General features: G+C 37.0%; 5 protein-coding genes across 7 annotated transcripts in view; 3 read left to right on the plus strand and 2 right to left on the minus strand.

Annotated features, from left to right (window-relative positions):
* Window positions 1–1,691, plus strand: part of fosl1 (FOS like 1, AP-1 transcription factor subunit) — an 8,958-nt gene extending 7,267 nt beyond the window's left edge. Inside the window, exon 4 of the mRNA XM_005799485.2 lies at window positions 1–1,691. This exon is cut by the window's left edge and continues 2,454 nt beyond it. The gene's annotated coding sequence lies outside the window, so the exon portion shown is untranslated.
* A 1,489-nt stretch (window positions 1,692–3,180) lies between these two features.
* On the minus strand, window positions 3,181–5,060 carry ccdc85b (coiled-coil domain containing 85B). 2 transcript variants are annotated; one of them, XM_023328993.1, is made up of 2 exons: window positions 4,977–5,060; window positions 3,181–4,862 (listed from the first exon to the last, which is right to left on the minus strand). In XM_023328993.1, exon 2 carries the CDS (start codon window positions 4,403–4,405, stop codon window positions 3,803–3,805), a length of 603 nt encoding a protein of 200 aa, XP_023184761.1. In that variant the 5' UTR covers window positions 4,406–4,862; window positions 4,977–5,060; the 3' UTR covers window positions 3,181–3,802. The 2 variants fall into 2 exon arrangements, with proteins under 2 accessions (XP_023184761.1, XP_023184760.1); XM_023328992.1 differs by having other exon boundaries at window positions 3,181–4,865.
* Window positions 5,061–9,246: 4,186 nt separating this feature from the next.
* Window positions 9,247–15,461, plus strand: fibp (FGF1 intracellular binding protein). The gene is made up of 11 exons (XM_005799487.3): window positions 9,247–9,597; window positions 9,696–9,780; window positions 11,278–11,476; window positions 11,577–11,703; window positions 11,915–12,015; window positions 12,467–12,600; window positions 13,025–13,133; window positions 13,239–13,302; window positions 13,389–13,475; window positions 13,546–13,643; window positions 15,209–15,461. Exons 2-11 carry the CDS (start codon window positions 9,696–9,698, stop codon window positions 15,276–15,278), a joined length of 1,074 nt encoding a protein of 357 aa, XP_005799544.1. The 5' UTR covers window positions 9,247–9,597; the 3' UTR covers window positions 15,279–15,461.
* A 2,386-nt stretch (window positions 15,462–17,847) lies between these two features.
* LOC102220414 (arginine esterase-like) lies at window positions 17,848–22,591 on the minus strand. Of its 2 annotated transcripts, none has more exons than XM_023328577.1 (6): window positions 20,287–22,591; window positions 19,950–20,139; window positions 19,696–19,878; window positions 19,479–19,540; window positions 18,836–18,984; window positions 17,848–18,729 (listed from the first exon to the last, which is right to left on the minus strand). In XM_023328577.1, exons 1-6 carry the CDS (start codon window positions 20,327–20,329, stop codon window positions 18,583–18,585), a joined length of 774 nt encoding a protein of 257 aa, XP_023184345.1. In that variant the 5' UTR covers window positions 20,330–22,591; the 3' UTR covers window positions 17,848–18,582. The 2 variants fall into 2 exon arrangements, with proteins under 2 accessions (XP_023184345.1, XP_023184346.1); XM_023328578.1 differs by having other exon boundaries at window positions 20,250–22,591.
* A 151-nt stretch (window positions 22,592–22,742) lies between these two features.
* On the plus strand, window positions 22,743–48,198 carry efemp2 (EGF containing fibulin extracellular matrix protein 2). Its single transcript, XM_005799488.3, has 11 exons — window positions 22,743–22,886; window positions 34,103–34,327; window positions 38,093–38,141; window positions 38,216–38,404; window positions 40,356–40,478; window positions 40,556–40,672; window positions 42,519–42,638; window positions 44,286–44,405; window positions 44,493–44,619; window positions 46,121–46,316; window positions 47,621–48,198. Exons 2-11 carry the CDS (start codon window positions 34,226–34,228, stop codon window positions 47,780–47,782), a joined length of 1,305 nt encoding a protein of 434 aa, XP_005799545.1. The 5' UTR covers window positions 22,743–22,886; window positions 34,103–34,225; the 3' UTR covers window positions 47,783–48,198.
* The last annotated feature ends 18,695 nt before the right edge of the window (window positions 48,199–66,893 follow it).

Raw genomic sequence — 66,893 nt, forward strand, 5'->3', positions numbered from 1 at the left:
CTTGGAATGATGTGAAAAAAGTTTCCGTTGCAGTTTTGCGAAATAAAATGATTTCTATACAGCTAAAAAAACCACATCATTCTAGAGCCAAATCTTTATATCAAAAAATGAGTTTTGTCCAAATTTTAAGTGAATTTATTTTCAAAATGTGGAATTATGCAGCATATTTTAGCACAAGAGTTTGTGATACTTCCCAGCTCCAGTGAGTATAAAAAAATTTTAATTTAGTAAAATGAGCGGCAATGTGTCAGTTTACTAAGTTTAATTCTAAAAATCAAGAATGATCATTTGATGCAAGTCAACTGCAGCTACTTGCATGCAATGTAAACAATATTTATCAGTTTGGCAGCTGATTTTTTTATTTACATTTGCTTTATTTGCTGTATTTTAACTTCACATAGTTTGGATCTTAATAAGACAAAATGCACTGATAGTGGAAATACTGTCCAGAATAGTGGCAGACAATTTAGCTAATGAGACCGACCAATTCTGGAATTGATTAGGTAAATGCATTTAGACTTGCTGATGGCCGTTTCCTGACCCCAAACTCTCATTTATCAAAAACTGAAGCCAGAGTTTTGCTAATTCATCAACATCTCTGATCAGAGCTGCAAAATGAGATTAGGGAGGCAGTCAGACCAAGAGCTCCAGAGTGGAAGGAGAAAATAAATATAAAAATCTGTAGAATGACTGGGCACAAACACTGCGGATCGCTAAGAAGGCACAAGCATTAACAGCCCTCTTGAGCCAAACTGAGATCCAAAAATAAAACCGATGAACATTCATGAACTGTTCCTGCATGACAAACAGGGCGCATCAATCAAGTGAGGAGCAGAAATCAATCACCTAAGCTATAAGATGAAATATAGCATCTTATATTCATGAATATAAGATGAATGAATGAATATTCTGTGTCGTGAACATGTAAATACTAGTTCAAACTCAGAAGAAAAGGTCAGAACAGCAGAGGGAGTCAATACCGACTGTATTTAAAGCTCTTCAGTGCACTACAAGCATAGCCCACCAATAAACAACTGACGACAAAATAAATCTTCTCTAATCCATGTGCATCTATCTACGGTTTAAACCCAAAAACAGTTAATAATTCTATAATTAACACAGATAAACCGAGATAACGAAGAGTCAAAGTTAGTCACCCTGAAGGGTGCAGGTTAAATGCAAAGAAAGAAAAGAGGAATTGGAATAAAAATCATTAAAGTTTGTAGACCTTCCAGTTTGATACAAAGAGATTCCAGCTGGGTTTTTAAAACAGGATAAAGTAACTATTAGTTCTGCTCTGAGTGAACTTTACCTTAACCTCTACCATGAACCAAAACTTAAACTATGCCAGAAATTGGCAAATTTTCCCAACTGCACTACAACCTGGAGTAAAAACAGTAACAACCATCATGCACATATGGCACTCCAATCCTGCCCTGAGGAAGAGAGAGTGCATAAAATATTACACAACTGGGCATCTATGTAGCAAAGGCCGATATCAAATCACCAGTGGACTAAATATGGCTCAAAACTGGATTAAAATCTATCATTAGATCTGTGATTTAATGATCTAAGACGAGGCTCTCCAGTGCATTAGAAAAGAAGGCTTCTACCAGTGTAGGCTAGTCCAGTGCATGAGATAAATTTATATTCGTGACCCAGTTATTGGTCCCATTTTTTTTTTTTTTTTTGCAACAACAGATCACTGGAAAAGGAGAAATCTCAGAAGATTCAATAGAAAAAACACTGTAAAACTTAGATACTTTGTCATCAGGTCCTGAAATTGGTCAGGTGATAAAGTTTCTCAAATCCTATTGTGGCACAGAAACATTGCAGCATTCAGAGCGCCTTAAAGGGAAACCTCAGGATTTTTAAAGTTCAGTTAAAAGGTTATAAACATTTAATATCTTGTCTGTCATAAATAAACTAAACTGGACTTCTACCAACAACGCCAGTATCTCTAAAATGTCACAGCAGTTTATTCAAACGCTACTTTACAAATCTTTATAAAATCATTTCATTTGCATCGGACATTTTTACATAGAATCCAATGATTATTTACCAACCAGACGGAGGCTGGAGGCGGTGCGTCACCAATTATCTTCCTGTCTCTACCCCTGATGCAACAGCCAATTAATCAGATGATAAATTGAAATGAGTAATTCTGATGATTAATATTTTTTGAAAGGCAGTTCGGTTTGCAGAGACATCATAGTCCATTTTATTTATGGTTTTGTGTGGGTTTTTATTTATTTTTTTTTTTTATTGTTGTATTGGTTGTTGAATATTTAAAATCTCTTCCAGTTCCAGTGTTAAGTGCACTTTACAAAATTTACATGCATTATATACTCAATTTATTACTTGAAAATGGTCTATATATTCATAGTTCCATAGTTTAACCTCAATTCATGATCTTAGCATAATTATTTCTTTATTCTCAATAAACGTTTCATACAGAAGATCATTGCTGTTGCACCACCTCCAACCAATGTTTCTTATGGAGATAAGAAACATCTTTGTAATAACAACCAATTCAAATTTAAAAAATGTTTTAAATGCTTGTACGTAGAGTCTACATAAACATATGATCTTTTTTTTTTTTAGATTTGATTTGTTTTAGGCTGAGGAAGTCTGATTTGGTTAGAGTTTGTCGTTAGTGATTTGACAGATACAAATTTGAAAACTGTTCTATTCTGTTTTACAAATAAAATAAATGTAAATTAAACTGTAAATTAAAGGATCTGTGTTTAACGTAGGATAATGTAGGATTTCACAAGTCTGAGAGGTGTTAAAAAATAGCTGATCTAAGTTGCCAATAAAAGCTGTGAAATAGCCCTTTACCACAGTGTGAATGAGAAGCAAACTTCACTATTTTAATAATGTCTAAAAATCATTAAAATGCGTTGGACTAAAATGTGCAAAATGTTAGAGAAATGCAGAAAATATTTAGAGATTTGAGGGTTGGAAATATAAACTTTAGAATGAGTAGCTGAGCTTTCCTCTCAGACGTGAGTAAAACTGTCAATATTCTGCTAATGTAAAAATAAATAAAAAAAATTGCTACTGCAGTGTTTCCATTAAAAAAGAAATTGAAATCACGTGAATAAGTTTGTTCACCAGATAAGTAATTAAAAAACATGCCACCATCCTCCAGCTACTTCCTGTTGTCTTCTTCTTTGTGGTTTGTGCCAGTGGCAAAATCCGATCACGTGACTCTTTTTTAAATTTTCAAACTAAATATTTATTTTCTAAACTCAATGTTTAGCTCAGACCTAAATACCTAGAAAGTACTATTTATGTAGCTACAAGCTAAATATTTTAGTCCAAGTCAAATAACTAGCTAATATGCAACTTGGCTTGCCCATAAGCAGAAGTGATGTGAAAAAAGTGTTTCCATTGCAGTTTTTCAAAATTAAACGCAAGTAGCTTCCTTTCCATTGACCATACAATTTAACTTGACAAATTCCCTTAATGGAAACACGACCATTTGTTTTTAAAGTTTTGGCTAGAATGATTTGGGTTTTTAGCATCACACTAGTCACATGATCAACAACGATGTTACTACTGGCGGAAACCACGAAGATGAAGGCAACTGGAAGTATAAACTTATTCAGGTGCGATTTATTTAACGAAAACACCAATTACCAAATTTTTGTTATTTTTATCGGAAATTTTTGCGCACATTTGCAGCTAGTAAAGATATTAGCATCTAATAACCTTATAACCTCTTTTTTTTAAATCCTGAAATATCCTTTAATGCCTCCAATTTAGTCTGTGGAGTCCAAAGCCCCCCCTGAGGCCGTCAGTCGTCAGGTGAGCACACCAGGTGGAGCTGGTCTGGGCTCCCCACGCTGCCCGTGCTGGAGCTCCCGTCCCCCAAGTCCCGGGCCACCATGCAGGGCAGGTTGAGCTCCGTGGAGCCGCCGGGGCTGGAGTCGCTCCTGCTCACACACTCCTCCTCCAGCACCAGGCACAGCTCCTTCAGGTCCAGGTTCTCCTTCACCAGCCCGTCCTGCATGCGTTCCAGGTCGGCGAGCTTCTTCAGGTAGCCGCCCAGGTCCTCCCGCATCACTTTGGCGGCGTGGTGGCCAAACAGCTGCCACTCCCTGGCCAGCTTCTTCACCTTGAGCCTGTCGTCGTCCAGGAAGCAGCAGAGGTCCCGCAGCTCAGTGTTCTCCTCCTGCAGGCGCTGGTTGATGACTTTTAGTTCCCTGATTTCCAGGAGGTGGCCCTGCAGCTGCTTGTTGACCTCCTTGATGAGCCTGCCTCGCTGGATCAGAGCAGAGATCTTTTCTGACTCCTCCTTACGCAACCGGCTCACCAGCTCCTCTTTGGAGCAGGCCAGCAAATCCTCATCAGAGATCTTTGACAGCTCTCTGGTTATGATCTCACCTTCACTGCCCATTGTGAGCGAGAAAACCTACAGAGTCCCTGAGAAATTATTCAAACCCCCACAAATGTTGCTGTATTTGATGCTCAGCTGAGAGTTTTCACATCATCCTCTTCTTGTGTCATGTGATTTCTTAATTTAGGCTGCTTTCTTCCAGGCCTTAATGAGGTCGGGTGTGAGGATGCACCGCAAGCTCCGATTAATGTCAGTCCATCATCATCATCATCTCCTCAGCAGCGGGCTGTGTTTTCCGAAGGCCTCTCGGAGCTCAACAGTCCGTTTTCTCGAGAAAATATCCGCCCCGTGGAGGCGCTTATCTCCGATCGGGTCCGCCGAGATCGTACCCCGCTACCCACGGATGCAAAACCTCGCAGATGTTGTGGGTTTTCAGGTCGGCGGCATCGCGTCGTCAGGCTCCGCTCTGCTTCGTTTGAATGGAGGCAGATTTCCGTTGACGGAGCGGCGGTGTCTTCTACTGGGGGCGGCACGTTTTATAAAAAAACAACAAAAACAAACAAAAAACCCCGGTAAAACAGAGAAAAAAAGAAAAAGAAAGGCGATAAAACGGTCTGACCCGACCCGTTACCTGCTCATTACGGGCGCTTCATCCTCCGGAGATGAGCCGCTACCACAACAATGTCCGCCTCTGCCAGTTTAACTAGCCTGCTGAGCTGCGCGTGAAGCTGCAGCGCTACCGGAAATACACACAGGAGCCCTTCAAAGTAAAAGCACGAACGAATGCTTCAACTGGATTAGCTGAAGAGATGATGCAAAATAACAACTAAAAAGATGTGAATATGGTAAATGTTCCGGAGCTCCACCTGCAGTTAGAGCTATTCATTTTTAAAGCTTTGTTTAAGAGGTTTAAGGTCACATAAAAATTACTTTATTAAATGTTACTTTTAAGGATGTATGTAAAAGTCTGGGGATTGTCTGGCAGAGGGACCTTGGCTGCATTTTTAGTGATGAAGAATGGTTGAAAGTACTTTCAAATAAAAAGGGAAATATATTAAAGAATCGAGAAGGAAATTTACGCACTATAAGATAGTACATAGATTTTATTTCATCTCATCCAGGCTCCATAGAATGGGCCTGCTCACCAATAACCTATGCTGGAAATGCAAAACGGAACCAGGAACCTTTATACATGCGATATGGGATTGTAAATGCATTTCCCCATTCTGGAAAGCAGTATTACAACACATTGGGAAGTGGATAGGTGTGGGGATACCCATGTCACCAAGACTCTGCTTATTGGGGGCTCAAACAGTGACGCCTAATATGTCAAAACACTGCGGTGCAGGTGGGGACGGTCACAGCTGCCAGAATAATCCTCAGACTATGGAAATCTTCAACTGTTCCGAATGTTAAAAGCTGGTTGGAATTAATGTTGGAAATAGTGTCATATGAACAAATGCTGGCCACGCTAAATAATGACAGAGAAAACTTCAAGACATCCTGGAACTATTTCCTCTCCTGCAATACTGGGACAAGCAAACTCCTTTGATGAACTGCTGTTTTGGAAAATACTGACGAGTGACTACTTCTGTTTACTGTGGTTGTTTCTGCTAACATCGAAGATATTTGTATATGCCAATTTTCTGTGAAACTTTTATTAATTTGATATGCACTGACCTGGTTGTTTTGCTTTGTTTTGTTTGTGAGTTTTGTTTTGTGAGGGGGTGGGGAGGGTTGGGAGGGGCTATATATATATGTTCTTAAATAATAAAAACTTTAATGACAAAAAAAAACTTTTAAGAAGCTCAAAGTTCTAGACAAAAGTGAGAATCTTAGCTTTAATTTCACAAAACTGCCATTTTCTCTCAAAATGTTTACATGTTTGGGAAAAAAAAAGAATTCTGATCTGATATAATTCAGAATACTTAAAATGACAGATTTTTAAAATATAGAATTCTGACTTTTTCCTTTGAATTTAGATTTTTTAAAATCTGATTTTTTTTTTTTAAATCTGATTTTTTTTAAAATCCGAATTCTGAGATTAAAAAGTCAGAATTCTAACTTTCATCTAAGAAAACTGACGTTTTTGGAAAATAAAAATCAGCGATTATGTGGTTCAAAATGTAATTTTAACTTTAATCTCATAACTCTGACTTTTTTCTGAAAATTTAGACTGAAAAATTTGAAAAAATCTGAATTCTACAATGAAAGCCTGATTTTTTATTAAGTAAAATATTTAAAAATATTCCTGATTCAAGTGACTTGGTTTGGTTTTATTTTGAATTATCTTTCTGTACAGGAAGATTAATGTTGATACTTGTTAACTTGACAGACTCCAGTAATCTGAAGTGTTAATCTTTAGTGGTTGCTTGACACACCATAGATATGCATCAATACTGTATCTGACATTTTTGAACATTTAGATTTAAATAGTTTGAGTTTCTTTAGTTTGTGTTGTAAAAAACATTGTAAACAGATTTATTTTACAACTTCGGAAACATTTGTACTTTTAAATTTAAAGTGTTTAAATTCTACTATGTTAGACCACACAGACATGGAAAAGTTCAGATTACAATGGAAACAAATAGGAAAAGTTCTGTATGTGACCGAACTTCCTTTGGATTTATCCGTTTACAGCCGTGATCTCATCCTCCAAGCTCAAACTATCTCTATTGTGTCCTAAAGGCTTTTGGAGTTCACCCGAAAAGCACAGCACATTCTGTCTGTATCAGGAGACACGACTTGTTTCTTTTCAAAGAACACAGTTGGAAAGTTTGACTGCAGGCGTTTGTGTGTGTGCGTGTGTGCGTGTGTGTGTGTGTGTGTGTGTGTGTTTTTCCCATCGGTTTATGCTGAGGTATTCGGCCACATCCTTCCGCCCTCTGTCCCACCTCCATTGTTTCACGGAGGCCATAACAATGCAGGGTGTTAACCGCGCTCAGAGGAATCTAGGGATGGAATCAGGGTGTCATGGGAGTTTAGAAATGAGAGTGTTAATGTGCAGCAAGAGATCTGACAAAAAAAACGAGTTGACCGGGGGCGTGGGTGGAAGAAGGGGGTTGGTTTTTATTGTTATTTTTTTTCTTCCACATGTTGTCATTCTGAAGGACACATGCAGAAACACAGAAACGGGAGGGTGAGGAGAAGGATTTACAGGGATTTATATGGATTAATCTGTGCAGGAAAAGAGAGCAGATTGTGTGCAAGCGAAGTGCCTCCTGTTGAAGGGGGCCTATTCTGGATCTGATACTTTCCCCAATAACGGAAAGTACAAATTAAAGGACAAAAGTCAACAAAAGGCTATATCTCGCTGCCAGATGTTTCATGTAGTTTCAGTCGTCACATTTTAATTGTAAGTTTCAGTCTGACCTCTGAAGACTTTCTCAGTAGGATGAACGGTTTATGCTGAGTCAAGAAATTTCACACTGTGCAGGAAATTTCCACGTCTCATTTTTTCTATTAATGAACTCATGCAGCTTTCTCTACAGCTCAGTGTTTCTTTCCTTTTTGGAGAGTGACAAATAAACAAGCTTTGGTGAACTCATTTAAATTAGTACAGCCTGTCTTTTGAGAGAACAACCTTTCAATCTCAATGTTTTCTAGCATAGTTTTACTTCCTTTGGATTTCAGCAGCTCCAACCCTAATTATCCTTGCCATTTCGTTGTCAAACGTATTAAACATTTCTATTCACAATAGAAATTAATTAAAAAAAGAACATTGTCTGTGCTATTCATGAAATCTATGACAATAGATAAAATAAAATGTCCACTCATATTATTTAATCCAAATTGGAGAGTAAAACTTTGGAATAGTTGGACATGCTATAATGAGAGACATAGCTGACTGACTTTCCTGTTTTGCTTTTAGCACTTAATTTAAAAAATAGTTTGAAAGCCAATGCTATTTTAAAATGATCTTAGGTATTCTTCAGGCTTTCTGAAGATCTTTTATTGTTCTTTGGACTTTGGCTGCTTTTAAGCTCATTTTCATTCCAATACTTGACTGTTTTTTTTTTGTTTACTTTTATTTTGTTGTCGTTTGTTTAGCCACTAAATGGATGTCTGTCGTCTTATTCCTTTGTAGTTTAGTGATTTTGGTCATTTCATACCTGAAAAACATGCAAATGGATCTTTGTTAATCCCAAAAACAAATTAAACAAATTGAGGAAAATCTTAAGATTTGAGGCGCATTCGGCATGATTAGCATTAAGAAATGGAAACTCCAAGTCAAAACTCAGAATGTTGAGATGCTTTGAGGATTTGTGGGTTGCAAGTCTCGCCCCAAATATCTCAAAGTTGAAATTGAAGAGTGGGGTAAACTTTCCTCAGAGCAATTTTAGATACAAATGGAGATATATGTTATAGCGGATTATACACCAGCTATAAATAAATCCTAATTTTTTTCTAAAATAGAAAATATAATTTTATTGATAGAGATTAATCAGGTAAAAACATTTGTTGTTTTGATGTAAATTAGAGAGAAATTAGACACGGTGAACATTTCTTGTAATAAAGAATTTAATATTTAACAGAGTTCTAAATTTTTTTCTACCTGACTGTATTAAGGTCCCTGGAAAACTTCCTACGACAGAAATAGTGCAGTGTTTAGTTTGCTCTAATGTCTGTTTAAGTGGAAAAAAAAACTCTCCATTACAGTCAGCGCCGCATCAGATCAGTGCGACCTTAACTTCACCATGGCAACCACAGCTACCGTTTGAATCACACAGTAGCTGTTTTACCAACCATAATACAATTACTGTAAAATAAAAATAAATAATAAAAATGTTTCTAAAGCGCATATACATGATAAGATCATGTATATACTTCTTGTATTGTTTTTATTTTTATATTTAAAAATCCAAACGATTTACGTACGGCGTGACGTCACCAATGCGGAAGCGAGTGCTGCTGTATGTCTGCTGTTGACACTGCGTACCTATTAGGATGGAGCCGTTGGATAGTTATTTCTAGTCTAATCGCAAAAGTTTGAGCTGCAGCTAATCATCTGTAGCCATATTAAAATTTTTATTCAGTCCTAATTTACAGTTTTGCCTTCGGATGATCAGTTTGATGTCGCTAAATGTTGCTCGTTTTACGAGGCTGCTAACAGAGAAGCTAACCTTGAACTAATTTAGCTAATGAGTAAAACTGCTTAAATCCAGCTGACAGGATGAACATTTCACCTTGAAGATCCGCTGTTATTAAAGATAAACTATTAAATCAGGTCTTTTTACACCCCTAAAATCAAGGTATAAAATATAATATGACAACATTAGGTCGTTTGAGGCAGCTAAGTGCAGATCGCTACGTGTTAATGTTGAATAGCTTTTCTTTTTACTCCTCGCAGATGGCCGTAGAGCTTGATGTGTTCGTTGGTAACACCACCATCATGGATGAGGAGGTTTACCAGCTCTGGCTGGATGGATACACAGGTATGATCATGAATCCTTAACTGAATATGTTTACTTTAGTAGGCTGGTAAATAGAGCAGTACAAAAGTACATGTTTGAATAAGTGAGGGAATAATATCAGAGGAGCAGCATTTATTTTTATCTCAACGAGGAAATATTACAAAGGAATTTGTTTAAGTAGGTTCATTAATATCAACTCAATACAAAGAAATCTAGTTTGTATCCAGCTGTGTAGAAATGTACAACCAAATTAGTTCAACGATTCAGGCTCGTTTATTATATTCCAGTATAGATAGCTCCATTTGATCATACATTGCCAATTGATTATAAGTTATACATTTAAGAAACTACCAATTGTATGAAGCTGTTGACTTTGCAGCAGTCGCACATCAAGCATGAGGGGACAGTGGAGAGGAACCACCTTCGTTTAGCTGGATAAAACCCCCAGCAGAAACAGATGTGCATAAAATGTTGGTTCCTTCAAAATAGGATAGAAAAAAAGTGTTTTTTATTTCAACTTTCCTGTGAAGACCAAATTTTAGTTCTACAGTTATTTGTAATTTTCAAAACATTCTGTATAAGAAAAGTAACAATCTTAATTTTTGAACAAATTTTATGTTGTCTTTTTTGTGCTTTTTATTAAATCCTAAAAATAGGAATAAATTGGTTGCATTTTAAGAATTACAACAGATTTCCTGTAGTAGATATTTATGAAACATTATTAGATGTGATTTTTCAAATGGTCAGATAATATTTGTGGCTCTAAACCCGTTTTATTCAACTGGCCTGGCAGCAAAAACGTCTCTTTGGATTTTAAATGTTGCAGGAAAAACTCTTAACCCTGAACTAGAATTTCAGTTCAATTTAAAAATACTTGAGTTATCTGTAAGGGAAATTATTTTTTCTAAATTAAAGTATTAAAGTTTTAAAGTTATTTAAAGTTGGGATGACAGCAGAAAAAAATAGAGAATGAAACAGATTTATTGTTGCTTCTTCACTGCAAAGCCTCTGCTCTCTTTATGCATCCTTAAAAATAATGTTACAATCTATCTAATGACATTTTGTTTCCTGTGTCATCAAGATTACAGAAAAGTGGCCATGAAATGATCTCAGTGCAACACTTGGGCAGAACTAAGCCACTGAAAGCACTTCAGTAGCTTTAGCAATTCCTAGGAACTAGAGATCTAACAGATAAAGTATGTGACACATGTGGGAAAAACGTGCAAGGAATGTTGTTTTCCTCCACACCCTAAATATTAGGAGCAACATGGATCCACTGTAACGTTGCAGTAGCTGCAGTAAATATCTAATTAAGCCTAGTGTGGATTACTGGATAAGCATAGCTGGAAAAAAAAGCATCTAGTGACCATTTTTATGTCGTAAAAAGTACTTTTTGTTCCTCCAGTAGCCAGTCTGGTGTTAACGTGGACACGATTCATTTCTCAACTGATCCCACAACACAACATGTAAACAGGAATATGATATGCATGTTAATGGGGCTTGGATTTTATCCGACAGTGAATGATGCTGTGAAGGTGCGCATGGCGGGAGGCATGCTGGACGAGTGTGAAGCAAACCAGGATGTTCTCCTGAGTGACACCATGGACCAGTACAGGACTTTCCAGATGTGTGAGCGTCTGCTGCAGAGTCCGGCCAAACTCGCAAACCAGCTGCTCTTCCAGATCCCTCCTCACCGGCAAACCATGCTCATAGAGAGGTGATGCTGCCATCTCAACATTTTTAGCTCTTTTCTTTGTCATGTAAACTTTTTAATTTAGGTGAGAATGCATCTAAAGTATTTGTGTGTTTTTGTTTAGGTATTATGCCTTTGATGATGTGTTTGTGCGTGAGGTCTTAGGAAAAAAACTCTCCAAAGGAACAAAGAAAGACTTGGACGATATCGGTGCCAAGACAGGTGTGACTCTGAAAAGCTGCAGACGACAGGTAAAAGAAGACAGTGTTGAGACATTTACTCTCAGGCTGTAAAACTCTCTAAATGGGAAAAAGGAATCCCTCCAAGCTCTTCTTTTTTTGCTTTGTGTGAAGTCATTTCAACATTTTCGACAGAGCAGAATTTATTGGCTGGGATTGGCTTGTTGTTCGAGTCACGATGTTGTAATTCAGCGAGCCTCCTGCGTCATCTGCTGTATTTCAGTTTGACAACTTCAAACGTGTTTTCAAAGTTGTGGAAGAGCTGAAGGGACCCCTGGTGGAGAACATACGTCAGCATTTCCTTCTCTCTGACAAACTCGCAAGGTATTGAGTGAACACAGCTGGGTTTAAAATGCTTTGGATGTGTTTTATATATTTGTCACAATATTTTGGAATAAAGTTGTTATATTACGAGTATAAAATTGTATGAGAATGAGGTCATACTATTTCTAGAACAAAGTTGTAATATTAAGCATTTTTATTTTTGTGTTTTTATGACTTTGAATGGCTGAAATGTGCCATACAACTAATCTTGATTGATTAATTTTCATAATATTATGGCTATTCTCATATTATTCTGACTTTTTATACTCACATTAAGTTGACTTATTCTCATAATATTATCACTATATTCTCATTTTATTACAACTTTTCATTCTTGTAATATTAAGACTTTAGTCTTGTAATTAAATTTATAAAAATGTCCTTAGCCTCAATATTCTAACACTTCTCTAACCCATCAAAACTGCTGCTTTTTCTGCCTGGTTTTTGGTAGGGATTATGCTGCCATTGTTTTCTTTGCCAACAACCGCTTTGAGACGGGGAAGAAAAAGCTGCAGTATCTGACCTTCCAGGACTTTGCTTTCTGCGCCGGGCAGCTTATCAACAACTGGACAGTTGGGGCCGTTGGTGAGGGAATTTTCTTGTTTGCTTTGGCACTTTTTACCGACATAAAACATAAACACCACTTATATCACATTTAGCTGCTGCATAGCTCATTAATCAAATGTCACATCGCAATTGCTCGAGATTTAACGTTTATGCAGCTCTGAAATAATAAACCAAGTGCTTTTAAAACTTTGCTTTAAAAGCACTTTTAAGCAAAGTTTTAAGCTGTACTTAAGAAAACAAGTGGTTCACTGTGGCTCTTTCAGTGACCACCAGAGGTCCTTCAAGTTTCACTCATCCCTGTTTGACTTAATTCTGAGTCTGAATGGTTTCAATTAGGAACAAGACAGTTTGATAATGAGTGCGTTTGACACAGAGACAATTCTGAGAAATTAATTTGTTCTAAAATGATTTGTGGGAGTCTCAACTCGAATGCTCTTCGTAGACAACACGGTGGAAGACATGGACGTCGACCTGGACAAGGAGTTTTTACAGGAGCTGAAAGAGCTGAAGATTTTAATCACCGACAAAGATCTGCTGGATCAACACAAAAGGTAACGAAAACACGCTCCAATTTTGTGCAGATGGCCGAGAAACGGCCTGGCTTTCTCACAAAGCTTTATCAGCACACTTTTATCTAATTTCCTGTTTTTTCTCAGTTTGGTCTGCACGGCTCTCAGAGGAAAAACGAAAGCTTTCGCAGAGATGGAAGCTAATTTTAAAGTGAGGAACACTTCCTGGTTTAATGTAAAATGTAATCTGTTGTTAACTGTCCCGGTGAAAGCGTTATTCCTCTCTTTTTGCCACAGAATCTCTCCAGAGGTCTCGTCAACATTGCCACAAAGTTAACAAACACCAAAGATGTCAGAGATTTCTTCATTGATCTTGTAGAGAAGGTTAGTATCTGATCTCAGATCTGTCTGTCTGCAAGGCTGCGTGACTTCCTCCTTTTCTTTTCTTTTCCAGTTTATTGAGCCGTGCCGTTCAGACCGATGGACATCTGCAGACATAAAACTCTACCTCACCCACTACACCAACTCGGCACACATTCTGGACTCATTCAAGTGAGTTAACGCGCCTTTATCGGTCAGAGTGAAAGTCAGGAAACTGAAGAACAATCTAAGGGTGTTTTCACACCTGTTAATCCAGTAGATTGGAACCAAAATTGCAACATTTGTTATATTTTCAGCTGCTGTGGTTCACTTTCGGACTGCACTGAGTCAATCGCTACAAACAATTAGAATAGCCTGTTCCCCTCCTCGTCTGCGGGGGTGCTGCACCAAGAACTACTGAAGGAAATGACACAAAAACCTTTGAAGAAGACATGAGCGCAACTTCCTTCTTCGAAAAATGTAAACAAAAATTGAGTGGAGGAGATTTACCTGGGCTGTTGGATTTCTCCTTTTTATTGGGCAAAAGACCACAAGCCATTTCTCACGGTAGCGCTAGACTAACATTTGTTTTGGTTACCCAGAATGCCCTGCGCTGTAGTCCGCTTCCTGCGTTTGGAGCAGTCTCCGGTCCGCTTGGTGTTCACATATGCCTTCACTTTAACCGAAATGAGACCGGCGTTTGTAGGCAGACCAGAGTTTGACTAATCCTGTTTTAATCAAACTCTAATTCGTTTGTCTGGAAAGTCCAGTTTGTTTGGGCAAATGTGAATGAAACTCTGATACGAATTCTAGTCTGCCTAAAACCCTCTGTCTTGGTTCGGTTGAAGTGAACTCTTCTGCACTTCGAATGCATATGTGAACACCAAGCAGACCAGAGACCGCTCCAAAAGCAGGAAGTGGACTACAGCGCAGGGCATTCTGGGTAAATGCAACCAAAACAAACTTGTGAGTTTAACGCTACAGTGAGAAATGGCTCCTAGTCTTTTACCAAAGACAAATAAGAAATCCCACAACCACTAAACATTAAAATGTGACGCTCATGTCTTTTGAAGTTTTTGTGTCGCTTCCTCCTGTGGTTCATGGTGCAGCGCCACCACAGTGCAGTGTGAAAGTGAACCGCACCCGCTGAAAATGCAACAAGTGTTGCAATTTACCAAATCTACCAGACTATCAGACTAAAAAATTTTTTTTTATATTACAATGCACAATAAGATTTTACTAGGAGAAAATGTAATGTGAAGACTCCATAACAAAGACAATTAGTAGTTATCTAATGGAAATGCCAGAATTGCAAAATTGTGTTTTACCAACAAAGATTTGCGTACGTTTGTAAAGGAATCGCAGCTACTGTGAACTCCTTGTACTACTTCTCTTTTGAAAAAACCAAACCGGTGAAAACCCCCAGAAAAGGCGACGTTCATCAGCAGAATCCTCTGCTCAGGTCGTGATCATTGAAGCTGTCATCTCTGTTCTGTCAAGTCTTCCATGTGGTTTCTGTAACTGTAGTCCCCTTGTTTCTCATGTAAACTCTCAGGAATGTAATTAAAGGTTTACACAGCCCCGCTCTGCTTCAGGGCTAACAAAGAGATATTCATAAATAGCAGCAAAGACTCCCTGGTTAAACTCAGGGGACCCCGGTTGCCTCATTTACTCTCTTTGCACAGATTTCACAATTCCTTCTTGCCAGCTCTGACTTTGCATTATTCAGCCACTGACTGCTTGTTCTCTGCCCTCAGACACCAGGCTGTGTGGGACAGATATATGGGCGTGATCAAAAGCTGCATCTACAAAATGTATCACGACTGAGGCGTTTCCCCTCCTCTCTGCTTTTTGTGTCCCAGTTCGTCTGCCTCCTCGCTGAAGCCGTTATCCTCTCTCTCTTCGTTTTGGCAGAAATCCATTTCCTACGTTCTGTGTTGCATTATTGCCGCATTCATTGTTGTGTTTCTGTAAATTTGGTTTATAAATAAAATAAAGGTTTTACCACTGGAGTGTCGTTCGGTTTTATTTTTCCCATTTAACACGTCTTTGTGTTTTATGTGCGGCGTTAAATGGCAGAGATGTTCCCATTAACCCAGCACAGGACACAGGATTTATTATCCGCTGGGTGTTGGGCGGCGATAAGAGAGCAGAAGGGGAAAAAGGGAATCAAATCCTTTATTTTTTTAAAAACGCTGCATTGAGTCTGAATTATTTGAGTGTTTTTAAACAGGATCTGAACATCATGTGTTGTGGGATGTCTGTGTGTGGCCGTGGGGGAGCAACCAGAAGGGGCAGTTTGGAGAGGGGGTGGCCGTAATGACAGCTGCCGTTTCTGCCACCACACATAAACAAAGCACACAAAAGGGCTGAGGCTTTGAAAACCCTAAAATACTGGAGGTCCACATCAAAAAACGTGGAATAAATGAGAAAACCGAATTAGAAAAAAGCCTGTATTTTTTTATAGATATGTTTATTAATTTTTTGTTTAATAACAACAACATAACACAGAACAAAAGCTCAGCAGTGCAGTCCAGAGGAGACAAAAAGATCAGATGGGGAGCATACATACTTCCATCATTACATAGTCCATGTCTAGGCATTTATAAAAGCTCCAGAATGGATGGTAGACACGTGTCCTTCACCACAGTCCAAGAAGGGCTTCCATATGCGTCCAATAATGTCAGTCTTAAAGTGGACGAGACATGTTAGAAAGTCGAGAGGGATATATTCCAAAATAAGCTTCTTCCACCCAAAAATAGTAGGAGATTTATGAGAAATCCATTGTAATAAAATATTCTTTTGAGCACAGAAAATTAGGACATTATAGAATTTACTCTTGTTTTGATTTTGGATATGTTTATTTAGTAGACCAAGGAGGAGAGACACCGGATCGAGATCAATATTAGTTTTGATAATTTCCCTAGTCTCAACCAGAATAGATTCCCAGTATATCTGGATTTTCGGGCCTGACTAAAGAGTGTGTGAAGCTGCCTTCATGTATTTTACATTTAGGGCACAGTGAAGAGGACCCTGGTTTAAACTTAGACACCCGGTTTGGGGCCAAGTGAGCTCTATGTAGTAATTTAAGTTGCAACGCAGAGGAGCGATTACAAATAGTAATTTTTCTGGCAGAGTTCCACATTTCATCATAATCTCCATATCCAGCTCTCCTCCCCAGGCCTGCAAAAATGCATTATTAATCCCAAAAGGAAATAAAATGTTGATGATGGCTGTGGGCAGGATTTACTGTAGCAGTCTGTATCACAGCGGTTCTGAAAAAGCCTCTGACTGAAGAAGTCTCATGAAGGACGCTCAAAGTTGTCAGTGATATTACTCATTTAGGAGGAATCAATCTTTGCATCTTTATCAGCTACTAAATTCTTACATTTGATTAAATCAGCAATCAGTGAGATTGCTGCATTCTCACTTATTAAGATCCTGTTTATGTTCTTCGGTCTAACTACTTCTGCAAACTAACCAATTTTACTAATGCATATATCAAAATGTTCTGCTACTTCTGGAGATTTCTGCTAAGTCTTTTTCTAAATTTTACTATTGTACTTTTTGAAATATTTGCACTTTTGTGCAAATTTCAGCCCCATTAAAATACATTGAAATTCTACCAAAATCGCCTGTTTTTTCACAGCTTACTACTTCTGTCTACTTCAACATAGAAACACCATTCAACTTTAAAACTAGTCACAAGACTGTAAACTATCTTCAAATTTTTCGGCTTTTGATTATTTCTTATGGTTTTTTCACCATTGTGATTTAAGTTTTATGCAGACTTTTGATCATTTTCAGGGTTACAATGTAATCCTATGGTGGAGTTCTCTAACTGTTGTCAGTTGTTAGTGTACACTCTAGTAACTTATCATGCTTGTTGACAGAATGATGCTGTTCATGCATATTTAACTCTACAGACAATTTATGCACATATGTCTACTTTAAGGAACGTTTACTATCATTGCGACAGGTCTTACGGTGTCACACCTTCTATTTCTTCAATGCGTTTCTCTGTTTCTATCTGTGCCAGCACTCTGCATGTCTACCTTTCTGCAAATGCCTTTTGCTTTTACTGGTTTTAATGTCTGCAAAGGTCTTCTGCAAACTTTAATCAAAATGTCCTGCTTCGTCTGAATTATGCTATATCTTCTGCTAGATTTGACCAATGTACTTTTCCAAATATTTCAGGTTTTATACAAAATTCTGCTTCTGCTGAATGATGTTATATATTTTGCTATATTTAGCAAAAGTAAAATATAGCAGAAGTTATATTTTGCAATATATCTTTTGCTATATATCAAAAATATAGCAAACTTTTTTTGCTATATTTTACATAAAAGGTTGCTATATTTTACAACTTTTTAAAAAACAACTCTTAAAAGTTTTTTACTTTTTTAAAAAGCTGTTTTTCATAACCCTAAAAAACAACTTTTTTAGTTGTTTATTAGTAAACACTATGTGATCATAGTGTTTACTAATAAACATTATTACGTACATTATTAGGCCTTCGCTTTCGCTGCGAAGGCCTAATAACAAACCAAAGGAAAGAGCAAAAGAAAAACAAAAAAATAAGTAACCTCTGGTCTAATTCCTTTTCTGGGTTGGCAGAATAGAAGTCTAAAACGTAGTTGCTAAAGTAGTTATTCTGGTTTCTAAGTTTGTTCTAATTGCTGTTCATGGTTGCTAGATAAGTATAAGGAAGTAAGTATAATCTGGGCTTTCCAAGTATGCTCAAATTTTTAATGTTCCTATTCTGGAAGTAGTTTTCCTGGATTCTAAGTTTGTTTAACAGCCTTTAAAGTTCAACATGTGTTCAATATTTTAAAATCTGTTATTTTCTTCACCAACAACCAGAAATAAGCACAAGCGAGACAATCTGATCAGAGGACAGCCATTTATTTCCTAGTCATGTGACAGTGGATATTATTACTGATTATTACAAACAGCAGCTTTACTTATTGAGAAATAAGATATTATCACAGATTAACTTAACTTAATGATTCAGCTGTAAATCAGAAAGTGAATCAATTGAAAATTTAAATTTAAAGATTAAACTTTGTCATTTTATGATGCTGGGAACATTTAGCCACAATAGACACACTTAGCAACCAGGGGTTTTTGGTTAGTTAATTGTGTCATCTATCCACTGCTTGTAGGCACAGACATCCAGGAAGCCAGTTGGTTTTGTGAGTGCATACAGTGAATCTCCAACGAAGACACCAATGCCATACAGCCTGTTCTTGAACACAAGTCCTCCACCAGAGTCGCCCTGCCACAAACACAAACCTTTTAGTTGTTTTGCTGCTGTGATTTATCTGATAAAATAGAAACAATGTCTACATTTTGTGCAGAAAATTGTTTAAAGACTGACATACGTGAGATGAGTCCTTCTTAGAGCTTTCCACGCTGTACCACTTCTGGTAACTGAACATAAAGTTCCTGACTTTTGCCAGTGCCTTTTCCAACTTCTCATGTTTAGCAATCTTTAACTCTGCACACTGAAGATCACCTGGACTTTGTGCGACTGTAGAGAAAAAGCAGCATAAACATGTAAGGTCTGTTTAAATGTTGACACATTTTGCTCAGGATATCGCCTTGTTATCTGTGGTTATTAAACTGCAGTATGTTACTTGTATAAAATGTATTTTTTACATTTATATCAAAACTGTCACTATGTGCTCATGGTTAATATGAGACAGATAATCTGTGATAAGCTTGATCTCCTCCACTTCCTCCTTGTTGTCCTTGCTGCCTGCAGAATGCACCACGCCAGGTCAAAAACAACCAATCAGAGCCAAGAGGAGGGTCTTAGTGCTGTCAATCAATGCTCATGTACAAACATGCTCACTTTATAGGCTTGCTCAAATTTAAGCTCACAATTTTCTCAGAACTTCCTTGAGGATCGAAACTTCCACTGGCTTGCTAAGTTCAGCTTCAGCAGAGTCTAAAAACTGATTCGAATCATCTGAATCATTTTGAAGTAACAAAAACAATGAGAAACATGAACATTCATCTCACTTCTTTTGTTAAAAAAGCCAACTTCTGTTGGTCCGTGACCTGCAAACTGAACCCTGGTGCCTCTGAAACACAAAAAAACCCCCAAAACTAAAAATGAGTCACATTAAGAAAAACGACTAACTCTGGGAGACCAGAGCTCAAACATTTTCCTGGATGATCTTTGCCTCATCTGGCAGATCAAGAACTAAGTTCTGAAATTTGAGAAGATAAAACTTACAATAGGAGAGTATCTGGACAGTCGGGTAGTTTGATTGGTCGGATTGTTGTTTTTTCTGACAGCTTCAGGAGCATGATGTCATGCTGACGACCGTTGTTGTCTCTGTAAACCTCACGCTGAGTGATTCCATACAGCCGCTTTGGAGCACTTCTAGGATGAACTCCTACAAGGACCTCATTAACCCTGGGCAAAAAAAGACAATTATTAAAGAAACGATCAGTTATTGGTGAGTTTTCAAACTTTTTCCCACTCACCATCCTGGATCTGAGTCCCAGCAGTGAGCTGCAGTCAGAACCCACTGATCACTGATCAGAGATCCTCCACAGAACTTTTCGTTTGTTTGAGTATATCTATAGATCGTCACATGATAGAGTCGCTCATCGTCTCTACAGTTCTGACCTCCAATGATTCTCTTCTGCAGAGACGCTGAGCTCACTGCAAAACCTGGAGAAGAAAGTTTCTGTTTTTAGCAAAATAAATCCACACAGTAGAAATGAGGAATAAAATGACAGCTTTATAATAAAACAAATAAATAAAACACAGATCAACATAACTCAGCATTCAGAGCCAGGGGAAGCGTGTCCTGCTCACCCAACCCCAGCAGCAGCAGCAGCCGAAACTTCAGCAGAGCCATATCTGGTCCAGCCTTAATGTGACTGTCTGCAGACCTGCAGCAGCAGCAGCTTTAAAACTCCGTTCACAACTTCCTGCTGGACAGGAAGTCGCCAATCACAGGACGCACACTGATCTCTGCCGCCCCCGACGTCGGATCCACGGTGTTAGATGTACGTCTCTGTACCTCTAACAGTTTTTATATCTGGCTGCTCAGTCAGTCAGTTTCAGTCCAAATGTTTTCATGACAAAGCACAAACCAAAGTTTTTTGGTAAGTTTTTTTCTCAATGTTTGAAGTTAAATCTTGTTTTAGGTCAGTTAGAATTACCAAAATTATTTCTATTTGCTAGATGCCACAATAATGACAGAATATGTCAGATATTTATTTGCCTTCAAAGTCAGACGTTTCCACACTGAATGATTACTGTCTGTTTAAACAATGCGGGACGCCCAGATGATGATGTCATGGCTGTGGAAGCTTCTGATTGGTTAACAGGCACATTTGCGTTAATTGGCGGCAGATTTGTTATCACTTTGAAAACAGAAATAAATAATTTGGGTAATTCTGAACTAAACCAGAAGAGATTTGGTTCAACTTCAGATAGCATACAACATAATAATAATAATAATAAAACTTTGTTTAAAAAAAGAATGTAATTTTCAGCTCAAACATAAATGTCACCATCTGATGCATTGTACCAGATTGTAGCATAAGGTAATTCGCATCTGCAGTCAAGTTAAAAAAAATGAATGTAGAATAAAATAGAAATAAAACAGAAAATATAACACCACACAGACAAACACTCATACAGCTAATGATTATATCTGAGCAGTTTTTCAAGTAGACTTCTGTTACTAGAATAAAATAAACACATTTGTCTGGGTTGTGGCAGAAATATTTGAAGGTTTAAAAGTTTAACTAGTTTCATATGGAACTGGAGTTAAATTTAATCAATTAGTTTCTAAGATAACCCACTAATTTCTCCATTTAAAAGTTATTTTCCTTCTGCTGTTTCATTGTTTGACCCCAAGTTGACTCATAATAACTACCTTTGGTTAGGCAACATCCCGATTAGTTTGCATCATAACGCAAAGAAACAGAAATCCTTTAGTCATGTACAAACAAGAAAGGAGCGCGATTATAGTTTTCAGCATTTTGTTTCAGGAAGAAACGAACAAGTTTTCCGCGGTAGTTCTTTGGAAAGTCGCTTGATTTTTTTCCTGGTCCACATTCCATTAACTTCTTTCTCCCACTGCTATAAATATCCCCTCATGTCAGATTGGACGACAGCGAGGGCTTAAAGTTGGAAAAAAGGAAAAGCTGGTGAGCACAGATAGATGGGGGGTAAGTGGGAGAAGGGTGGGGGAGCCTGGGGCTTTTGCGGGGGTTTGGTTTAAATGAAACCAGGTGTGTTGTGGGACCAGGGAAGCGGAGAGGAGGGGGCGTGTGTGTGTGTGAATCTGTGTGATTTGGACAGATTTGGAATTTCGGTATTTGGGCCGCAGACCAGGAATTTCACCCTGGGGGCAGTGTTGCCAGATTGGGGCTGGTTTCCGCCCAATTGGGCTTCTTTTTAACACGTTGAGCTGGAAAAAATGAATAAAAATAGCTTTGCTGTTGTTAAAATTTCATGAGACTACAGATGGAAATTAGCACTTAGCTAAATCCGATATATATTTGTAACCGTTCTTTCCAGTGGGTTGACTTCACAACACACTCAGGTTCTCTGTATTTATTCGAACAAGAGAAAATAAAGCTTCTGCCCTAACGGCAACCGAAAACGAAAGATGGACGAGTTGTCAGTTACTGGTTGCTATGGTAACCAACCGTCAAGAGCAGCACAGCTTAACTTGTACATCAATGTCAGGAGAAATAACTTTTTGGCTAAATAAAATTAATTTGAAGAATATAAAATTAATTTATATGAATTAATATTAATATAATCAATATTAATTAATCATAAACCAATTTTGACCAACTTTACATCTTTAATAATGCACAATATTGTACGTTAATTAATATGCGCCAAGCGGTTGTGCTGCTGTTACTCGAGTAAATTTTTGGGCTCACTGCTCACCTCTGAGTCAGAGCAGAAATTACTCAAGTCAAAGTAAAAAATACAGAGCAGTAAAAATACTCCTAAAGGTATATTCTTTCCAAAAAGTTACTAAAGTAAAAGTAACTCCCCAACTTGTTACGTTGAGATTTGGGAGGGATTTCTTTCTTTTTTTGCAGCTGGGAGGGTTTCACGTTGTGTTTGGGTTGGAAACTGTCAGTCAGATCTGGCAACCTCGCCTGGGGGGGTCAGGGAGCGGTGGAGGGTGGCAGCGCAGGGGGCCAGCGGGGGGGTAAGAATGGGCCGTCCTACCCCGTCTCTCCCTCCCTCCCTCTCTCCCTCCCTCGGCATGTGTTCATCTGCTCCAGCTGTCGGGCTCCCCGCTCACTCGCTCAGGGTCACACAGGCAGCGGTGGAAGGAATCACCAGTGAATGCCAGCTCATCCAGGACGATCGCAGCCAGCGGACAGACACACCGGTCAGCGGGAGGCGAAACGAGACCCACTGGGGAAGATTCACCCGTGAGTTTTCCTCCATTTCACCGATTCCTTCCTCACTGAAAAGGTTGATGGTGGTCATCCTTTAGCAAGACGTAGCACACTTGAAGTTCATTTCAAGCTGAACCAATGTACTTGTGTTGGTTTACATGTATACTTCAAGTAGACTTTACTAAAATATACATTGAAGTGTACAGGAAGTACACTGAACTATATACATTTTAGTTAACATGTATCAAACTCAAGGTCTGGGGGCCAAATTTGGCACGCCAAAATGTTTAATGTGGCCCTCTACTCTGAAGAGACGCATAAATAGAGCCAGTAAGATAATAGTTGTGTGCCTAAATATTATTTTATCAGTCAAATAAAAAACGTTTTCATCTGTATTCTGTCAAATTACATTAATGTGAAAAAGTTCAATGTTATTTAACTTTAAGAAGTTCTAACTGAATGCAGAGACAGCAATTTATTCATAATTTATCAGTTTAATATGAGTATATTTTGCCAGTACTGGCTCTTTTAGTTCATTCATGATACTGATAAGGCCAGATTTAAAAGCTCTGGCCTCTGTTTCAGTTTAATGAAGTATACTCTTCTCTTTACGCCCATTGTAATATAGAGCCATATAATTATAGTTCATATTTTATTATACTTTAAGTACACTTAAACCATTTTGTGTATTAGTTCACAAATCAATGTACAGAGTACTTTCATATAAGGGTACCTTAAGTACTTTGTGGCAGAAAGAGTGTTAGCCTAAGCAATAAGTAGCCTACATCAAAGTACAAGCATAAGCATTGGCATTAAAGGGGCCCTAATAGGAAAATTCACATATTGTCCATTTTTATACTTTCATTTGGTTCTCAACTCCTTATAAAAAAGTGCTTAAAAGCCCCACCAATAATAGTTGGTGGGGCTAATTAACTAATTATGGCAATTAGTTAATGTTTCTGGTGTCTGAAAAATAACTTATCAACCCAAACGGAGCTCCAGTACGTTTGGTCAGCTGGTTTTACCTCTGTATTCGCTGTACAATGGCTGCTGAAAAAGGCAAGTGTTTTGTTGTTGACTTACTATCCAGAAACCAATTGCTGCAATCTTTTTGGTTGTGATGGAGACTCTACTTCTGCTTTTCAAAGATGTAAGGTTGTATAATTGCGTATCTGTTTGCAGCCATTTTTAGGGTAGAGTTAGGGTGCTAATAGTTACTAAAATCTCGTCGTCTTAGAATGATTTTGTGAAAAATATGTAAGGAGCATGTTTTGTATCACCCATAGACCAATCCCAACCTGTTCACTGAAGTATAATAGGTTGAAGTTTAAGTCTTAGACTTCTCTAAGTATAAGTCACTATGCTGTTACTAAGTATATAAAAAATATTTCAGGACTTATGAAGTCTGAATGCTTTTCAGGAAGAAACAACAGAGGTAAGCTGTACCTCTATCCCAGCTGTCTGGTACAGGCCATAAAACGTCACAGCTTCCCGACTGGCCTGCTGTCTGCTCCGCTCCCCCTGCTGCACTTGGCTTCTCGCTGGAGCCAAGATAACGTGGCTGTGTAGTTTACTTCTTGGCTCAGATCCTAGCAAGTGGGTTAGACAGGAAGACAGGCAGTGAGTCACACCATGGGGCATGTTTTACACTGCTGTTTATTGCAAAATCCTCCTAGTCTGCCATAATCGCACCATGAACACTGGAGATGTTTGAGGAGAAAATGAACTTCTGGGAGAAAAACAGGTGTCAACACAGCTCTAAACTACGAAGCGTGTTTCTATGAATTAGGTGGCATTATAGAGGCGGATTATTCCTGCAAACTTCAAATATCAGCAGTGACCAGCATCTTGTTAGCACAGAAGATTGGATTGTATTTTTGCTTCTATGTACTCAGTTATTTAAAAGTAAACTTGGCTGTTTTCCTTCAAGGCAGGTTCCTGACCAGGTTGTCCTGGTTAATATTTCTTTAGGTCTTCTGAAGGTTTTTCTGTACCTTGGCTGCTTTTATCCTTATTTACATGCTGAGAGACCAGCCACTTTCAAAGACATGTTTGGACTGCAAAAATATAACATCTTACCAAGTATCTTTTGTCTAGTTCCTAGAGCATATATCTTACTACACTTGAAATATGACAAGTAACTTTTCAGCAAGATATATGAGTTTGTTTTATGTAAATAATTCTTTAAGATTTAATTTAAAAAGTACTATTTTCACATTTTCACTGGCAGATTATTTTACTAATAGGACATAATGTTTGGTAAATAAATTAATCTGCCAGTGAAAGTATTGCTTTTTTTGGTCAACATATAGACATTAATGACTCTAAAACGAAGCTCCTATGTCTTGCTAAAACTTTACTTGTTAGTTAGCTTTGTCTTATTTCAAGTGTCCCAAGATACTTGCATTAAAAACTGGACCAAAAGTACTAAGATTTTGTGCTTTTGGTTTGCTTAAGCAAAGTGCTGGAGTTCTGCTTGGGTTGCTAGGCAACAGGGCTGGGCTTGGGTGGGGTTACTAGGCAACAACACAGTGCCAGTTGAACATAATCTAAAAGATACTTGGTAAGATTTTGTGTTCATTCAGAGGTTGATATTTTCAACTTAAATGTGACTTTTATCTTGCTCACCATTAATGAAAACAAAATGAAATCTTCTAGGTGTTTGAAGAAGTATCTTTTATTTTTCTAACAGCTTTTTTCAGTATAGCAAATCTGACTATAATGAAATCTGAGTCAAAATCTGAGTCAAGTCTGGGCACCATAATCTTCTTTATGAGAAGCTATTATTTTCTTGATTTGGATGCTTTGAGTTTTTGTTTCCTGCTTAAAAATGAAATCTCCATTTTCAGCAGTTTTGTGTTTATTATTCCTTCTAGCTTAACCGGAGCCTCGGTTACAGATGAAAAACAACTCTCAGGCATGATGCTGCCATCACCATGCTTCATTGTGTGTATGGTGCACTTTAATTTTATTTCCCACATGTTTTCAGGAATCTCCAGATGTTTTTTGGGAAACCTTATCCAGGCTTTGGCCTTTTGAAATCATGTTCAGGTCTTGGAAATTGCGCCATATTTTCTTCAGCACAACTGTGTCTCATGAGTTATGAAATGCCTGATCCCTCTAATGCTTTGGAAGCTCTCAGTAGCTCTTAACTTTTACTAGGAAATGCAACTTGACCCACTGAGCGTTATTTTTGGGGACTTTAAATGATGGCAGGTGTTTTCTGTCTCTTATTTAACACAGGTTTGAGTGTGGCGGTTCATTCAGAATAACATCCCCAGATCTAGATCTTTTTTCTATTTTAAAATATTTCAGATTGTTTTTCAACTTTGTGCATATTTTAGGTTACATTGAAGGTGGGAAAAGTTTTTTACATTGCCAAAATCTGACATTTTATCACAGGTAAAATGTTTAGTTGTATATGAAAAAAACAAAAATTTGTCTGACAGGCAGTGAACAGCTGCAGGTGATGGATAATTTATTTTGTTTATGTAATAATCTCCCAAACTCAAAATAAAAACATAGCAAACAGCAAAGAGCCAGTTTGAATTATCTCCACTGGAATGGACATGATACATTTCTGGGTTTAAACCAATAAAAAATATTGATTTTGTCATTTCAATGATTCTTGTTACTGAATAGTTTCTTTTTGACCAATGATGACAGTGAAGTTATAAATCTTGACCTGATATATGGCTGAGCTTCAGGTATCAGACAAGAACATTGCTCTGAAACTAGAGAAGAAGAGGAGTAAATGTCTATTTTCCATCAAAAATATAAATTTAAGTTCATGGTAACCTAGTAAAATTACTCTTATAATTCTAAATATGTTGAAGTTGTTTTGAAAACTATTTTCATTATTAAATTGTGGGATTTTTTCAAAGTTGAATATCCATCCCAATAGACTTGAGAAGTTGGGAAATATTAGCCAACGCTGAATTAATTAATGTTATCATGCAAATTAAATAGTATATTTAAGTTTTTATAGATTTTTTGTGGTTTTATAATTATTATTCTTTTCTATGTGTAACTCTCAGACTTTCTTGAAATGATCGTAAAAAAAAATTCCCCCTATACTTTAATGCTGAAGTGGAGTAAAAATAAAATAAATGTTCTGTAGATAAAAATCAGGTCCGAAGAGATTAATTCAATTGATTAAAAATAAGATCAGACCAATCAGCTGAAACTTGTCCTTTGGTGAATCATTTCCCCCATTTTGAAAAAACATACTATTTATCTTCTGGATAGTTTTTCGTGGTTGACTCTTCTTTTATCCTCTGTATAGACAACTTCTGCTATATATTTGATTGCTTAGTTACAAAAAATGGACAGAACAGTTAAAGATAACAGTTAAAGGGTCTTTAGAGAGGTTTAAGAAATACTGATGAAGTCTGGGTGCAAACTGTGAAGCAAGACTGGAGTGGTTTAAGACTTTTGCATGGTAGAGTTTGCAGAACTGCATTCGACCTCGGGCTGATCCAGGTTCAGCTGTAACAAATGCCCAGCTTTCAGTTTACTCTCCCCACCATCCGTTGGTGTGTGTGGTCTGGATGCGTTTTGTTTTCCTAATTGGTTACTCTTAAAGCCGCCATGAAGTCTTTGGTTGTTAAAGTAGCCTGACTGGTTTTATCATCTAGAAATAACAGATTACAGATTTCTTTTTTTGTATGACTACAATTACTTTGTAGTTTTGCTGACCTGAGATAAAATCTTTATTTAGCTGAAAATGTTGTGTAAAGATGGCGGCATACACACAAATTAAAACAGCCTTAACTAAAAAGTCAGAAAAGTTAAATGTTAGATGTTTATATAAAAGAAAAACTAAATGGAATACATGCTGCACATTAAGATTATTCTGTTTTCACTCAACTTATGGTTTCATAAATAGCAGTATAAAATGCCTAAAGCTTTAAATAATAAATAGATAAATTATCTAAGAAAGCTTGTAATAAATAGTAAAATGTCTTTCCTCTGTTTTATTTGGAGATTCACTCAACAAGGAGAAATGCATCAAGTCTTTTCAACAAAAACATTGAAGCATGCATATACTGTAAATCACAACACAAAGGGAAAATAAGCTTTTTTCTGGCTGCTAAGAAAAAAGCTTTCTGAAATGTAATTAGGTTTAAGATTATTTTAAAAAAGATCAATGCACATCAAAGGATATTTTTTCCTTTTACCAGATTCCCAACCATTTATGTGAAGCAATAGTTTTTTTTAGTAAAACTGTATGGAAATTAGCCACTAGAATTAGCATTATTCAACAGAAGGCCAATTAAAGAAAAGGTCATTTTTAATTTTAACAATAGCATTTTCGCCAATTTTTCTGTTTACACATGTAAGACTCATCTTTTTGAGTCCTTTTTTAATGTTTTGTTGCTCTTGATAAATGATATTTAGAGGAGTAATGGCAAAAGAGGCAAATTCCTTCTGACAATGGAAAAATCTCATGTATTTGCAAAAGAACAAATTACAGTCTTCTTTGAGTTGAAAACCAATTTCAGTTGTGATTGAAACGCTTCCTGTAAAAGCTCAACATTTTTCATCAGTTCACTGTAAGGAGGGAGCTGCAGTACAAACAACTGGAATATCAGCAAGTGAATGTATTTGGCTGCAGTAGTTTCTATCAAAGCTGATTTATTAAAGCAAACCAAAAAAAAAAGGAAATAAGGGCTTAAACAACATCCTTGTGGAACACCCTTCCATGCTGAACATGGTGTTCAAATATTGTTTTCACAGTTTGAGATAATGAATTTCTAAACAGTTCAGTTCTATAGAAGTTTATAAAAAAAAGCTGCATAGGATGTTTATTATCTGATGATTTCATAATTGTTGAAATATTATTTTAAAAAATTGCTTCAGTAATAAAATCTTCAAATACTTAAACCAGGGCTGACAATGTGGACATTATTAGTCAAAATGCATGAGAGTGGATGTTTTTTCCCTGTTAGGATCGGCCCCTTGGTTAACAATTAAAAAGTTAATGAATTTGTGATTAATTCAATATTTTATAGACAAATAAAATCTTAATCATTTATTTATTTAGGTACAAGACAAAGTATTTTTTTTTCATTAACAATGATTGTGTTTACACTTTGCTAAAAAATAGCAAGCCTTCCCAGCTTTTGTTGTAAAAACTAGGAGAATAAATCCAGAAAAAGCTTTGGAAAATATTTACCCGTTATTTAATACTGAGAAAAATCCTGTTTTTTATTTTGGATCAACAATGATTGATCCAAAATCATTGTTCCTTTTCTAACAAAATTAGAATACGTGGCTTAAGTAATATATTGTCTATTTAATATATTACTGAAAAGATAAAACAATAAATGTTTTATCTTTTCAGTTTTAATTTTATAAAAATGAGCAATATGAACATGTCAACAATAAAAATTATTAAAAAAAATTACTTCTTTTTTACATGCGACTGTGTGACAGCATTCATGGCATAAACACAAATAATATTCTTAAAGAAACCCATTTCCATTTGAATCAAATGGAAATATTTTGGACTTTTGAAACTCAGAAATTTCCAACATTTTTTCGAGAAAATTTCTGAGCTAAATCTCAACTTTTTGTAGCAAATTTTCAACTGTTGTCACATAATTTAAATGATATATGTTCGACCGTTTGAATAGAAAAAAATGTCCATGAATTAAAACTCGTTTCTGAATTGAATCATAGCCCTAAAATCAGTATTGAATCACTAGACATTGAAATATTCTCACTGCTAATATTCATATATACTGTATCTTGCTATTTTAGTGCTCTTGAGGGCCCCCTGGTGGTGTGGGGTCCCTAAGCAGCCGCCTAACTTTCACACATTTTGGCTACGTTTACACTGCCGGTCTAAATGCTCAATTCCAATTTGTTTTTGTGAAATCTGATTGTTTCGGCGTGGTCGTTCACACTTCCAAATATATAGACTTGTATATGATCTCCAGTATGAACTGAAAATGACCTGAAAGTGTCCCGCATGCGCAGCAGAGGGCGCAGTAACATCACACATAATGAGCGTGCTTAGTGCGTTTGCAAACCGCCATTAAAAAGAAGAAGTGCCCAGTGTTTGCGGAAGTAAAGGCGGATGCTAATGGTGGAACATATCTTACGATTTTAAAGGCCAGCACTTTAACAACTTAATCCTCATTATCGTCCGCCATGGTTGTTGTTTTTCTTCCCGCTTGAGCGTATCAGAATGCAAAATAGTGACGTTGGTTGAGTATCGATGACGTTCAGGTCAGATGAACGCGGCCTGAAAAGATCGGGTACCTGTCGGATATCCAAGTGGCCTGCGTCGCATTCGGAAAAAAAACATCAGATCTGTGTTGTTCAGACTGTCAAAATAAATCTGATAAGAGTCACTTCAGGCTAAAGTGAACGTAGCCTTTGAGCCAGTGTTCTGATCGGGTACTTTAAATGATCTGCAGCGTGACTAATCAATAATCGGGTGACTGTTTCAGCTCGTAAACCCCCGTTTCTCACCGCCAGACGATGAACTCCTGGGTCACAGCCACATCCTCTAACCTCCTCCACATCCTGCCGGGAGGCGACGCGTTAGCGGGTTGGCGGCTGGAGGTTTTGGCTCCAGCTGTCCTCTTGTGTTTTTGGACCATGGGGGGTTTCCCGGAACCTGATACTCTGGGAACCTGCAGCAGAGGCTGTGGGGCATCCCAGCTCAGAACCGGTGCCCAGAATGAGTGGACCCCATGGTGGTCAGTTTGTTTTCAGCTGGTTTGGCTTTTACATTCTTGGTGGTTCTATGTCGTAGAAACGAAAAATAAAAAGGTCTTTATTGTGCGGTTTGTGCGCTGATGTACCGTCTGCTCTCTAATGGTGTTATCATGATTCTGCTTTGGAATGGCCTCTGGCGTCATCAGGAGAGTATTTAAGGCGGTTGGCGTCACTGTTTTCTGAACCTTCAATCCAACAATAAGCTGCTTCTTGCTAACGTGGCCACTGGAATCCACATCCCGAGCGTGACTCCACGCACGGAGAAAGGCACTGATTATAACGTTCCTGTCATGTACTTTAGTTGGAGCTCGCTCTCTTTGTAAACAGCACTAGAGGGTTTTTTATATATACCTCCTTCGTCTGCCAAGGTTGGAAGGGTTGATTTGTTTATTTTTAGATTCTGCTTAAACTCAAAGCTTCTGTTCAGGAACATTTAACTGAGGGATGGTTGTGAAACTCGGGCCATCAGGATATTAAACTAACATAATACAATACAAACTCACCTGCAATTTACAAGACACTGGACCCAGCAGGGTAGCAATGGAAGAAACAGAATAATCTTTTACAGATGAGTCTTACATTTAAATTTAAGTAACATTTATGGTTCTCTGAGCAGTTATTTTCAGAAAAGTATTCACAGCACTCAGATGTTCTTCCATTTTGTTGAGTTACAACCACAAACTACATGGTGCAATATGCAATAGACCAAAACAAACTGAAGCATTATTGTGAAGTGGAAGGGAAAATATGGTGAGCATTTGTATTTATCATCTATAGAAGAGGTTTAGAACGAAAACAAAAACAGTCTGAGTTTAATATCAGATTTAAATTTTTTCTCATTTCAAATTCAGTAGTGACAAAAAACAGGCCAGATTTTTGACTTTCTTGAGATTAGAATCTGAATTCTTTATTTTTTTCTGATTAAAGTCAAAAGTTTGACTTTTTTCCACAGTTTTTTTCACTTTTCATACTTTTTTCTTACTCTCAATTCTGAGTTTTTAGAGGTTAAAGTAAAAATATTAACTTTTTCTGAGAAATTTGGCTTCTACTAACTTTTTTCTCCGTTATTTTGACATTTTTTTCTCAGAATACGGATATTTTCTTTATAATAAAATTATTTCGATTTTTTTGAGCAGCTTAAGGTCGACTTTTTTTTCCTCAGAATTTTTACTTTTAACATATTTTGACTATTTCTCTGAATTCGAACTTAATCTTGAGATTCATTCACACTATATGGAAATTGTCCAGTCATCAGCAATTGAGTTTTCTCAGTTGGATTTAGGTCTGGGTTTGGACTAAGCCATGTTATGAGTAAAGATTTCAATATGCTTTAATTCAAACATTACCTTGTAGCTCTAGCTCTATGTGTTAGTTTCATTCTGCCTCTATATGTTTAGCTTCAAACATCTTCCCATCAAGTATAACTTGCATGATGCTGCCACTTCCTTTACAGAACATCTGTTTTTATACTGAGATAAAATTTCAGTTTACTAATTAGTTCTGAAAGCAACTGGCTGGACTGGATTTTATTTTAGGGTTTCTGAATAAAGAGGATTGAAAACGAATGCAATACACTTTTCAGGTTTTTTACATATCTGTAAAAATATATGGCAATTTAAAAAAATCCTAAATTATGACTTTATTATACAGAAAGAAAAAACAGAATTCTGAGAATAAAAATCATAAGTGAGGAAAAAAAATCTGAATTCTGAGAAAAAGATCAAAATGCAGACTTTACTGTAATCTCAAGGAAAAATGAAAATTCTGAGACATTTATGGCGTTAATGTGACAGAATCCAAGGTTTTGCAGCACTTTTCTAGATGTGGTTTTAAAAGCCTCAAATAGAATGAAAGTGACTCAGTTCTTTGTTTTCGAACAAGTTACATCTGCTTCAAGTGCTTTTATCGTTTTTTCCAGTCTAATCATCTACATTTCTGAACTCTTAGCAAACCTGTGGGGGTATGCAGGGTCAGCAAGTTAGGTTGTCTGATAAATGTCTCTGTGAGTTATTATGCAGCAGCTCATTTTCAGTTTCAGCAGAAGGCGGACACAAAACGTTACTGCAGAAACATGTGAGGGGGGGGTCAGGTTTTAAGAGTCAGTCCGGTCTTTGCCAGCTTGCAGACACAGAGAGCTTTCTGTAAGCGAAAGTATTGACTTGGTTATTTTTAGCCGAAGCTTCGGAGTACGTCACGGTGTTTATGTTTTGACCTGGCAGTGTGAGTATTTCCATTTATTTTTGCAATAATTAAAGGAGAACTGGCTTCTGAGAAGCTAATGATGAATCGGCTCCATCGTGTTTTGCTCTTACGGACTGAACAGAACCATTCTGAAGTAATTATCTTTGGAACAATCCACAGTCAGCACACAGCTTTACTTAGTACTCCTAGAAATAACAAAACAGGCCCGAGATCTGGTCTGGGCGTAGTGATGGACTCTTCAGAGCCACATAAAGACAGTTACAAAGTCAAGTCTTTTATCACCTGAAGAACATTTCCAGGATTAAAGCACTAATGTCTCAGCCAGACCAAGAGAAAATCATCCATGTTTTTATCTTCACAGGTCTGTTTAAAAATATCAATCTGAGATTAGACTTTAAAATATTTTGTTTATAAATTGCTTAACGACTTTTTCAAATTTGTTTATGTCAAATTCAGGACAAAAAAGTCAGAATTTTGACTTTGACTTAATCTGAGATTAAAGTGAAAATATTTTTTTTTCTGAATTTTGACTTTTCATGAGATTAAAGTCAGAATTTTTTCTTTATTATTTAAGTAAAAATATTGACTATTTTTCTCAGAATTAAGACATTTTCTTGATAATAAAGTCATTTACATTTTTGCAAAACTTTGACTTTTCTTCCTCGGAATTTTGGTTTTTCTCACTTATTCTGACCTTTTCTGGAACTAAGGTAAAATTCTGACATTTTTGTCAGTATTTAGTTTTTTTTTCTCACTTTTGACAAAATGTTGACTTTTTTCTGATTTTCTGACTCATCCAGGTTTTTATCTTCACAGGTCTGCCTAAAAAAATCAATCAGAGGTTAGACTTTAAAATACTTTTATTGGTTCATAAGTCACTGAATGGCTTAGCACCAAAATATCTTAAAGATCTGCTGTTGTCATAGCAACCTTCCAGAACTCTCAGGTCTCCTGGTTCTGGTCTGCATCCCCAGAACCAGACCCAAACATGGAGAAGCAACATTCAGCTTCTACACAACTCAAATCTAGAAGAAACTTTCTTTTACTTCTAGGCTAAATCCACCTGTTTATATTTTCTTTTGAACCGTAATAAATGAAAAATTGACCAACTTATTGGATGTTTATTGATGATTTTGACAATGGCTCTTGACAAAATGTAATGTTTATTCCTGTAAAATATTTTTATTTTTGTGTTTTTGACGTAAAGCATTTTGAAGTGCCTGGTTGCTGAAATGTGGGATATGAATAAACTCTGATTCTGTGATGTCTAAAGTTTTAAATGTCTTTTATGTCCTCTTTGTCTCCGTGTATTGCAGATCTCATCCACTGAGTCTGAAGTTCAGAGTCCCACTGCCTCGCAGTCGTCGTCATCGTGTGTGTGTGTGTGTGTGTGAGTGTGAGTGTTTTCTGTTAGATTGCCCATCAGTTAGTGTATTAGTATGCAGGGTATTTGTGCGTCAGTCTTGTGTGTGTGCATATGTGTGTCTGCGCTCCTCCGCAGTGCGATTTCACAGTCGCATATAAAAACTTACACCAACACGGTAAGAATGGATGAATCTCTATCGTCTCTTTTCTTTTTATTTATTTATAGCAACAAGAAAATAAAATGTTGTGTTGTTTGCATTTTTGACAAACAATTTAAAAAATACACGAGGCAGAATTGAGAATCAAAATGCTCTTATAAGATTGTAAAATACATGTTTTAGTCACCATTAGAAGAAGTAGTTTTAACGCTTTCTCTAGCGCCTTGCAAAAAATCTGAGAAGTGTGGCATGCATTGTTGTGTCAGTGAATTGACATTTTTCTTCATTCTTCATTGCAAAATGGCTCCAGCAGTTTTTATGGAATTTTCCCACTGATTCCCAGTTAGGTTAATGACTGGACTTTGGCTAGGCCAGAGGTCTGCAATTATTAAAATCCAAACAGCCATTTTTGACCTGGTTCAAGCAGAATAAAGCTTCATTACAGCCACAAAAGTTACATGACAATTTGAAAAAAAAACACGATTTAAAATCAGCAACAGGAAATTTGTTCTCATTTTTAAAGAACCGCCATTTTGTTTTGTATTGTTAGCAAAATTGGGTAGTAACTAGTTACATTTACTTGAGTAAAAGAAAAAATAGTAAAAAAAAATTACGCTTCAAAGTATTTTTACTATTTTGCACTTTTACTTTAGTAACTTTATTATGAAGCATCGCTACTGTTACTTGAGTAAAATTTCTGGATACTTTACCGATCCTGAGTAACTTGAAGAATTGAAAAACAAACATGTTTTAACCAAAACACCAGACACACGCCTGCAGTTTTTGTTAAAGTTTCATAAGTTTTATATTGAAAGAAATTCAATATTTTTTCCCTGATTCTGTTATTTTGTAATTTATACCAAAATTTCCACATGAATTTCTGTTTTAATCCATCTTATTTAAGATTGCATAATTTTAAAATATTAAATGATTGATGTTTGGTTAGTTACTCAGCACTTCAGTCGAGTAATTTCTTGGATGGTTGCTTTTTACTTTTATTTGAGTAAAAATATATTTTAGTATCTCTACTCAGAGTATCCAAAAGAAGTTTTGGATACTCTCCATGATTTTTATCCTATAAAATAACAATAATAAAAATCTTTTGCAAAAAGAAGATGGATTCATTTTCTTCTATGGTACTTTAATTGTTGTTGAAAATTAAGGAGAAAGATGTATAGGTTCTAACCTAATGACTAGAAAAAATTATTCTAAAAACGTTGCAGGTGCTTTTAGCGTAATTCTGTTGTGGAACTCTTAATTCATTTATTCCATGAAAAACCTTTTTATTATATATTTAAAACATCAGAATGTCGTTCTTTATCATTTTTATCCAGTTATTAGAGCTTTGGTAGGTCCAAAGAGCTGCAGGTTGCAGACTATAGCCCCATACATAATACTACCACCACCATGTTTCACTGCAGGAAGTGTATATTCAGGAGGACCTTTAGTCTTAGTTTTGCTTCACACATGGCGTTTTGTTCAGTGTTTGATCAGAGCGCGTTCCTCCATATGTTTTCTGCATCCTCTACATGACTTGTGGAAAACCTTACTGTACTTTCTTCCTGCCAATCCTCCATAACAGCCAAATTTGATGACTAATATTTGTCCTGTCAACCTGACCTCAGCTCTGGATGTCTGCAGCTCGTTTAGAGTCGCCGTGGGCCTCTTAGCTGTCTTAATGACTAATGCGCTCCTTTCCTGTCTTGTCAGTTTTATGAACCACCAAACTTCCCCAGAGCTTTATCTCAGACCTGTTTGGTGTATTTCTTGGTCTTCATGGTGATGTTTGTTATCAAACAAACCTCTGAGGCCTTCACAGAATAGCTGATATTAAAACACACAGCCAGTGTAATTGGTTGCGTTAGATTTTACTTAAAGGGGATCAATCATGCAAAACTCCTATTTTGCATATTTTTTGTGCTTCCATTTGCGTCTCAATTGCTTCTAAAAACCAGTTTTTGGCTATAAGTTTATGTTTTATGGTGCCTTTAATATAACTTGTCTTAAAGACCAACACAAATCAGTAGGAACTGCCCAGATGGTTACCTTGCAACATTAGCGGCATTCCACCCATCACCTAGCAACCCAAGCAGAGCTCCAGCAGGTTTGGTCAGCTGTTTTTACCACTGTATGTGCTGTACAATGGCTGCTGGAAAAGCAGTTGTATAATTGCGCATCTGTTGGCAGCCATTTTCACGTGCAAGTGTAAACGATAAGTTGTGGGGCGAGGTCAGCATCAGCTTAACTGGATTTAAAGTGACAAGAGGCCTAAAACAGTTCATTCTGAATGGAGATTAAAATAGGCTGAACTGACCAGACAAAAATCACATTATTCTAGAATGATTTTGTGCAGAAAAAAGTAATGAACATGTTTTGCATCACACATATCCTAAAATGTTCAAGGAAACATTATAGCTTTAAGGGTGTCGGAGTAAATGGAGTAAGAAACACGTGCCACACTTTTCAGATTTTCCTGTTAAATTTTGAAATAATTTACTTCCTCTTTGAATTTGTATACTACTTTCATACTATGAAACCTGAAGCTTCGTTGTAATGTGGCAAACTGTGAGCTCTACTAAAACAGAGAATTCAGTTCAATATTAGCAAATTTAGGAAATAAATTAAACTTGGTTATGTACCTTTCAATAAAAGTGACTCAACTCTTGTTTTTATTGCTCAGAATTGACAAAACAATGTTCTATTATTGACTAGTCAATGGATCTACAATAATTTACACCCATTTTCAACAAAAAATGACACTTTGTTTAATTAAAGGATTGAAGCTGATTTTATCATTGATTAGCTAAATAAATGAAAGTGTTTTTTATTTTGCAAGTCTGTTTGACTTGACAGTTTTGGCCCAGGTGACAAATAGTTTGGACATCCCGCTCTAACAAGTTTCAATCCAGGTTTTCTTCACAACATGATGCTGCCACCACCTTCACAGAAGGGATTTATGTAAACTGTAATTGAAACAGTTTCACCTCTTAAGGATATGGGGGAATCTCACTAGCGGGGTTTAATATACAAATTTAGATTCGCAACTGAACTCTACCAAAAAATCTGAATAAGACAAAATGGCAGGTATAAATGTTAACTTGCCTTAACCTTCCTAGTTTTTCACCTGCGACTCTCTCTCCAACTTCAGAGTGCCTAAAATAAGTAGGAACAGTTTTAGTTTTACATTCATGCCTTCTGGAAATCTGTGACGTTTTTCTGGTTTAGCTGCCTGTCGAGACAGAACGATTTTCCCCTGAAGGGCCTAAAAAAAAAAACCCCAGCATGCCAAAGCAGCACACCTGTCAGGTGATCCCTCTGGGTTTTGGGTTGAAATGTTAGCCTTAAGTCACCTCTCCTGCTCTGTGTGTAATGTTCCACGGAAACGTCTCTTCTCGGGACCTTAAAGCGGTCATTGCTGGGAATAAATTTCATTTTAATACCACGTCTCCTCACTCCTCCGCTTTTCTTTCCACTGCAGGTCACAGCGTTGTGCTTTTCCCTCTCAGTGATAATGACCGTTTTTCCAAACTGAGCCTTTAAACACTTTGTTTCTGAAGCACAGTTTGGCTTTGGGAGGGATTTTAAAAACGTTAAAATGGATTTATGTCTCCTCGGCTCAGAGCTTTAACATGAATACCCCCTGCTTCGTTTCTCTTGTTCCACTACTGGAGATTTATTGTGTATAATGAATATATTATGCAACTCCTTGGCTCAGGGAGTCTGCTCACGTATTTTTTCCACTTTTTTTCTCACAGAGTCTTCTCTCTCTGCTGCTCTTTGTAGGAATGCACAGATGGGTATCACTGGGACCCCCTGACTGAGCATTGCAAAGGTGAAACTCTGCACCTCCCAGAGCTCTTCTCATCCATTTTTAGTCAGATTTCTGACTGATTGTCTTCCTGGCAGACATAAACGAGTGCGAGACCATTCCAGATGCCTGCAAAGGAGAGATGAAGTGCTTCAACCACTATGGCGGCTATCTGTGCCTCCCCCGCTCTGCGTCGGTCATCCCCGCTCCGGAGCCCTCCATCACCCCCACCCCGGCCTTTAACCCTTGCCCTCCGGGCTATGAGCCGCATGGAGACAGCTGCGTGGGTGGGTGGCGGCCGCAGGATGAACGATCGCTAAGCGAGTGTGTGTTGGTGTCCGCAGATTGCTGAGGGACAGGTGGCAGCGGCAGGCGTGAGGACTGGAGGCAGCAAGCTGGTGCGATCTCTGTGGGTGTGAGTGAGTGGGAGCCCGCAGGACAGGAATTTGGGAGATTTCACACGAGGACAGCTGCTGCGTTTTTTAGAAACTGACTTGCAGCTAGAAACCTGCTAGCGCCGGAGGTGTTTGACATGACTTGCATGAGACAGCAAGCATGACTCAACGTGGTATTCTCAGCTGCTGGGAGCAAGCGAGGCCAAACGCCGCAGCCTCGGCTTCGGCCGGCGGAGCGTAGCTGCCGCGTTCACTCACAATGAGTTTCAAAGTGGAAAATATTCTGCAAAAAATAAAATAAAAAAATATATTAAAAAAAAATCACATTTTGCACATTTTTGTGCTTCCATTTGTTTCTCATCTGCTTCTAAAAAGCTCAGACGCCTAAAGAAAGCTATCCAGATGTTTTTGGCATTAAGTTAAAGTGTAAAGTTGACTTTTTGGGGTTTCACATCACGTTATAACGCTATTTCCTGAAGTGCTGCTTTGATTCTTTCATGCATGTTTGAGAAATCCTTTAATCTCCATGGCAACCAACTGACTGTGAAAAACACCTGAGCGGACCAATCCCCGCCTTCACAGAGATGAAGTTTCCCAGCTTGTGAGGTTATCAAGTCTCCCCCACTCAGCTCCTTCACACTAGCCTGCAGCAATTAGAAAAACCTGTAGAAAATGAGCATCATTATAGGAGCTCATTATATGAGCCATATTGTGACGACTTCATGAAGCCGGAATTTCAGAAAGAACAGGAGCTTTTAAAGAGCCCAATTTTGAGGCATTAAAATACAAAGTCAAATTTCATTTAAGTCACCTGAAGGTAATACAGTTACTTTATTGTGCTATAAATGGTACTGTGTGGCTGGAAAATATGTAATACTGCCTCTTTAATGTTTTTTGGTGTCTAGAAAATGTGCAGTTTCAAAAACCTCCCATTTGTTAAAATTTCAACTGCACTGTTACCTAGCAACTGAAGCAGAGCCCAGCCCCTTGTCACTGCACAATCCATACTGTTTGATCATTTACACATGCCCAAAAAGAATTACTTCTAAATCATTCAAATACTGAATCAGTTAAAATACTTTAGGTGTGTGCAATTATTTCCTGAAAAAAAATTTAAACCTAGTAATTTTTATTAGTACCAATGCTAATAATAGGTGTTTACTCTTGAATAATTTCTTGAATGACTACTTTTTACTTTTACTTGAAGTAGTATCATTTTTACTTGAGTACAATTTTTGGGTATTTTAGCCACAACTGGTAAAACATTTGGACTATACACACTGACAAAGGTAGGGAGGGTATTCACAGATTGTACTTAAGAGTACTTCAACTTAGTTTTACTCAAGTAAAAGTAAAAGTAGCTGTCCAAGAAATTACACAAGAGTAAAAAAAATATTTGGTAGAAAGTCTGCTCAAGTAGAGTAAGCAATGAAATCATGAACCACTTAATATTTAAGATTTACATAATCAGATGGACCAAAATAAAGTTGAGTATAATTTTTTACATTTTGAGGAATTTTAAGGCAAAAGAAAAATAAAAAGTCAGTTTCTTTCAAACTAAAACTTCTGAAACTTTAACAAAAACCTCAGGTGTGTGTCTGTGTGGTGGATTTTTGGTTAAAACATGTTTGCTTTTCATTCAGTGGTAGAGAATCCAGAAATTTTACTCAAGTAAGAGTAGAAATACGTCATAATAAAATTACTAAAGTAAAAGTAAAACATACAGGTTAATAAAAATACCCCTAAAAGTATTTTTTTTCAATGAAGTTACTTGAGTAACTGTAACTAGTTGCTGCCTAACTCTGCCTTTAAAGTCCGTCTCCGTTCTGCTTCTCCTACACAGATATTGATGAGTGTGAGCGAGACGAGCACGACTGCCAGCCCAGCCAGCAGTGCACCAACACGCTGGGCGCCTTCAACTGCCAGTGCCCCCGCGGCTACAGCAAGGTCGGCACGGAGTGCATCGGTGAGTCCATCTCCACATCACTTCCTGCTGCGCTGAGTAAACCCGTTAACCCTCTGACCCGTGTTTCTCACCTCCAGACATAGACGAGTGCAGGTTTAGGTACTGCCAGCATCGCTGCGTCAACGTCCCCGGATCCTTCTCCTGTCAGTGCGAGCCGGGCTTCCAGGTGGGAGGGAACAACCGATCCTGCGTGGGTGAGAGTTAATGTTATTAATTCCTATTAAATCACTTCTAAGGCCACATTCACAGTGCAGCCTGAAGGGACTTAATTCTGATTTTTTTTGTTTTTTAAAAAAAAAAATCAAATCGGATATATTCAGCATGGTTGTTCACACTTTCAAATATACGCAACTTGTATATGATCTCCAGTGTGAACGACCTGAAAGTGTCACGCATGCGAAGTAGAAGGCGCAATAACGACATGCATAGAGATCGTGATCGCCATAAAAACAACAAGAAGAGCCCAGTGTTTGTGGAAGTAAACGTTATCTTTACTTATCTTATCTTACTATTTTCAAGTTGTTATCCGACCGGAACCAGCACTTTAACAACTTGATCATCCGCCATGGTTGTTTTTCTTGCCGTATCAGCACGCAGAATAGTGATGTTTGACGAGTATCATTTACTTTCAGGTTGGTTGAATGCAACCTGGCCATTCAGATTCAGGTCAGATTTTAAAAAATAAAAATAAAAAATCAGATATGTAACGGATATCCAAGTGGCCTGAGTTGAATTAAAAAACAAATCTGACCTGTGTTGTTCAGACTGTCATGAAAAGATTAGATACAAGTCGCATTAAAGCAAAAAAAAAAAAAAAACAGAAAAAAAAAATTGGAATTGCACCACTTCTGGTGGGCTGCAGTGTGAACGCAACCCAAGTAAAAATCCAATTAAAAATGTTCTTCTAACAAAAGGCAAAAGAATAAAAGTAAATCATTGGGTCTTAGCATATGCAATGCCTTTCAAACGTCACAGTCCTTCTTCACATTAACCAACCTATCAAGTTTATTTGTAAAGCACATTTTACCAACAAGGCAGTTCAAAGTGCTTTACATCATAAAAACACAAAAATAAAAACTCAGAAAACAGTCAATAATTGAAGAATTACGTTTTGTCAAGTACATCAAAATGTTAATTAATGTTTCAATTATAATCTTTCAAAAGCAACTCTAAATAGATAGTTTTTAGTTTTGATTTAAAGGAACTCAGTCTTTCGTCTGTTTTACAGTAACATTAAAGCATTAAATGTTACATCAAAGCCAGAAATGTTTGTGATTTACAGAAACATAAATGTGAAGTGGAGGGAAAATGGAAGACATGAGGTTTGTTTCATCTAAGCTGATTTTTTTGTTGCTTTTTCTACTTTGCCAAAAATTAAAGAAAAAAGTATTTTTGTCTAGTTTCTAGTGCAAATATCTTAGTACACTTTCAACTCCTGTCTTGCTGTCTTTTCAGCAAGACAGGAGTTTTAGTCAATAATTCCTTAATATTGATTAAAAAGTATAGTTTCATTGTTAAATATCCATCTTGCTGATTTGAAATGCTGACATATATAAACGAATGAATAACGAGGTGAAAATGTGACTTTTCTCACTAATAACAGGCTAAATTATCCAAATTGTTGGTGTTAATTTTTTACTGTGAAACTTTATAAACAGAACCCCATTGTATTCCTTCAATAAACAATCTCCATTAAACATCTCTTTTGTAAAATGTTTCAGAAAACAAAACAAACATAAAAACTGTATTACCACTCTCATAGTAACTGCTGGCAGATGAAAAAGTCTATAATAAGAAAAACTAAAAGCCACTGAGATCACTAGATTTTAACTGGACCGTTGAAGAATAATTGATAAAATATGACTCTGCCTGTTGCAAATCCTCTCTATTTCAACAATCAGTCTTACTTTAAAAACCTTCTCTCTCGAGTTTTGCTGCTTTGGCAGCCAAGTGTATTTTCCCAGGCAGCGGCTCAGTTAGAAATCCTGGGTTTTGGACGCTTCAGTGCAGTAAAATGTGCTGCTCGTTTTGTGTTTTCAGATGTAAATGAGTGTGAGATGGGCGCCCCCTGCTCTCAGCGGTGTTTTAACACCTACGGCACCTTCATGTGTCGCTGCGATCAGGGATACGAACTCGGGCCTGACGGGTTTACCTGCAACGGTAAGAATTACCCTCCATTGTCCCTGATTTATCTGTGGAAAGGCATTATAGCTGTAACTCAGTCTAAAGCCTCTTTAACAATCGCGGGTCTAAAGGAGCAGCAAGGTTTATTAGCTCCCACTGAAGTGTACGAAAATCACGATTACATTAGGAGTTTACACAAGTCTTTTAATACAATAGCTAAAAACTACCGTTCTGTGCTAAGCTAACAGTCACTGACCGATGTCAAAGCAGTACGAATCATGACAGACTGACTTTGGTACTAAAAAGAACAAATAAATATCCTCATTAAGAAGTTCTGCTTGTACTTTATTTACAGTTTATCGAATAAACCATTATTTTACTGTCTTACTTCCCGCTGCACGGATGTCCTCTAACAGCCGTTGTGACTTTCTTTCCTGTGGAAAGTTCCAGAATCCCGGAAGTCCACGAAGCGACATGATTGGTCGATGGTTTAACACGTGTTCTGTGTGTCCAGCTGTTTAAGTAGAACAGAAAACGACACAAGATGCGTTGAATTGGTAGTAATACCAAAAATGTGTTAAAAATAACACATTTGTTTTAAGAGTGTAGAGTACCCAAAAACTGCACTCAAGTAAGAGTAGCACTATTTCAATATATTTTTACTCAAGTAAAAGTAAAAAGTAGCCTCCAAGAAATTACTCAAGCACAAGTAAAAAAGTATTTGGTAAAAAGTCTACTGAAGTATCACTTAATAATGACAAACCAAGATGGACCAAAATATAAAGTTATGTGGAAATTGTGGGTATTTTATGGACCAAAATGGAAATTACTCATATGAATAACATAATTAACAAATAACAGAAGCAGGCATAAGAATATACATTTTACAAAACTTTAACAAAAACCTCAGGTGTGTGTCTGTGTCTGGTGAATTTTTGGTTTGTTTATTATTCAGTGGGTAGAGAATCCAGACATTTTACTTAATAAAGTTACACAAGTAAAAGTCAAAAGTACAGCGCAGTAAAAATACTTGAAAAGTAATTTTTTTTTTCAAAACGTTACCCAAGTAAATACCACTAGTTACTACCTAACTCTGACTATGAGACAGATAATATGTGAAAAAAATTCAAGCTCCTCTGAATTCTCCATGAGCTACTATGAAGAAATGAACCGCTCCCGGTGAAAAACAACCAATCAGAGGCAGTGGGCGGGTCTTAGCCCTGTCACTCAACCTCATGTTCTCGCTGCTAAATGTGTTAGTGGGGGAGAAACAACTTACAGGAAAACCGTTTATCTGCCGTCATCAGTAAGTATGTTAGCTAGCCTTAGCATTCATAACAGGCTATATTGGCTGCAGCATAGCAAAGAGGAGAGAGGGTTAGATTGTGATTGACAGCACTAAGACCCGCCTCCCGGCTCTGATTGGTTGTTTCTAGTCAGCACTAGAAGAAGGTAGAGGAGCTCAGTTTTTTCACAGGTCTCATGGCCGCGTAATAGCTAGTAACATTTACTCAGTTACATTTACATGAGTATTTTTACTACACTGTACTTTTTACTTTTACTTGAGTAATTTTATTGTTACTTACTTGAGTAAAAATTCTGGATTTTCTACTCACTGAATGTAAAATAATATGTTTTATAAGTTGCGTACTGCGGCATTAATCCCCCAATCCGCCTTGTCAGACATCGATGAGTGCAGGTCCTCCAGCTACCACTGCCAGTTCCGCTGCGTCAACGAACCCGGGAAGTTCTCGTGCGTGTGCCCTGAGGGATACCAGCTGGTGGGCACCAGGATGTGCCAAGGTGAGTTTCTGAAACTAAAAAAAAATATAAGTGAAAAACACCCCTCTCTGCACAGCCAAACCTCACAAGCTGCTTTTTATGCTGCAGATATAAACGAATGCGAAACAGGCGAGCATCAGTGCAGCGACACGCAGACGTGCGTCAACATCCACGGCCGCTACCAGTGTGTGGACGCCAACCGCTGCCAAGAGCCGTATGTCCACAACTCGGACAAGTGAGTGACGGCAGACACACACTCACACACCTTGTCCTAATTAGAGAAGTATGCGCTGGCCATCGGCTCTGAACATAATCAGCGCCTGTGCCGAGCGCGGCGCAGACTGCTAAATTACACCAATTACTTTTTCCACGTTTGAGTCCAGCTTTACGAGCTTTTCTTTTGAACGTTCTCCAAAGCAATAAGAGGACTTTTACAGCTGAGAACAAGCTGGTGGAAATCACCTCCTGTCAACATGCCACACAGGAGGGTGTAAAACAGGGCTGCCCAAAGGGCGGCTTGGGGGCCATTTGTGGCACTTTGCAGAATTTCTGGCAGCCCCCAACAATCTCAGTTCTAAAATTGAGCAAATCATAATTTGTTGATGTAGATGTAACACTTTTTATCTTAGGTGCAACTTTTGTTTAGCAGAAAACTATTTAAAAAATTGGGTAAAGTAAAATTATGACAATAAAGTCGCCATATTATGACTTTACGCTCAAAATGTTATTATTTATATCTTTTTGCATCACCTTAATTTTCAAGTAACTAGAACTACAATTATTGACCAGCTTTTACTCAGCCTCAATAAAAAAAATCAACCCTAATAAATTAGAAACTGTGGCCCTGTTTTATACTACCGTATTAAGCCCAAATTAAGAAAGAAAACGTAACATTACAAGAATAAGATTGTAATAATACAAGAGTAAAATCTTCTTTATATTACTGGAAGTAAGTCTAAATAATGAGAGAATAAAAAGTCTTAATATTACTGATAAAGTAATATTAAAGTCATGGTATTATGAAAGTAAAGTCAGAATAATGTGAGTATAAAAAAAATGTAATTATGATAATAAAAGAAGTAATATGAGAATAAAGACCCTAATAGAAAAATAGTTAGAGTCCCAATTATTAACAAAGATTTTACATTCTTAATTTAATTATTGAGCTGTTTTTACTCAAAAGCCCAAATAAGAAAACAGTCGATCCTAAAAAATTCGAAACTGTGGCCCTGTTTTATTCTAATGTACAACAGAGTATTAGGGCCATGCCAAGAAAAATAAATACATAAATAAAATTCTGAAAATAAAGTCATAATATTATGAGAATAAGGTAGTAATAATAATATGAGAGTAGTCTTATTTCTAGAATAAAGCCAAAATAGTGTGAGAATAAAAAGTTGCATAAATATGCAAATATAAATATCGCCCTAATATTCCATCACACAAATGTAATCTTTCAGGACCTTTACGTTTTTTTATCTACAACAATTTACTGATTAAGTTTTTATACAAATCTGACTATTTTGTTGATTTCAATAAAATTGTAATTTTTTAGTTTATTATTGAGCAGTTAAAATAAAAATAAAACTGCTCAATAATGACAGTTTTAAAAATGTTGGCACTGGTGATTTTAAAGCAGCTAAAAAACAGTTTCTTCATCTTTTGGGAGAACTTTACTCCCTCTGCTGGCTGACGGATGAACTGCAGTAACAATAATAAGTGGTGTTTTTCTCCAGCGTCTGCGTGTGCCCGAACAACAAGCCTGCCTGCAAAGACTTGCCTTACAGCGTGGTCCACCGGTACATGACCATCACCTCGGAGCGCTCAGCCCCCTCAGACATATTCCTGATCCAGACCACCAGCTTCCTGACCGGCTCCTTCAACACCTTCCGCATCCGGTCCGGAGACGACAACAGGGACTTTTACATCAGGGTGAGGAATCTGTGAGAAGAACCAGCTCTGTTAGGCCGCAGAACCTAAACATCAGTAAACACGGAGTCAAATCTGCACCAAACTGCTTAAAAATGAGCATCAGATTCCAAAAGTAACATTTAAAATCTGGGTCAGGTTGTAAAATGGGAACTAAAGAAAAGAAAGTTATTTTTTTATATCTAATTAGCTTATCTTAGATTATTTATTTCAGACATGTTCACAATTCAAACATGTTATATATTTATTTAGCTATTTGTAAAGGAGGTAGGCAGACTCTGCCAACTTTCTTTTGTGTCTTACTTTACGCATTATTCTTTACTTAAAGGAAAAATAAAGAAAGCAATAAATTATTCTACTTTTTTGTATAAAAACTGGAAATTTCTTAGTTTCAAAAGTAGAAAATTTTCAGTTTTTTAATCTTGGAAATTAGCGAGTTTTTCTAGAAAATTCCAGAAATTAATCTCAAAATTTCAGAGCTTCTTGACAGAAATTTACTCCTATTTTTTTAAACAATTTTTTCTTTTACCCCTCCAGGGGGTCTGTTTTTGTGGGCTCTGGTGTCCCTTATATGACAGTAGGCTGACAGGAAAGGGGGAAAGACATGTGGCAAATGTCGCCGGGTCCAGGAGTCGAACCCGCGACGGCCGTGTCGAGGACTCAAGGCCTCCAAACATGGGTCGCGCCAACCGCTACGCCACCATGGCACGCCCTTTAACAAATTTTTGACATTTGGTACTCAGAAAATTTAATCTCAAAATGCTGTTTCTTTTGTAAATCTTTTAGAGCCCAGGCATTTCCACATTTTTTCTAGAAAATTTGTGAGATTAATCTAAAAATTTTAGTTTTTTGGCATAAATTTACTCTTTTTACTACCTGCAATGACTCTAAAACGCTGTGGTACAATTTAACCACCAAATATTAGCATGTTCGGTGGTATAAAGAAAAGTGGCTTCACTTTTCTTTTTTACTCTAATGAAAGTGAAGCCATGTTTGTGTAATCTTGAGCTCAAAGACACTTAAAACTAAATTAACTTGTAGCAGTAATGAATTATATCACTATTATCACAAATTACAGTTATTTTAATGCATAGTACAAACTAATAAAGATGTTTTTTTAAAGAGCTATTAAATGTTAGTTTAAATGTAATTATTTTTAACATTTTGTCTCTGTGTAATAAATGTTCACAGATTAAAGGTTTTTCTTAAAGATTAAATAGATTTGATGCTGAATATGTTTGCAGGCTGTTTCATAGAAACTTCCAGTGACTGTAAAACTCTTTTGGTTTGTTTTTGTGTTGCCTCAGCAAACCAATAACTACAGCGCCATGCTGGTTCTGGCCCGGGCCGTGTCGGGCCCCAGAGAGTACACGTTGGACCTGGAGATGCTGTCGATTCACCCTGTGCTCAGCCATCGCAGCAGGTCCGTCCTCAGACTTTCCGTCTTTGTTGGGCCGTACACCTTCTGAAGCCGGAGCCGGGCAGACGGACGCAGACCCAAACGGAGCTGCAGAACAGAAGTGGTCGATGCAGTTCAGCCAGTCACTGTGACGTTCACCTTATCTGCCTTCTTGTACTCAGTGGTCCACAGAAAAACGCCACTTTCCTGTCATAATGCAGCAAACACACCGTTTTACTGATTTTACCTTCTATTCTGTCCAGTAAACCATCTGACCGGGTCCAAATGACTGGATTTCTCATCAGTTATCCGTTTTCATGCTTATCAACATGTTAATGTTTTCAGTAACTGCCCACATCAGACCTCAGCACCACACCTCCTCCGCTGTTCATTATCTGTTTGTGCTACTTCTCTGTTGTTTCGGGGTTTGTCATGTTGTACTTTATATTTTTAAAGATTTGAACTCAAATAAAACAATACTCCTTATATCTATGCGTCTAAATGAGAATGCTTTCATTAAAACACTTCTGTTATTTATTGGTGGAACTAAATATATTTCTGTTATATGATCATTTAATCAATAACAGTCTCTCACCAACAAACATTTTTAGTATTTTATTTAGATTTCTTGAACAGGCAAACATAAAGTAATGGAAAACTGTGGGAGTTTGTAGCAGATCCAGCGCAGTTAATTGAAAAAAGCCTTATGTCTGATGCTGAGTTCAAGTTGTACTCAAAGCTGGGAAATTCCGACTTTAAAGTAAAAAACATAAAATAAAAAAATCAACTGAATGCCGTCCAAAGTCTACAACACTGTATCAGGGCTCTTGTAGATGTATAAGAAAGTACATTTCCACCAAAAAACTCAGAAATTTTAAGATAAATCTCAGAAATTTTCTAAAAGGAAAAAAAAAGAACATTGAAGTTAAAAAAAGATTAAAAATTTCATTTAAACCCTTAGAAATCTTTTAGAAAAAACTTTGAAATTTCCGAGTTTTAAAAGTCAAAAACTGTTAAGAAAAAAACTGAAATTTTCAGATTCATCTCAGAAATTTTCTAGGAAATTTTTTTTAAAGTAGAACATTTTCCAAGATTTTTTCTAGAAAATTTCCGAGTTTAATCTCAAAATTTCAGATTTTTTTTTCTTTTTGTAGTTTTGAAACCATGGGGTCAATCTGCAGATTTCAGACCAAAAACATCAGAAATATGATAGTTTGTATAATACAATTCATATTTTGAATCGCTGCGTTCTTCAATTCGAAATCGTTTGATCTGATGAACACAGCGACATCAAACATCAGTAAATTGTTTCTGTTTGATATTTTGGCGGATTTCTTTTGACTTTCTCATCGTGTCAAACAAGAAACCAGCGCAATTAACTCGACTGTGTCAGTCAGCCAATCAGAAGATGACGTCATCATCCGGGCTTTCCCTGGTTTAAAGAGACAGAAATCATTCAGTATGAAGGCTTTAATAAATATTGTGACATTTAGCAAACAGCAATAATTTTGGTAATTCTTACTGACCTAAAACAAGATAAATTTAGTCTAATTTAAATTCAGACAGTGAGAAAAAAAAATTCTGTTTCTGGTTTCAATTGCAGGTAACCTGCTTATGGTCCAACCATAAACATTAATTGTAATATATCTAAAATTAGGTTTTGTTTTTGTTGCTTATTTAAATAATATTAAGGTGGAGTAAAAACTAGATTTCCGCCTCATTGTTAAGGCTCATCATCCTCATGTGTGCAGATTTATAATCTTCATCTGCAGCCTGATATTTGCCACTAATCGCATCTCTTTGTGCCATTAATGGTCTAAAATGTACTTCTCCTGTGTAAGAGGCAGACTGGAAGCTAAAAATAGCTAAATTTTGCTCACTCACTGTTTCACAGCAGCAACTGAAGCTCCTGGCCCAGAAAAAAAAAATGAAAAAAAACCCCAGAAAGTTAAAGCGAGAGCGAGAGAGAGACAGGATGGGGGAAGCCCTTATTTAAGAGTCCACCGCTGTTTTCCTCCGCCCAGTCCCACACACAAACACCACACACAAACACCTCCATCTGTCCTCAGCGGGGGGGGACGATGACTCACACAGCCTCTGTTTTATGTAATTGGACCAGAGTCATTTCAGCCAGCAGGGGGCAGCAGATCCCGCATATATCCTCTGCAGGATCCAGAAATAGCAGCAGCCCGGGGTAGCAGCGCTGGTTTCATAACCCAGTTGACGACTGAGTCCACATTTCCCCTCGTTTTCCACAGACAACACACACACCTGTAGGAGGAAACACTGAGGTGACTTTAGAAAGTGACGAAGAAGCTGTGAGGGTTTTTCTCTCCCGTGACGGAGAGCAGGGGCGACAGAGGCTGGAGTCAGAGTGCAGCAGGGCCGGCAGGAGGAGGTTTGTGTTCGGGTTTGAGGGGAGCACCGTCCGGTCATCGCCTGCTGCGACGTTTACACAGAAAAATAAAAATATCTTGAGCAAAACAAAAGAAAACTGAGGTCTTCATTACGGGTCAAAGGTTGAAAATCAAATGGAAAACACAAAATATCCAACAGAAGGAAAGGACATAAGGAGAATAAGGATGTTAAAAACACTAGAATGTGATGAAAAATACATAAAGCAAAACAAAGAAACAAAGTGGAAATATACAGATTAAAAAAGAGCATATTGAGCATCTGAGATTTAAACCCACACAACTCACAAAGACTCATTTTTCTTTACCTACTCACCAATAAATTAAGCAGGAACTATTTTAATTAAACACAATAAGTTTTTTCTTTTTGGAAGTTTTCCCTGTTAGATGAAAGGCATTATATCATTTCTAGCTCAATTTGTTCTCAGCAGTAAAAAACAAATTTATTTGACAACACTGTATCTCGCCAAGCTGCAGCACAGAAATTAAAATCAGATTTGTTCGCACCAAGGTGTGTTTTAGAGTATAAGATGAGGTTCGATTTACCATGACAAACGGAAACCAGAACACTGGGAAGATAACACTTAGATTTCAACTTCAACGTTGCAGTTTTGTCCTAATTTGTTCATTTAATTTTTTATTTTTGATTGTGGTTGGCGGGGCCTCACAAAAATCAGTACCGGGTCCATAAATGGGCCCCGGACCTCCCTTTGATCACCCTTGCTTTAGATACAAAGGAGCCCAACAGAACCGATGTGACCCTGAGAATAACACTTCAATTTGATTTAATTTAATTTAATTCAAAAATACTTTACATCTAACTTTTATAAATATATATTTTTAAATATTTACTGACACAGATAATCTTTAAAAATCAACTTTGTCTTCTCCCAGTGTTAGCAAGAAACAACCAATCAGAGTCATGAGGCAAGTCTTTCGCGCTGCCAATCACAGTCTCTTGTGGCGCTGCTCATTCCCTACTCTTATTGCTACAACTTCTCCCTGTCAGCAGATCTTAAGAATGCTAATGCTAGTTAGCATATAGCCACCAATGACGGCAGATAAGCGGTGTTCCTGTAATGGTAAGTTGTTTCTCCATCATGAACACATTTAGCAGCGCATACAGGAGGATGACTGACAGCGTTAAAATCCGCACCCTGGCTCCGATTGGTTGTTTTTGGCTGCGTTTCTTCAGTCAGTAATATTAGCTCAGGGACAAGGTGGAGGAGATTGATTTTTTCTCATAACTTGTCACGATATGATGATAATTTTAACCAATATGTAAAAAACATTTTCTTTATAAAGTTACATCCTGCAGCTTTAATCCCAGAGGAAAATTAAGTCAAAATTCAGCTCTGAAGTTTGACTTTGCTGCTGGTGAACAACAAACAAATAACCAATAAAGGCGAAAACAGTCCACAGAATACATTAAACACCCGTGACCCCTTCTGAATGGTGTAGTCAAAGGCCTCTGCTTGTCTCAGCTCATACTTGTGTTTGTGTGAGTGTGTGCCAGAGTAGCAAACAAGTAAAGCATTTGAATGTACGCATTAGTCAGTCTGCGCCCGAATCCCCTGTCTGCATTCTTGTTTTTATGTTTATTTGAGAGCGGGGCGTGGGCGTTCACACCGAGAGGTTCTGAGTGGCAGCGCCCACACGGATGAGTGGGAGGAGAGTTTGGGACAGCAGAGTGGGGAGTAAAACCTCCGGGACTCTGAGTTTTGGCATCTTGTCTGGAGTAAGAGCTCATCTCTGATGCGAAACTAGAAAAAATTAAGGCGGAAAAAACAGTTTTCCACGTTTTACAGTCATGCTCTGTTAGCTATTATTCAATGCATTTTGTCAAGATTGCACTGCAAAAAGCTTTCCATGCTTTCCTATTCAGGTTTTATATTTCTGAATGGAGGAGTGGGGTGGAGTGACATTTACCTCCACCCTCAACCCACAGTAAGAGCGGTCAGCGGTGTCTGCTGGACCTGAGAGCGACGATACATGAAATGAGGAGGGATGAATTAGTGAATTAGTCAGGACCTGGAGCAGGAAATTAATCTCTCCTCTTGATATTTGCATAAAGAAATATAAGAGGGTGACAAATGTGGTGATATAATTTATAAAAAAACAGCAAAACATGAAAAATAAGGGGAGAGAAAAACATTTCTAGTGGAAATATCTTAGCATAATTTAAGACAAAACTAACTTACAGTATGTTTTCAGCAACAGGAGTTTGGTTTAAGTAAATAATTCCTTAACACTGATGAAAAAGTACTAGTTCGACTGGCAGAGTATTTCACTTACAAGACATTTTCCCATGTTATAAATGAAATATTCTGCTAATACAAGCAACTATATTTTCATCAATATTGAGAAATTATTGACTTTAAAACAAGCTCCTAATATACCTGTAAGTTAGTTTTGCCTTAATTAAAATGTTCCACCAGAAACTAGACCAAAAATATTTGATAAGAATATATTTTTATGTTTTTGCAGTGCTTTTTTAATGTGTAAGTAGAAGGGAAGAGACGTTAGCTTGGATTGCTAATAGCCTGTAGCTGGAGGCTAACCACAACAGTTAGCAACTTTGACTTGCTTTATAACAAGCAACTGAAACTTGATTAATTTTGAGGTGGGATTAATGTGAGATTGAACATCTGAGAACAGCTGAACACTGCAGAATGATGTGAAGTTCACGCTAAACCATGTTAGCATGCTAAGTTCCCAGAATAGCATCCTCGGTTAGATTATTCTGGTGTGTATATTATGATTTGTTTAGACTAGTGCAGTATACAACCTCTGCACACTGCTTTTAATCTATCACAAAATAATTGTGTATTTTTATACAGAGACACAAAATGGCTATTCAGGTAGCTTAGAGGTGCTAGCCTTGTTTAAGGAAAGAACTACGTAGCTATAAATTGAATAACAGATGGTTGCTTTACACATTTCTTATATTTGGCCTAAACTAAGTAAAACCATTATTTACAGTCTATATGTACACACAAAACAACAAAACTATCTAAAACTATGGATAATATAAAAACAACATCATGATGAAATCAGCAGACAGGAGCTGAAACGGAAATATTTAGAATAAAAAAATCTTATCCATAACATCCATTATGATACAAATCATAAATATCTTTCTTTATTCTTGTGCTCTATCTATTACAAAGCAGCTCACATGTCAGAGTCTTTATGCATCAACAGTCAGCTTCTGTAAATAATTAGCTTATCATTCTGGTTCAGTTGGAGGTTTAGTTGCTGGGTGTGTTTATTGCTTTGGGTTAATGTGAACTGGCCATGAACGTTCTGGGTATTTTGAGGCCCTTTTAAGTGATTAACAGTGAAATGATTATGAACAAAACACAGGATTCTGAGAACTTTGAAAGATTAAAGGGTGAAAATCAAATGAAAGAGAAAAAAAAAATTCAGATGAAACATCAACTGTCATGTTAAGCGGAGAGTTATTTATACTGCTCCATAAAAGACTCTAAGCCAAACCCAGGCCCGTTTTATTTTCAGTTTCTTCACTCGTTGCGTAAATGTTGTTACCAAGAGACGACGGCGTGTTGCTATGGGTGTGTGGGTGTAGCGCGCCAAAAGAAGCTGATGCTGAAAAGACATTCAGCCCTGAGAAAAATAACAGATAAAGAAAAGAAAGTGAAAAGTATAAGAATGGCAGGGAGCAGAAGGCTGGAGAAGAGAAAAACACAACGTGATGGTACAACAGATATTTTCTAACAGCTACTGAGGAGTTTCTAAGAGGTGGATTGAAGGAAAGAACATAGTGGATTTAAAGGTGATCAAAAAACATATAGAAAACTACATTAATGGAGTTTGACTTATCTGCTTTACTGCTCAGAGTTTTCTACATCAAAAAATTACTTGGTGAAGTTTTAAATGTAATTTCTTTACATGTTGTTTCTAATACAAAGAAATTAAAGTAGTTATTTAAGCTGTCTGAGTGTCTGTGACTTTGCTTACAAATAAGAAGAGGATAAGTAAAAGATAAAAGAAGAAGTGTTTGCAGAAGTCATGATTTTATCAGATAATAAGAAAACAAATACAGGACAGAAATGATTGATTATGTCTTTCTGCCAATCAAAGATACTATTTTATGTCTCTTGGATTCTGTTTTTTTTGTTTGTTTTAGCTCAAGAAAAGGGAGTAGATTGTGTCTGTGTGAAAAGGTGCAAGGTCTGGTTTCAGATTTTGAGCATGTTTGTGGTTTCTCCAAACAATTTTACGACATTTCAGTCCAGACTTTGACTAGGCCCCTACAAAACCTTCTTTTTCGGAGGCATAACTTTTCTCCATGAGAATTTTGGGGTAAGGAGCCTGGTTCAGTTTGAGGTTTCTTCCTGTTAAAGGGGAGTTTTTCCTCTTCACTGTCGCTACATGCATGTTCAGTATGAGGGATTGCTGTAAAGTCAGTGACTCAATGCAACCGATTCTTTACTGTCGCTACATGTTCGTCCAGGAGGAGTAATGCTGCAAGTTACTAGCTGTGTTTCCAAATGTGTACAAAACTTTATCAATATTCTGCTAATGTCGATTTCGCAATTCTGTGCTTCCATTAAATAAGAAACACAATTAAAATCACACGTGGATATGGTTTTTTCACGAGATAAATCATTAAAAAGAATGACGCAACATCACTTCCTGTCGTCTTCTTTGTCGTTTCTGCCAGTAGTAACATCCGATTGTTGATCACATGGCTTTTGTGAGGCTAAGAAAGTGTTTCCATGTGAAACCAACTACATTTTTTTGTAATTCCAGTTTGTGTAATCCTATGGTCAATGGAAATGCAGCTAATGACTCAATGCCATCTGCTGGGTAAAGTGCATCAAGACGACACTTTTTGTGAAATGGCGCTATAAAATAAGTTGAATTAAATTTAATTGATCCAGCGCTAACAAGGCGTCTAATTCCTGAAATAGCGAAACATCCCATCAACATGTGTGACTATGATATGATGTAATTCATGTGAAATGTTGTTATTCTACATAAGATGTAGCAGGAAACAAAACTTCCAAAATCATCAACTTTTGTCTCACTTTTCCACACAACAATCCCTCCTAAATATTTATATTTTTAGGTAAATGTGAGAGAAATTTTGCGTTTTTGTTGGTCCGCAATTATTTTATTCTTGAAGTTTAATTCTACATGTCAGGTAGAAATCTTGGAGAGGCTGTTTAACCAGCTATTGTTTAACAAATGCAGTTATTTTTTGCCCAAAGTATCGAGCTTTTCTGATCAGTGAATTTAAGAGAACTGCTTTTTGTATTCACCAAGATTAACTACATAATGTGAAATATTTAGTCAATCAATCAACTTTATTTATACCACCAGGTAGATTTGGTCATAGTGAGGTGAGTTAGCTTTCTTACCGAACAGGAATCTTGACAAAACTACATGTTAAATATAAATATAACATGACTAAAACAAAAAACAAACAAACATAAAAACAATAAAATAAAAACAAATACAGGATCCTCATTACGATAAGAGGATACTTTGTGCTAAATCGAATTTTGGAAACTTATGTTGAGACGAAAAAGAAGACAGGAGTCCGTGAGGGAGTAATTTAAGCAACACTTAAAACTAAGATATATTTAGACCAGGAAACACTTTTATTTGGCTAATAGTGGCATTCCCCATCTTTCCACTCATCTATTGCTGTCTGGCACTAAAACTGAGCAAATGCATTTTGTTACTTTGCGCCATTGCCCACAGGAATGTTTACATCTGCTCATAAACGCCTCCAAAAATAGATACAATCTGCCCTGCCAATGAAAGCTCAGCAAGCCTCCACAACAATCAGACAGCAACGGGTCTGCACCGTTTATGGTATTTATGGCCAAATGTGCTTTTTAATAACACTTAGAAGGTTAATTATGACAGTAAAAACAATATTTCACCCTAAAAGATTGCTTTGTCGAGCTTATCTGCAGCCTGATGCTGTTTTTCCGTCTTTTCCAATGCAGCAGACAGACGGATGGACGGAAAACGAGTCTTTTTGGGAAGAACTGAATGAGCCCCAGTTGATAACGAGTAACAAGCTCCATCCGGCCTTGAATCAGCTTGAAATGTGAGTGGAAGAGGAAGAGCAGGGAACATGAGAGGGGAAGTAAAGGAGTTGTGTGCTTGGTTTTAAAATTACAGGGTCAATAGACGTGTAAGTTTGGACGAGGCTTTTAAAGCCACTCTTCACGTCACTTACTGCTTTGCTTATGCAAAACGCATCAATCAATTTGCTCAATTTGGTGTGGACTCAGATTAGAGAAACAAACATTTGGAAGAACGTGTCCCTCTGTCTTTCTGTGTTTCCCCCCCGAGTTTATCTGCACTTGACCTTTTGGACTGAAAAAGGAGGCTGAGAGCTTATCGATGGAGGGGAAAAAAAGGAAGCAAAAGATCTGCTGCTAGGAGGTCTCTCATGATGTAACACATCTACATCACGTCACCATGGCAACCCCGCATCAGCACCAACTGAGTGTCATAGAGAAAAGAGCCGCTGTCTGTGCTGGTATGTTACAGTAGGAGGCTCAGAACCAGTTTAAACGTCGAGATAGTTTTCCAGACATATAAATGAATGGTTGGTTAGTCGCCATGATCATGATCATTTAACTATGTTTGAGGATTTTTCTGTTTTAGTTGTTATTTTTGTGACAGTTTTGTAAACATCTAAAAAAAAATAATAATTTTGATATAAGCCTCTTAAAATAGGGTTGGAGTAGTTTTTTTTCTTAATTTTATGTATGAAATTGTATGGATGTTCGTATGCGACTGTTTACTTTATGCGACTGGATGGAAATTAGCATTTTTGCTAAATATGGTACGTTTACGACAACATTGTGAACTCATTAATATGCACCCTTCCATTTAAATAAAATAAACCAATCAATGTTTCAATATATACAGAAGTTATTAGGTAATTAAAAAGCTTATATAGATAATTTCCAAGCTGAGTTATGTATGGTGGTGTGTTAGGGTCTTTGTAGAAAAAAACGAAGTTGGAAATTTGTGAGAAAAACACACAGACATCAATCCGATCTGTGCCACTTCCATATGTGATGCTAATTCAGAAACATGTCTGACTGTTTTTAAAGCATCTGCAGTGAACGTTCATGTTGCATTTCATCCGACTTTACGTCACTGATATGAGATATCATCAGAAAAAGCCAGACACGTTAAATCAGGACGTAAATAATGACTTAAATTTATGGTTGTGAAATCATGAAAGACCACTACTGGTTCCGACTGGATCCAAACAGAAATTGAGGTCAACGCTCCACAAAAAGCTACTGCTAGTAGTTGTACTTTCTATTTATTAGCGTTGTTAGCGTTGCTATGCTATTGTGACAATACCGTTGGTTCTAGTTACTGAAAAACACTTTTAAAATCTATAAATTGTCGGTCATACCTGTCAAGTTTGGGACTTGAGAATAGGGGGGAGGTGAGAGTTGGAGGTGCGAAGAAAACTACCGTCAGAAAACTACCGTCAAACTACCGTAAGAGCGGGGAGGAAGAAGGCTAACGACTGCCGTGTTGACGACGGTAAAACAGGAAATAACTAATCCGGTAGCACGCCCGAACAGAGGGTAAAATACGGTAGATTCCCAGCCAAAACGGGAGACTTGACCAGTATAAGCGGCTGTATCCGTTGTTACTTCCGTAAACAATTCGTTGCCGTGTGACGTCAACATTCTTTTTCTGCGTACGCGGAATTAATTTCGGCGTTAACCGTTGACACCGAAGTCTCATCTCATTTAGTACGACTGGCAAAAACAAAGAAACAAAGAAACAAATCGGACCTCAAAACTCAGACCTGCTGTGTGAACGTTGAAAACTTCAGCAGACCTTAGACATCTCCATCTTGTGTTTGAGTTGGACGCTCATTCGCCTGTCACAAAAGCAGCCTTAATAAAACCCACCAAGGCTATTTACCGAGCCTTTCTCCCCGTGTTCTCCTGAGACTCTAAGTTTAATCCAGGGACCTTGAGGAGACAGAGAACTTCAACACAACTCAAAGAGCGTAGGTCGAAAAACTTCTGTTCAGCGAATGCTAAAAATAAACCCAATATTGAAACGAGAAGAGAAAAGGCGCAGAGGGGGAGGGCGGGAAGATGGATAAAAGGGCGGGAGGTGTGGAGCAGCAGCGAGAATGGGCGTCTGTGAGGCTCAGTCTGTTTATCCATCTGATTCAACAGCGAAGGCGAAATGTGTTTCTAAAATACCCCCAAAATGTGAGCATCAGCAAGTCCGCTGCAGGTACACAGCCATTAAAACAGGCAAACATGTGACGGTGGAAAAATAAATCCAAAGCTGATTTCATCTAAGAGACTTTTTTTTTTGTAATTGGCTGATTGATGTTTCATGGACAACAAAGAAAAACAAAAAAATGTGCAGTTTAATGACAAAAAAGCTGAAAAGTCAACCATGTTATGTAACATTGTTGTTTTCTCTTTACTTTCACTGCAAAAACACAATGACTATTATTTTTTTCATGCAGAAAAGTCCATAGCAAAAACAAATTATTACCTTATTAACAACAAATTTTTTCTAGGTTCAATGCATATATCTTTGTACGCTTGAAATTAGACAAAAGTAACTTTTCAACAATATTTCTTTAATATTGATAGATAAAAAAAAATATTAGTTCCCCTGGTAGATTATTTCACCTATAAAATATATTTTTAAAAATGAAATAATCTGCCAGTGGAACTAGCCTGATAACCAGAAATAAAAGTGCAATTTATTGTCTGCAGAAGGCTCATAAAGTCACTAAAAATATCAATAAATTCCTTAAAGTTTATGGTTGTAAAATTACAACATTTTGGGGGGAAACATTGGCAAGGCACTTTGGAACCATTAAACCTTTTTACTGGATCTAAAATAGAATAAATTTCCACCTCAAACCTAAAAATTGTATTCAAATAAATTCAAAAATATTTGTTCTTGTATGTTTTTGTAATATTGTTGTAACACATTATCCAAGGCTCTTCAAAAACTTGAGGATCTCCTGTACAGGTCTGTCACCAACTGAAGACACTTGTGTTCACAGTTATTCATAACTTTCTTAATTTAATAAACAATCGTCCTTTATTAAGCAAAAGCACTTTTTGGATGATTCTGGTGAAAATGAAATGAAAGAAGAAGAAAAATAAAGCCATATGGAAACTGGATGAGCTGATGATTCACACAGCAGCCATGACTAATTTTACTTGGTGTGATGTGTCAGATTCGCACTTTGAAAACAAGACAAAACACTAAGAATAAAAAACACACAGAGAGAAAACTGTTAATCTCAATGTTTTGTTTTGTTTTTTTATATTCTTTTCCCAAAACTGCATCATTTTTAGATCCAAACTAAAAACTAACACCCCAAACAGCGAGGGAGATGGAGTAGTCATGATGTCTAAGAACATTTCTTGTTTTGATTTTTTGTGTGTGGAAAGAGTCTTTGTATGTTAACACAAAGCTTCAACATAAAACAGATTACTGCAAAAACATCTTACCAAGTATTTCTGGTCTTTTCTGTAGTGCAAATATTTTAGTAAACTTGAAATAAGACAAAACTAACTTAAGAGCAAATTTTTATCAATAAATAGTAGCTTGTTTTAAGTAAATACTGATGTAAAATAACTTGTTCCACTCATAACATGGGAAAATATGTTATGAGTTTGGGTATGACTGAAAATCCGCTAGTGGAACTAGTTCTTTTTGATCAATATCGAGGAATTATTTACTTAAAATAAGATCCTACTTCTTGCTGAAACGTTACTTGTAAGTTAGTTTTGTTTTTTTCCAAGTTTATAGCTAAGATATTTGCAGTAGAAACTAGACCAAAATATTTGGTTGGATTTTGTGTTTGCAGCGTATTTACAGATTATGTGGCTTTCAGCATGAAAAACAATATAAATTCATGTAAGAAACCTAAATCTGAATCTAAATCAGCAGATAGAAAAAATAAAACCCGTTGTAAACGACACCACTCATTAAATAATAAACTATGGCAATTTCAAAAACACAGAATTTTCCTTTCGGATTACTAAAGTATTTTTGAACTGAGTTTGAAAATATCTACTGAAAATTTGGCATTTAAGAGTTTACTGAAACCTCATTTTTCTAATTTAATTTGTTGCACATGTTAGAGTGCAGTTTTACTAACAAATAAGTTAATGAGCTCCAAACCATCAAAGTGCATATTGGTTCTTATTTCTTCACCTTGTTATATCATTAAGCAACAGGAAGCAATATTTTCATTTTTATCTCATCTTACTAAAAAAGAAAAACAAAAAAATGATGCTTCTTTTTAAATTACTGTTGGTTTAAGCTGCTGTGATCCAAATCTGTCTGGCAGAACTTCATCAGCTTGAATGTGGTCACAGAAAGGAGATCTGGTGAGACTCCAGCGACATTTGAAACATGGAGGAACCAGATTTATTAATAAATAATAACAATAACGTTGCTGGAGTCTCTCACCACGTGTTGAGTTTCTTTGCAGTGTAGAAAAACCCTTCCAGGTCTAATGAAGTATGAAAACATTATTTCTGTTTCCAGAAATGTATCAGAAAAGTTATAAAGAATTGCTGCGATGATGTGCTGAGCGAGAGCTTCTTAAAGAGACAGAGGCCCAATTTCAAGGCATCACATCTCTTCAAAGTTATGTTTGATATGTGCAATGTTTTTATAACAACTGACGGTTAAATAGTTACTTGATTGTGCTATAAAATGGCTCTATGTGCCTGTAAAACATATATTACTGACTCTTTAAATTTCTAAAATTAAAATACTGTTTTTATAGTTTATTATTTAACAAACATCTTTTATCTCTGATCTTTTTCATTTTATTCTTTGCCACAAAAAAATTTTAGGTGTAAAATTTTATCCGTGCAAAAAGAGAAAATCTGATGATTTTCTTTTTGCACTGCAAAAACACAAAATCTTACCAAGTAATTTTTGTTTAGTCTTGAGAGCAAATGTAAAAAAAAGTCTAAGTAAACTTGAAATAACACAAAACTACCCGAAAAGCAGCTTTTCAGGGAGTTATAGGAGTTTGTTTTAAGTCAATAATTCTTTCTTCTTGTTCTTGTGTTTTTATGAAGTAAAGCATTTCCTTGTTTCTGAAATGTGCTACACAAATAGACTTGATTGATTAATTAATATTGATGAAAAAGTACTAGTTCCATTGGCAGATTGATTCACTTATAGCAAGACAGTTTTCCCTTGTTACCAGGGAAATAATCTGACAGTGAAAGTAGTTTTAAAATAAAAATTTTAAAAGTACTACTTTTACGTTTTTTCATATCTTGCGCTAATATGCTAAACCTGTTTTTACGAGCAGTTGAGTTGATTGGCAAGTCAACTGTTGCCAGTTGACTTGCCAACTGGCAACAGTTTATATTTTGCTAAAAAGATAAATGTAAGTTTGTTTTTTCTCATTTAATGTGCACTATGATATTTGCACTAGAATCTGGACAAAATTCATTGGTAAAATTGAGTGTTTTTGCAGTGTAGAACTGCTTCTCTTTTATAAAATTTATAAATCAGTCCTCTTTTCAATCTCTGCAAGTTTTTTGTGCCCCCAGAATGATGTTGTCCTGGGTCAAAGGCCCAGTTTTTTATTGATTATCTTTATTTAATAGGTTTTGCTTCAAGGGGAAGCAGTTATTCAACATGATAGATTTTTAAAACTTAGCTTTCTTTGCACATTCCTAAAAAACTGGGATAAAAACCAAGATGACAGGGTGATAAATAGCCTCCATGTAGTTTTGTATAAAAGCATTTTAATGTTTTAAGACTCTTGGTCCACTCCTCAGGCTTTGCACTGATAAATTTCCCCAATTCCCCCCCTAATCTCTCCTCTGTTATTTCCCATCCTCTCTTGCTCTTGCTTCAATGCAGGAGTGGGAGGTGTTGCTACGCGACAGATTAGCTCCTTTCACACAAGAAGCTGAGTGCAGACCTTGACTCCGAGTGTAAAAATAAACCCAAATCATTCAGTTATGCTTACCTTGAGAACATTTCTCCTATAAAACTAACCACTTTCTCCTCCCTTTCAATAAATAACCCTGAATTGGTCCAAAAATAAGCAGCTTATTCACATGTGAGACAAACACAATTCATGTCTCATTGTCAGTGTAATTTCTTTTCTTGTCAACTTTCACACCAGATGATGATGAGCGCTCTGTTCCCTGCAACAAGATGACTAAGTTAGTGAAGGAACAGGCCGCTCGTCCCTCATCTGCAGTCGCTGTCAGCGGCCGGAGCTGCGAAAGTCGCGCTTGTTGCTGTGGATGGCTTCAGAGGGAGTGTGTGAACAGAAAGAGCCGGAATAGTTGCTGCCCTTTGTGCATCTGCTGGGTGTGAGTGTGGAGAAGCGGTGTGTCAGGGGTGAGAAATCTGAGCAAATGAGTGGGTCTTCTTCTGCTGGGCGAGTGACTGGGTTTATTTATTTTTACCCTAAATCAGGGGTGGGCAATCCTGGTCCTCAAGGGCCGGTGTCCTGCAACTCTTAGATGTCTCCCTGATCCAACACGCTTGAATCCAACAGCTGAATCACCTCCTAAGTGCAGTCAAGTTCTCCAGAGTCCTGCTAATGACCTCATTATTTGACTCAGGTGTGTTGAAGTAGAGGTACATCTAAAAGTTGCAGGAGACCGGCCCTCGAGGCCTGGAGTTGCCCACCCCTGCCCTAAATGTTGGAACACATGTTCTAAGACACAATGGTCTCCAAAGGAGCAAAAACTTTTGAAAAAAATTACAATTATCTCAACCTGATTTTTGATTTTGCTGCCAAAACATTGTGAAAGGACAGGGACAATTCACACGAACAGAAGAAGTCTGGAAGTAGCGTTTCTATTAACAATAAAACTGAAACTAACTTAATGGAAAAACGAACATTTTGAAATAAAAACAAATTTTTCGCTAAAACGTTTTGCCGCTGTATCGAAAATGGGTTATTGCGCAAAACTGGAGTCACATGATCAACGACTGGATGTTTCCTCTGGCGGAAACCACAAAGAAGAAAACAGGAAGTGGCAGGAGGAGGATGACGCCGCAGCATGTTTTTGTGAACAAACTATTTATGTGTGATTTTAATTGTGTTTCTTACTGGAACAACACAGTTGAAAAATTTTGTTTTTTCATCATTAGTGAGACATAGAAAAGGTTTTGTGAACATTTTAATGTAAAGTTGTGAATTAGCTGCAGCTGTAGCGGCTACAGCTAATTCATAATTCCAGTCCCTGATTGGGCATTTCTATTCATGAAAGTACAGCCAACTTATAAATCAAAATAAACAAGCTTGTAAACCCCAAATTCACATAATGAAGACTATAAATTCAAATATGCACCATTTATAAATCATTACACATTAAAAATACATACGTATTTCTCCCTTTCAGCATCCAAATTTATATAAAAATTCTTGCATAAGTTGGGGGAAAACTAATTTTCAAATTCACGTTTGAAATTTCCCCACCACTTGCAGCTTATTAAATGTCTATATTTTACAAAAACACTGAAGGTAATGACAATTTATTATTTAATTCCATTGAATTGTATTAAATTAAAACCAGTTTTTTTTTCTTTTCCCCCCAAACTTTATTTGGTTATTTACAAATTGGAAGTTGGTTTTCCGTTTTAGTAATATTACTCTCCCAGCAATATTAGTCATAAAAGTTAAATATTTAAACCCCGTAGCAGCTAAGGGACCACAAAAAGCACTAGTTTGTATTTTCTGGTGTGTATCTGCAGCAGACTTGCTAATCAGAACATATTTTTGGATATTTGGGTCAATTTTCCTCAAAACTAAAACCAAATTTCTAACATCTATCTGAAAGCTGCTTGTTTTAGAAGGAAAATGTCGTTTTTGCTCAGTGGCTGATTGTTTTCGGCTCAGTTTCTGCTGCGGAGTCGCACTCTGAGCTCCCCTTCACGTTTGCTCCATAAATAAAGAGGAAAGTCGCCATGGCAACCAGCGACTCACTGGGTTCATTCTTATATTTCACATGTCGCCCCAGAGAACCTGCATATTTTCAGAGATTGCATAATTTATAAGTAAAGCCTGGGAAGCGTCTGCTGTAGGATTCTTTAAAAATGATTCTAGATTTGTTTGTTTTATTTTATTAGCCATTCATTGTGCGTTGCTTAAGTTATTTTATTTCTTTAAAAAGTTTTTGTGGTAGTAAGTTTTCTTTCACCTCACAAGTACACACTACTGTTTTTATATCTAAAACAGGTGTCAAACTAAAGGTCCGAGGGCCAAATCAGGCCCGCCACAGCTTTTTAAGTGGCCCGCTAGACTGCAGGGAAACATACAATATTATTTTATCGGTCAAATAAAAACAGTTTTATCCCTAAACAGCCAAATTAAATCAATGTGAAAAGATGTCCACTGTTATTTAATTTTTAAGAATAGAGAGATATTTATTAATATTTTAACAGTTTAATGGGTTTTATCAATACATTCTGGCACAACCCAAATCAATTAAATCAATTAATCATATGATAAATTAAAAGGAGCTCGGTAATTTCCATTGGTGTTATTTATCGTTTTCTCTCCGTCTACCAAAAACTGGAGGACAAAAGTTTGGTCTCAACTAGTCTCTTATTTTGAAAGATAATTTTGTTTACAGAGAGTTTATAATTTATTTTATTTGTTATTTTGTTTATTTATTTTGGATTAAATGTCTTACAGTTCTGGTGTTAAATGTTCGTTAGAATTTAAAGTTTATTATTCCATTATTATTATATCACTTGAAAATGTTCTCAAAATGACAATATTGTTATTTATCGCAATAACTTATAGGACAATTTATTATTATTAGGGACAGTCAGATGCTAAAGTGCACTGAATAAAGTCATGAATACGAATCATTTTCTTCAACGCAGGAACAAAAACTTTGGCACAAATTTACTCCCGTAGAGAAGAAATAAATTTATGAAAAACAGAAGCCGGAGCCGAAAGCCTGAAAATGAAGCAGTGAGTGCTTGAGTTAATACCAAAGTGGATTATAAGTCCAAATGAGCCTCTGAATGAAAACTGAGACAAACAGGAGGTTCTGGCACAAAGACGGCCGTCTAATTGGATCCATTTGGGTCCATTTGCTGTCAGGGAGACAGCACACTTGTCCCTACAACCTGTCGCTCTTCTTCTGCCACCACAAGCATTTTCTCATGTTTCTGGGGCTCTTATGACAACCGTGAGAATGGAAACGCAGAAAACGGGGATGCTGCAGGGACATCTGAAGAGCCTGCAGAAAAACAAACAACCTGGAGTGTTTCTGCTCTGGGAGCTCCTGCATAATAACAACACCAGCCTCTTCAGCCCACATAAATCCTGACAGAAATGGTCCACAACCCGGCTGCTCAACACATAGACCATAAACAACAGCATCAACGTAAACAACAGAAACAAACCTCTGAGTTACTTAGGAAGGAGGAACTTTTTACTGCAACAAAACAATAAAATAAATTATATTTTAGAAGTGACCATTCTGCAAATCATGTCATAATCTGTTTAAATTTTCTTCAAAAATTATAAGAGACTGTAGAGGTTTTCTAGTTTTCGCCGCACAAGTAAGCAAATCGCAATTAAACTGAGCTGAGGTGATTTAGAGTCTGGACTTAGGAGAGGTTGATTGTTGTTTTTCTTTACTGGAGTAATTAAACGGAAAGGAAGTGTTTTATTGAAGAAAGTGTCAGGGAAGTGAAAAGTGGTTTAAGTTCAATACAATTAACAGCCAGATTCCAGCAGGGAGACGCTTTCAATTACAGCCAGAGAGACTAAAGAGAAACTAAATACCTGTACGAAACGCAAAAACTAAAAACGGTTCATTCAATAAAGACAAATTAAAACCAAAATATCAACATAATTCAATAAAATTATATATGATAAAATATATAACAGGATGGACGGATGGATGTAAAAACTGATGGATGGACAGATGGATGCAAAAACTGATGGATGGACAGATGGATGCAAAAACTGATGGATGGACGGAGAGACGGATGGATGCAAAAACTGATGGATGGATAGTTTAGAATGGATGGATGGATGCAAAAACTGATGGATGGATAGTTTAGAATGGATGGATGGATGCAAAAACTGATGGATGGATAGTTTAGAATGGATGGATGGATGCAAAAACTGATGGATGGATAGTTTAGAATGGATGGATGGAAAAATTGATGGATGGATGGATGGATGGACGGATGGATGCAAAAACTGATGGATGGACGGATGGATGCAAAAACTGATGGATGGATAGTTTAGAATGGATGGATGGAAAAATTGATGGATGGATGGATGGACGGACAGATGGATGCAAAAACTGATGGATGGATAGTTTAGAATGGATGGATGGAAAAATTGATGGATGGATGGTTTAGGAAGGATGGATGGATGGATGATGGTAATTTTGTCTCCCCTGAGCTGTTTCAGTGAACTGTCTTAATGAACTGATTGAGTAAACTGAGTCAGTGAACTGATTCCTCTCTGACTCACTTGGTTCAGTAGTAGATGGGACTGAATGTTTTCCTGATTCATCAAACACAAACTCTTCCTTTTCTTCTCCTTTTTCTCTTTCTCTGTTTTTCCGCTGCAGGGCGGAGAAAACCGACAGACAGGCGCCATTTTTAGACTGAGATTTTTTTTTTTTTTAAACAAAAGATTTTAACACTAAACCTGAAGGTGCAAATCTGTAACTCGTGTTTGATTATTTTGTTTTTGCACCTTTAGGTGACTACCAGCCTGGATCG

Source organism: Xiphophorus maculatus, chromosome 23 (assembly GCF_002775205.1).
Source record: "Xiphophorus maculatus strain JP 163 A chromosome 23, X_maculatus-5.0-male, whole genome shotgun sequence".
Taxonomy (NCBI): domain Eukaryota; kingdom Metazoa; phylum Chordata; class Actinopteri; order Cyprinodontiformes; family Poeciliidae; genus Xiphophorus; species Xiphophorus maculatus.

Excerpts from the sequence above, each read along its gene's own strand:
- ccdc85b (XM_023328993.1), bottom strand. The coding sequence starts at position 4,405 with ATGGGCAGTGAAGGTGAGATCATAACCAGAGAGCTGTCAAAGATCTCT.
- efemp2 (XM_005799488.3), top strand. The coding sequence starts at position 34,226 with ATGCAGGGTATTTGTGCGTCAGTCTTGTGTGTGTGCATATGTGTGTCT. Across the intron at positions 38,405-40,355 it reads GCATGGAGACAGCTGCGTGG|ATATTGATGAGTGTGAGCGA; the intron begins GTGGGTGGCGGC and ends TCTCCTACACAG. Across the intron at positions 44,406-44,492 it reads GGGCACCAGGATGTGCCAAG|ATATAAACGAATGCGAAACA; the intron begins GTGAGTTTCTGA and ends TTTATGCTGCAG.
- LOC102220414 (XM_023328577.1), bottom strand. The coding sequence starts at position 20,329 with ATGGCTCTGCTGAAGTTTCGGCTGCTGCTGCTGCTGGGGTTGG. Across the intron at positions 19,879-19,949 it reads TGGGACTCAGATCCAGGATG|GGTTAATGAGGTCCTTGTAG; the intron begins GTGAGTGGGAAA and ends TTTTTTGCCCAG. Across the intron at positions 18,730-18,835 it reads CTAAGAAGGACTCATCTCAC|GGCGACTCTGGTGGAGGACT; the intron begins GTATGTCAGTCT and ends TGTTTGTGGCAG.
- fibp (XM_005799487.3), top strand. The coding sequence starts at position 9,696 with ATGGCCGTAGAGCTTGATGTGTTCGTTGGTAACACCACCATCATGGAT. Across the intron at positions 9,781-11,277 it reads CTGGCTGGATGGATACACAG|TGAATGATGCTGTGAAGGTG; the intron begins GTATGATCATGA and ends TTTATCCGACAG. Across the intron at positions 12,016-12,466 it reads CTCTCTGACAAACTCGCAAG|GGATTATGCTGCCATTGTTT; the intron begins GTATTGAGTGAA and ends GGTTTTTGGTAG.